At 45.5% G+C, this 71,359-nt stretch overlaps 5 protein-coding genes and 1 long non-coding RNA gene across 11 annotated transcripts; 2 read left to right on the top strand and 4 right to left on the bottom strand.

Moving 5' to 3' along the window:
* Window positions 1–3,729: 3,729 nt before the first annotated feature.
* LOC129596775 (uncharacterized) lies at window positions 3,730–5,448 on the top strand. Of its 2 annotated transcripts, XR_008691482.1 has the most exons (5): window positions 3,730–4,407; window positions 4,479–4,761; window positions 4,825–5,028; window positions 5,088–5,166; window positions 5,227–5,448. XR_008691482.1 is itself a non-coding variant. In XM_055494120.1 (4 exons), the coding sequence occupies exons 1-2, from the start codon at window positions 3,759–3,761 to the stop codon at window positions 4,658–4,660; spliced, it is 831 nt and encodes a 276-aa protein (XP_055350095.1). In that variant the 5' UTR covers window positions 3,730–3,758; the 3' UTR covers window positions 4,661–5,028; window positions 5,088–5,166; window positions 5,227–5,448. The 2 variants fall into 2 exon arrangements, 1 of the variants encoding a protein (XP_055350095.1); XM_055494120.1 differs by having other exon boundaries at window positions 4,479–5,028.
* Window positions 5,449–7,840: 2,392 nt separating this feature from the next.
* On the bottom strand, window positions 7,841–9,142 carry LOC129596782 (uncharacterized protein F54H12.2-like). The gene has a single exon (XM_055494126.1). The coding sequence runs from the start codon at window positions 9,140–9,142 to the stop codon at window positions 7,841–7,843; it is 1,302 nt and encodes a 433-aa protein (XP_055350101.1).
* Window positions 9,143–22,127: 12,985 nt separating this feature from the next.
* LOC129596774 (pre-mRNA-splicing factor 38B-like) lies at window positions 22,128–37,330 on the bottom strand. 5 transcript variants are annotated; one of them, XR_008691478.1, is made up of 3 exons: window positions 36,473–37,330; window positions 23,586–26,403; window positions 22,128–23,507 (listed from the first exon to the last, which is right to left on the bottom strand). XR_008691478.1 is itself a non-coding variant. In XM_055494119.1 (2 exons), the coding sequence occupies exon 2, from the start codon at window positions 26,173–26,175 to the stop codon at window positions 25,036–25,038; it is 1,140 nt and encodes a 379-aa protein (XP_055350094.1). In that variant the 5' UTR covers window positions 26,176–26,403; window positions 36,473–37,330; the 3' UTR covers window positions 22,128–25,035. The 5 variants fall into 5 exon arrangements, 1 of the variants encoding a protein (XP_055350094.1); XR_008691479.1 differs by having other exon boundaries at window positions 23,600–26,403; XR_008691480.1 differs by having other exon boundaries at window positions 23,687–26,403.
* Window positions 37,331–40,146: 2,816 nt separating this feature from the next.
* LOC129596781 (uncharacterized) lies at window positions 40,147–42,317 on the bottom strand (the record flags this gene model as incomplete). Its single annotated transcript, XM_055494125.1, has 1 exon — window positions 40,147–42,317. A coding segment is annotated over one exon (810 nt), but the record flags the coding sequence as incomplete, so codon positions are not given.
* Window positions 42,318–45,015: 2,698 nt separating this feature from the next.
* Window positions 45,016–49,312, top strand: LOC129596769 (uncharacterized). Its single transcript, XR_008691477.1, has 3 exons — window positions 45,016–45,260; window positions 45,732–45,851; window positions 45,916–49,312. It is a non-coding gene; the product is annotated as an uncharacterized LOC129596769 (long non-coding RNA).
* Window positions 49,313–62,538: 13,226 nt separating this feature from the next.
* On the bottom strand, window positions 62,539–63,978 carry LOC129596780 (uncharacterized). Its single transcript, XM_055494124.1, has one exon. It carries the CDS (start codon window positions 63,976–63,978, stop codon window positions 62,539–62,541), a length of 1,440 nt encoding a protein of 479 aa, XP_055350099.1.
* Between the last annotated feature and the right edge of the window lie 7,381 nt (window positions 63,979–71,359).

The raw sequence follows: 71,359 nt of genomic DNA, 5'->3' as shown, positions 1-71,359 counted from the left end.
AACTGCTTAACTTTGCACACGGAACGCTAGGCGATGACATCATACTCGAATTTAACCGTTACAACTTGCGGCTATTCGAACCGCCTTGGAGGCAACCCCTTTCGGGGGCCCCACCCCTTTAGGTGCCCAGCCCCTCTGGTGGCCCTGCCTTTTTTGGGGCCTAAACGTCCAACCCTTTGGGGGCCCAACCCTTTTGGGGGCCCAAACCCTTGGGAGCCCAACCCCTTTGGGGGCGCAACCCATTCGGGAGCCCAACCCCTTTGGGGGTCTAAAAGTCCAACCCTTTGGGGGGGTTGGATTGGGGAGCCCAACGGGTCCTAACCCCTTTAGGGGCCCAATACCTTTAGGGTCCCAACCCCTTTGACGGCCCAACCCCATCGTGGGGCCCAACCCCATCGTGGGCCCCACCCCTTTTGGGGGCGTAAGCTTCAAGGATCCGACCTTTTAGAAAACCACCGCTCACAAGAACACTTTAAAAACCCCCACGGCAACCCCTATCGAAACACCCACCACTGGAATCAAACCTGTGCACACGACCTGTTTTCTACGACGCCAAGCGTTGCAGGTTTGCACACGGAATTTGGATATTACATCACACCGGCCATGGTTGGTCTGATTTTGCAGACGACCTTCATTTGCATTTTTGGAACTAATCCTGTGCAAAACCAGAAATTCTGAAAATGCAAGGAACGGTTTAACTTTGCAATTTACTCAACCGCATAGCGCTGTATCGAAAGACACCCACGGATACACCCACGGACATATTTTTAAAATCATTGCACCTGTTTTTACATTTACTTCCTTGTTTATTACTTCCTTATTTGCACTCTTACTTGCACTCGTACGTTTTTACTTTCTGCGAAATGCATAGGAGAGTGCTATGGAACGCAAGGTTTTTTCGAGTATAAAATCTCGGTGCGACAAATTCGTTCGGACTAAAATTTCGGCAGTCTCGATTTCATTTTTGAGGAAAGTGTTTTTTTCAAAAATTGCTTACGTTTTAAAATTTACCGATTAGTTTTTCTAGTTTTTAAGTTTGCAATCTTCTAAAAATGGATTACGAATTATCTGATGCTGACCTTATTGATGCTGCTGCCTTAGCAGTATTGGACGATTGGGTGGCCGAAGATCAGGACATGTTTGATGATGGCAATCAGTTGATTGGAGAATCTCAAGTTGGGGGTTCAGTCGAAATTGATTTTCAAGTGGCTGAACGTATAGCCGTTGAAGCTAGTGGTTATTGTTATTCTAAAACGCAGAGTATGCACTTTAAACTGTTTCGTGTAAGCGTACATGATCTGGACAATATTCGATTTAGTGATGCAACGGCCATAATTGTGTCTGTGTTGGATTATATTTTGGGAGTTGTTTTATGCCGAATCGCTGACCACCAGTACGTGCGTGTTTCTGTGGAGTCGTCATACCTGTCCTTTCCTATCTGGACACCTGCGACCTTGCGATCGCAGTTGACCGTGGAACGCTGGATGGCTAAAATCTCCAAAGTTCTCAACTCACACCAGGAGTGCATTATTGATGATTCCTTTGAGGTTTCCGTTGAGCATACTGAGATTCCCTCTGGTCGATGTGTTCGCGATGTCCCGCCTTTGCTGTATCGAAAGCTCCGTAAGATGAGCTCCGTGATTTTAGTTGATAATGACGATGATATCTGCATAGCTCGAGCTCTAGTTATTGGAAAAGCCTTTGCCGATGACCGGAAAGAATATGCCCGAAAAATTGCCAAGGGAAAAAGAGAAATCCTTTCCGAATCAAGAAAAATAATCGCCGCTGCCGGTTTACCTCAACGTGAGTACACAATTGCGGATTTTCAGGCCTTTGAAAACGTTCTACCTGGCTATCAGATCATTGTTGTAAGCACAATGCAAGCCAGCAGCATTGTGTACAGTGGAAAGCATGAAGAGAAGCACGTCTGCCTTTTGCTACATAATCACCATTTTGATTTATTAACATCCATGCCAGCATTTTTCAAGCGAAGTTATTGGTGCTTTAGGTGCAACAAAGGCTACAATGACCGAAGAAGCCATCGTTGTTCTGGACAGTGCAATCAGTGTCTTCGTCCAGCTTGTGCGATGGATTCCTCTGTTATGTTGACCTGTCCTGACTGCAAGCGAAAGTTTTACGGACAGTCTTGTTTCGATCATCATAAGTTAGGTCCAAGTACTGAAAAGTTATTTCGCACCCGGCGGAGCATCTGTAGTACAGTAAGATTGTGCATTCATTGCGGATCTGTGTATTCGCTAATGCAACGGAAACCAGAAAACACTCACCGCTGCGGAGAGATATTCTGCAAGACCTGTCGGGATCATGTCCTGAGCGATCACCGGTGTTACATGGAGCCGCAGATATTGGGTCCCATCCAGATGATGCAGTACAACGATGCTCAGTTTCTGTTTTTCGATTTTGAAACCTACGTTGCCGAAGACGGACGGCTCTACCCAAACCTTGCTGTAAGCGCGGTAATCTTCTTGACTTTAACTAATGATATTTTATTTGTCTCATTGCCTTTTAAATGTGAGTTAATAATTTATGACATCCGTTTTACTTTTCCCCCTCCAAAACATTATTGTTTTTTCTAAAATCTAACTATGCTGTATAATGAAGCCTCTTCGAAAAACCTTTTGGGAAATTAATTATTTTTTTTCAAGGGCACTAGTATTGCATTATTATCTTATTAAAACAAAACATTTGGTAACTAAAGTCGAATTCTGGGGCAGATATAACCTTTAAGGAAAACCCATTACCCCCACCGAAACCCCAAATAAACCCCCACGAGCACACCCGCGCGAACACCCACGTGTAAACCCGTCGATATTATTTAGTTTTTTTTGTTTATGTTGCTTTAGGTTGTGCAAAACGATGAGGGCGAGTAATGGATTTTTCCAAATGAGGAGGAACCACTTGGTGACGTTACCGACCAACTTTGCCGATTTCTTTTCAGCGAAGATCATCGTGACCATTTTATTATTGCTCACAATTTTAAACTAATTCGTTCTCTTTCAGTAGCTTAGCTGTAAATGTAAAGATGCTTTTTGTAGGGTTTTGATGGCTACTTTATCACCAACTGGTTACTTACCAACGGCATTGTTTCCCGAGTGATCCTGAATGGCGGGAAGATTATGCAGCTGGACGTACCACAGTTGAACATTCGTTTCCGAGACAGCATTAACTACAATCCGCAGAGCCTGTCCAAATGGCCGGCCACATTCGGAATTAAGGACACTTCCAAAGGACAGTTCCCGCATCGCTTCAATCGACCCGAAAACTAGGATCGAGTGACCGAGTTCCCTTCCATGGAGCAGTACGGGTACCGGTTTATGAGCAAGAAGGACCGCGAATCCTTCGCAACCTGGTACAAGGATGAAGTAGAAGCAAAGAACAACACCTTCGATTTCCGGAAGGAGTTTGTGGAGTACTGTAGCAACGACGTCACCGTTCTTCGCAAGTGCTGTCTGCAGTTTCGCAACTTGTTTCTCGGGATGAGTAATGGAATCTGTCCATTTTCTTCTTCATTGACGATTGCCTGATTATGCGGTCTGTACTGGCGCGCCAACATCCTCAAGGCCAACCTTAGGGCTAACATCGTCAAGGTATCCCTGCGGTGGAATTAATCCAATGGATTAATTCCACCGAAGGGATACCATTCCAACCGCAACCAATCCGTAAAAGCGCTCAAGTGGCTGCAATGGATGGAACTGTAAGAAAACTGCTCAATACAAACGAAAGCATCCGGATCCGAGTTCATGGTCGGGCAGTACTGTGTGGATGGATATGCTGAAGCCACCGGCAAAGTTTTTGAATTTCACGGTTGCTGGTACCATGGATGCCCAGAATGCACTGCGTGTGATACAATCCGTCCATTTAGAAATTTGCCAATGAGCAAGACCTACGAACAAACGCTTCAGCGCAACGACCACATCCGGAGTTTGGGATACGAACTGTGCGTCATTTGGGAGCACGAGTTTGATGATTTAGTAAAGCAAGAGCCAGATTTTTCGGCATTTATGAAAGAAATCACCGTTTGCCAGCCTATCAATCCCCGGGATGCGATTTACGGCGGCCGCACCAATGCCACCAAGCTTTTCCACAGCGTGAAAGACGATGAAAAAATCCGATACTTCGACGTCTGTAGCGAATATCCATATGTCAACAAGCACAAGCACTATCCAATTGGGCATCCAACCATCATCCTCAAAGATCTCGGCCTGGTAACGGATTACTTTGGCATCATTCATTGCAAAATTTTGCCACCTGCGGATCTGTTTTTGCCTGTGTTGCCATATCGATCAAATGGAAAGCTTGTATTTCCTATTTGTCGGACCTGCGTCAGCACACAGCAGAACGCCCCCTGTAAGCATTCTGCCAATGAGAGAGCGTTGACGGGGACATGGTGTAAGTGACAGTAGACACCCACGGGACACCCACGGTAAACCCCCACAGAAACCCCCACTAAACATTTTTAGGTACACCGGAGCTTCATGCAGCAATTGATCGGGGCTATTCGGTTGTGAAGATTTTCGAAGTGTGGCATTTTGAACAGTCTAAAGAACGATTGTTTGCGGACTACGTTGACCGGTTCCTGAAGATCAAAACTGAAGCGAGCGGATGGCCGGCCTATGTCGTCACAGACCAACAGAAGGACTAATACCTGCGGGACTTTCACGGGCACGAAGGTATCGAGCTGGACAGCGACAAGATTGAAAATAACCCGGGCATGAGGGCGTTAGCCAAATTATGTTTAAACAGGTATTCATCTCTTGCTATAATCTGAAGCAACGTATTACTTAGTGTGCACGGAAGTACTTGTAGCTTTTGGGGTCGTCTTGGTATGCAAGGCAACAAGCGGAACACCAAGTACATCACCAGTCCGGAAGAATTTAACCGGATGCTCCTTTCCGGAGAGTACCACATTCACTCCTGGGACATGTTCAGCGATGACGTACTGCAGCTGTCCTACACCAAAGAGTTGCCGTTTGTGGAGCAAAACCCCCACACAAATGTCGTACTGGCAGCGTAAATGTCTTGGTATTTTGTCTGTTGTATTGACGATATGAATATGAAAATTAATTTAGGTTCACTACTGCTGGGCGCGACTGTATTTGTACGGGTGTATGAAGCAGGTGCAAAATAGACTGCTGTACTTCGACACAGGTATAAATTCTTTTAAAGTTGCCACTCTATAAGCAGTCTGTATATGTTTTTCGTTCGTAGACTCCATAATTTTCGTGGATAAACCTGGCTTCCCCACTCCACCCACAGGCAAGTTCCTTGGCGACGTCACCGACGAACTGCAGTCTGGTCAGTTCATCAGTCAGTTCGTTAGCCTTGGCCCGAAGACCTACTCCTACAAGGCCAATGATGGAAAGAGCGTTGTGAAGGTGAAAGGCTTTACACTGAACGGTCACACCAGTGAAGTCATCACCTTTGAAAAAATGGTGGACGTTTTAGAAAAGAAGACGGACTTTCTTGTGGCAGAGTACCCTGACAGCATACAGCGTGTGAAAAAGTTAATGACTCTTAAACAAGTTGATTTGTCTAAACGCTTGAGCTATACGTATGATAAGCTTAGAATTGTTGATGCCAATTGGATCACGCTTCCTTATGGTTATACGTCGCGATAAATGGAAATAAAATATGAAGCAGTTTCCTTCGACTTCATTTTATTGGCAACATTAACACGAGATCAATCATTGCCCATGTCAAATCGACTTCCGTTTTAACGCCCAGAAAATTACAGCGCCCACTAGCAAATAAAATGGCAGTACATTCCGGCAACTTTATGCGCAAACCCAAAAACCGATCAGCAAAATACGAAACATTTAACGTTTTACTAACGCGGTCGAGGTCAAACCGCTGACCAAAGTCATGCGTCCTCACAATATTTACCACTTTGAAATCGGTAACACGAAAATTATAACCAATTTTACATAGCAACCGTACAAAATATTCTAACCAAGAACGCGATTCGTCCAAATTCTTTCCGCCATTCACAGTCATTTTACCGTTGACATACAGCTGACAGTGAGCTTTTGGTGGCACAATCCGACTCAGAAGAAGCCCCGAAAATGATCGAGGCGTGTACTGGGCCAATGGCAAGCGTTTTTCAATGACATTCAGGTTCAGTTGGCAGTTCAGCTTTGCGGTGGCCACAACATTGGTGATCCGCACCATTCTTGTACAGCCACAAACCAAAGATGATTGCCTTCCGCTGGGTGGTTTGGGTCGCTGACGTTAGCTGCCGAAACGTTGGACAGTGATAATCCTCCAAATTGAAGACTTCCGGAAGATATTTTTCCAATAGGCGGCACTTTTCCAATCCTTTGGCGTAAAAGGTGACATCAGCTGGTCGGCCGATTCTTTCAAAAATATTCTCAGAAACCACCGCTGTCTAATTGTGGCGGTAGTCACCGTAAATGTGCCAGATCAATCCATGAGAGTGGCGCGCTTGTTTTTCTAAATCCCGAGTGCACTGAGAAGCACTGCGCGGCAAGGTAAATGTATAAAGTCCCACTTCTCCTTTTTCCAGGCAGAAGAACGATAATTGCTTTATGTGCTTTTGGTGGTTTATAACGAACCAATCAGCATCGATAACACACCTTAGAGCCATTTTTGAAATGAATCGAATGAGTTGCTTCGCTGTCCTTTTATACTAAACTTGCAGAGGAGGAACGTACGTACGAGTTGAGACTTTCCCTAAATTGCATAGCAAAGTGCTGTGCAAAACCGTGTTTCTGCACCTGCACGTACGTACAAAAAAACATTGTCCCTAAAACGCAAGGCAAAACCAGTAGCACACTTTTCACTTGCAAAATTTTGCATAAGACAGCTACTGCTTGCCGACCTATAAAAGTCAGGCAACAGAGTCAGCTGCGACATCATTTGTCTAACGTTTTCGTTTTTCGAAACCTATTTCTCCGAAGCAGACCATGGAGTTTATTCCGGACTTTATTTTATCAGAACGCGCCATGTCTCCCAAGCCATCAACTGGTGGAGCAGCTCGTGAGATCCCTGCTACGCCTTTGAAGCCGCGCATCAAACGCGCGGACGGAACGGCAAGGTGTCAGGTGGAAGTGCCAATGATAACGAGTGGGCAGCGGCTCAAAAAGCTATTGTCGAATCGCGCTTTGTGGAGGCTGTGCTTTTGGAAGCTGATCAGGTGGATATTGGACAGGTTATTGGGTTGGATGTTAAAGGGTATTTGGAACAGAATGCTCTCGAGTTGCTTGCCATGTTTGCTAACTTATTTGAGCCGTGTTGCGTCATCTTTGTATTCTGTTTAATTACTAAACCCACAAGTGTATTTTTCTTTTATTTTAATTCGATTATTCGTTTACATATTTGACGGATAAATGCACCGTCAACTAATTATGTATTAATGTCGAAAAAGGAATTAACATACTGGCAGACCATTTTGTCGTTGCAGACTCGATTATCGGTAAACAAATGCACTATATTGGTGTAGGATTCACCATTAACGCGACGCAAAATAAAAAAAACAAACAACACTGCCCACACACAGTGCTAAATTCAGATTGAAATGGTTCAGATTGCTCTATGATCCGGGTAGCAGAACACAAACTTGCAAAATTCTTTGTATACGAGTCCAGTTTCCTCCTAAAGGAATCAAACACTTCCAAAACTCCATCTCCTTCTTGGTAGAGTGCAATCCAGTGTGATCCGTCTTGGTCCGCTGGATCAGTGTTGACCACTGCTGCTCCAGGATAAGGTGCCAGTGCGGATGGCACTTCATCGCTGGCAAACACCCCGCGTAGTAGAGCATTTGTAGTTGGGTTTGATTGGAGTGCACTAAGAATCTGGTCCGTGTTCATGTTGAAAAATCCGCATTCAGTTGGCGGTGCTGGTTGATCTCAATAATGCTGTCGTACACCAACATGGCGACCATCATAACTGTCTTATCCAATGGTTTTTCAAAACTGACGGATACGCTTAAAATTCCCTGTTTCACCAAAGTCAGCGGTCCTCTCCCGGTATGGCCGGGTGTCAGGTCAAAACCAAAAAGCGTGTAGCCACCATTGTAAGCCGTTCGATTGAAATGCACACTGCTTTGTGGGTGGGTCCGGTGACCCAGTGCATCCAGCAAGCCATCGTAGCATTCAACGGACAACGAACGTCCGAAGTCCGCAGTATACGGCTTTGTAGGATAGCTTTGACCATCCACTTGCACGCTGATCTGGTTGATGTTGAAATGTTGAAAGTTGAAGGGATTCGTTTTGAGACTGCCGTGGAAATCCTCGCTCTCCACGAATCCGATAAAAACCACCTTGGGAATCTGTCCAATTTGCAGGTTGCTGACAACCGTGCTTTGAGTTTTTTGTGGAATATCCGAGACACGCATAACCACACGCTCAATATGGTATTTTACGGTCTTTTTCAGCATTTCGGAAGCCACAGCGGTGATAAAATTAGGTGCCGGAATGTATCGACGGATGGACAGTCGTGCATTTCGAATAAAAGGTTTAAACTGTTTGGTGGCATCAGTGTCCCATACTCGTAAACAGAATTCGGGGCGACTCATCACCATGCGGATGTTGATCGGCACACCGGTGCACAGCGGTTTACTTTGGTCGAATAAGTCAGCAAATATTTTTCCGGACAGTTGGGCGTAGTTACCGCCAGCAAATAGGGTTCTGCGGCCTACTTCTCCTTTGTTGTCTTTATCGTCGCTCATCTTGTGTGCAGTGTCAGTGTAAAACGCAGCAGATGTCAACTGGGACCTTTGGGCATCCACCGAATAGGACAGGAGAGAGTCCAAATAAGCCCGGTATGGATAAAATGACGCGGCACCCGAAATAAGCCGATTTGCCACAGTTACGTGACACGAAGAGAATAGCGAATGTAGAAAGTTGTTGACGGGGGCCACATTGTCAGCGTTCGTTACCAGTGTCCAATCAGCAGCACCTTTCTTCACTTTGATGCCGACCTCCAATTCTAAGATCTTATCTGCCAAGCTGAGCAAGCCAGATGCACTGGGAGGAATGTAAAAACTGATATCCTCAGCTGAGCCGTTGTCCGTCAAAATCGTCGTCGGGCTCAACTTTTCGTGCTCCATGCGCCACCGGTCAGTTAAAGTAGCCGGAAGGGCGAAGAGCTGATTTTCCAGTTGCATTGTGGGTTCAGAATTTTTCATCATCAGAAGAGCCATGATTAAAAATAATTAGGGATATTGGCCGGAGGAATGCGCTTGATGCGAATGCGATTACGTTCAATGCGACGTTTCTTACGAATACCGCTTCCTTCTTGAGGTGCTAAACGTTTCTTAATGGCTTCTTTTGCTTGGTCCGAGCGTCTTTAATGACCCCAGTTGCAGCTTTTTGCAAATGGGGTGTGGCCGCATCCAGGGCTGCCTTAGCATGTGGGGCGGCCCGACGGATTATGGGCTTGGCAAACGCCGATATTTAAGCGAATAGGCTCTTCAGGATTTGAGGAAGGCCAGAGCCGTTTTGTAGTGTCCCACGGTAACGAATAAGCGCGTTTCCACCCGTTTGGCTGACGAATATGTCATCGTAGCGCCGGGGGGTCAGGAACATACGGAACAAACGGCTTTTTCAATACAAGCGTTGTGGTCGAAAGTGCAGTATGACCAGAGACTTTCCCGTTTGGAACTTGGCTTCGTCTCCGAGATCGTTGGCAATTATCAGTTTAATGGTTTCAAAATGTTGTCGAAGAACAGGTACATAATGAGGAATGTCAAAACGCGCTTCCACAGTCTGATTCACTTCGCCTCTAATAGGTACGGCACGCAGAAATTGCGCCGCCGTGTCTCTAATCAAACTATAGTCAGACACATCGCTGTAAACGAATAGGCTTTGGTTCCCCAGCAAAGTGTTCACAGGTCGGTCGGAGATGAACGTCGTTACTTGTGGTGACGGAGCTTTGTCCCAGAATCCCAAGTATTTTGCTCTTGCTTGACCTTAGGCGGTGTCAATGGTTTCAGCAGCAGGCTTGGGTTCGAATGTGCTTTGATCGAAACCCAGAATTTTCTGCAACATTACCGATTCAGGTGGAAAGTATATGGATACCCGGTTATTTCCGATGCTCAGCTTGACTTTATAATTGGTTGGCGTAAAAAACTGCACTTCGAACATTTTGTTGTTGGGCAGTGCACTTTTGTCCAGTGTCACTCTTCCATCCAGCAAGTAAGATTTAACGACAGGAGCCAAAGAATTGATGGTTTGCAGAAGCAACTCCGGCCAGTTGAAGTCAAGCAGGAAAATCCGTTGCGTGTGTACAGCAAGCTGTACCCAAAGCCCAAGGCAAAGAAACCACGCTACAAGGTTGGTGATGCGGTGCGTATTTCTATTCGGAAAGGAAAAGTGGAAAAGGGATACACTTACCGATTTAAGGAAGCAATATTTTTCATCAAGCAAGTTATTCCTCATCCGGTACCGCTTTACGTTTTGAAAGACTATCAAGACAACTCCATTGACGGAAAGTTCTACGAACCCGAGTTATCTCTCGTCCGCAACGTTCCTGACCAAGATGGTGAATTCATTGTCAAACGCCGTGGAAAGAAGGTGTTGGTGCGTTGGCTAGGTTTCGGACCGGAACACGATCAGTGGATAGATGAAAAATGTATGAAGGTGCGCCATTTTACCTGACTCTGCCTAGTGATGTCGCTATCGATCCTGCCAACACCCCTTCCAGTTGGACTACCAAGCTAAAACATCCAATCACATTGAAAGGGAAATGGGAAATGGCACTGGTGGAGCTGCAGTATCTCAATTCTTTTTATACTTTGCCTGTTGAACAAAAAATCTGACTGGATGTTGTGCGAGAATTTTATGTAAAAAAAGATGGTGAATTCATTGGTGCTCCAAGATATGTCAGTGTCCAAAAAAGCATTGTGGTCCCGCCGGGTAATTTGGGCGCTGTGCAAGGAGTGATTGTACGAGTACACAAAGTCCGGCAGTTTGTCGATATAACGTGTGCTACCACGATGGCGGAACAGTCTGAATATGCGCGATTTTATAGTTCGGATAACGCGTTCGGCCATAGCGCATTTTATGTCTTCATTTTGGGACGTGAAAAATTGCACGTTTTGGTCTTTCAAAAAAGCACGAACGGTTGAATTTAGCATTTCCGTTCCTTTACCATATTGCAACTTTTCCGGAGTACCGAGTTCTTCGAAACATTTCTGGAGGGCATCGCGGGTTTCTTTTCCGGTCTTGGTCTTTAAAGCTTGGATACTCAACATTTTGGAAAAGCAGTCAATCACAAACAGCAAATACTTGAATCCGTCATTTTCCTTGGAGTATTTTGATAAATCGGCCAAATCAGCTGGGTACTGCTGCCGCAGATTGGTAACTATCACTGGATTGCGTGGAAACCGTTTCCGCCTTTCTTTGGTGACAGTGTACGCATCGATCTCTTGCAGCATCTCCGGGGCTCTCCGTTTGTTGGCTCTGGTTTTTAGTGTTCTTCGAAATCGTTCGACTCCGCCAAAACTTTCGGGATGACGAGGATCGAGGTACCTCTTCATTAGGCGATCCATCGTTACAGCAGTTGGAGACGCAGTTAATCTTGAAAATCGGCACAACCGGATGACTGTTGGTAAAAATCCAGACATTACGGCAGCGTGATCCAATTAATTTTGTGCTTCATGCCGTGTCCCGTTTGGTGTTTGTGTGATCATAAGCGGGGCACAGGTATGGGTGCTTCATCAGCTTTCTCTTTGGGGAGACTGGGGCGGGGCTTTTTAGTTGGAGGTGGTGTAGGAGGGACGTATTGGGGAGGCTCCACGGCATTTTCATCTGGCATGACTTTTTGCTTGAGAGTCAGAAAACGTTCTAAGATACTGGAAAGTTGGCTGGCTTTTTCATATTCGCTTATATCTTTCCGTTGCAAGGTTTCGGCCACTAAATTGTCTAACGAAACGACGGCTTTGGCTTCCGGTGGCTCCCGGTTATTCTGAATTTTTTCATGTAGACGCTCCTCCATGATGCGGCGAGGTACAATAAAATACTCATCCATTACCAATCAACGATGTGAGTACACCAGCAATAACAGGCAAAATGGCACCCAAAAGTCCACCTTGCTGCAGAATCCGCTTCTTGGCTTTCATGGGATAACGGCGCAAAGCTAACAGCTTTAATGCTTTGCGGTGACGTTTGCATTTGTTCAAATCGGCGGATGATAAACTGACAGTATTCTTGATAATGTTGACAGCAATCTCTTCCAGAGCCTTCAGCTGCGGTATGTTCATAAACCCCATCAAGACGCGGCGCTGTTTCGGCTTAAGGTTTTTCAATGTGATAACGAACGGGGCAAGGGCTTTGACGCGTTCTGACATGGTTTCGGTATATCATTAGAATTGGCTTTCACAAAAATTCGCATCGACCGATTTGGGAAGGCATGTGATCTCACCTTTAAATAGTCCGGACACGTCGATCGTATATCAATAATCAGCGGTTCATATGGCTCAGCAGTAACTTTGTGGTACGCATCGCTTAGCTGACAAAGTCCTGTCTGCCGAGCAAGAAGTTTGATTTGATTGATACCACGGACATTCTTAAATAACACAAGATACTGCGAGTTCAGGGTAATGTCTCGCATGGACTTTCCTTGTTTATAAAGGTTTTGTAACAGCAAAACAACCGAAACGTTTTTGTGATGGATGCCACGCGTGAAGAGGTTGGAACAACGCACGTCTTTGCAGATATCGCTTGCGAGGTCATCAGTAACCAGCAAAGTGTGCGGGTTAGAATCAAAGAAGTCCGCTTTCTCAAAAACGGCATCAACGCCTTTAATAAATTCTACAGAGTCTTGCAGGTTGTCGAAAACTTTCTGCCATTCGCCGTAACAGAAAACAACTCGTTCAGGGACCGGACAAATCATCTGCGCGCGGTGGTTAATTAAATTTAATACGAATTGTGTTTTACCAGACATTGTCGGCCCACAAACACACATGCCGAATGGCGCCTCAAAGCGTGGCTGCTGCTTTAATACGCTATACATCTTTACGGCGATGATGGCTACAAATCAAAAATCGAAATAAAAACTTTAATAAAAACTAAATTAGTTTTTTCAACGAGATAGCCTTAAATGTCTCAACAAGCTTGAAAAATTTCCGGTGTTGCAGTGCACTCGTATCTTTTACACATCGCTTTTTATTCAATCTGGAATCTAGTTTTTCTGCAAGTATTTAAAGCCACTTCCAAAAATGGTTCACGTTCAAAAATGTTTTATAAAATCCGACGTTCTAACCTTCAAGCCATGATGCCCGTCATGACTCGCCAAGATCGGTGGTAGGACAGGATTGTCGTGGCTGTCTTTTACTTTTTGCTGTTTGCTCTGTTTACGGTGTTTGTTATATTGGATGCAGTGGGAAAAACACTGCAAACCGATTACTGGAACCAGACTGTTCGCAACACAACGTCGTGACGCAGGTAAGATTTCAATTTTATTGCAGCTCCTGAGAAATTGCATATAGAAAAAAAAATGCATTGGTAGGTATTTAAGCAACACAGCAGAATGTTTTACATCCAGTTTTCATGACAGGGTCAGTGGGACATCTTCTTAACAAGCGTACAACGCTTTGCAAATGCCTCCACACTTTAATTCGCTGTCGGACCCCATTAAATCATAATCTGAATCGGGAAGGATCGGGAACGCTTTGGTGACCATTTCATGCCGTCCATGTCTAGATGGAACGCAATCTGTCTGGTATGTGGTGTAACACTTTATTCAAGATCGTGGGTCCCCCTTTTAGCCTGAGAAAATAAGTTCATGCATCGTTTGTTTTCAAACAGAAAAGAAAAACTCGGAACTTACACTTAATGGTCTGCAGGATGGCGAATCGGTAGAACTCGGAGTGATGATGGAACAATTCAACCATTGGTGAGGAGATGTGGAACACAAAATTTTGCACCTGCACCCTGGTGGGCGCATCCGCAAACTGGCATAAGCGTTTTACAACACCTTTAAGAACCGCTTAAATAAAACCGTTTGCTTTTTTGTTTGCAGCCTTACAGCCTGTGGGTGAAGCAACACAGCAGTTCAGTTTTTGTAGTTTTTTTTTGTGGAATCGGTTTTTGTTTGTTATTGAATGTTATGCGCAAGATCGTTGTTCTTTCTAAGCTTATTCGAGAAATACTGGGCTCTTTGTACAATTTGATACATGAATTCAAACATGTAGTAAAATGCCGCTCCATACGAATTTTATGTGCAGTGAAACACAGTCAAAATGTAAGCTTGTTCGCTAAGAGCACTAACAATACCAACATTTGGCACAATTTAAGAACAAACAAGTCCGCTTGTTTCGCTTTAATGAAACATTGTTTCGCTTTAATGAAACACTGCACAGCAATTATTTCGAAGCATTGACGCAGTTATCTTCGCATTCATCCCCAATAAAATCCGGTGACAGTAGCCAAGTGTCATCTACCACCAAAACCAAAGGATATTAAGAATAAAGCCATAAATGAATGCTCTTCAGGTACCTGAATCGGGTACAGGTTTATTCCACTCCTCCTCCAGCTTTGATTCTACCGAGAAAATTATTGCGTGATAGCAAAAGAACAGTCCCACCTTCCAATTCTCGACTCCAAAAAACACCGATTCTACCGCCACAAACATTCCAGTGGGTAACTTGAGGGATTGCTAGAGTCAGGCGTTCTTGCGGAATGCGAATTATCCGGTTGCGGTGCAAATCCACCGACTTGAGGAAAGGCAAATCCTTGAGTGGTTGTAGGGGTTCAACAGGGGTGAATCCGTTACTGGTTAACGCAAGTCGTTTAAGGTTGGGTGTAGTAATGGCAAGAACGTCCAAATGTGGGTTCGCTTCTGCAATCCCCGGGCGATTATCATTCAGCTGAAGTAATGCCAGTTTCGGCAATAAAAGCAGACCAAGAAGAGAGGTCAAACCGCACCCAGCAACCGAGAGGAACCGCAGATTTGTGAATCGTTGGAGAGGAACATTTCGGAAATCGCTTAGCGGAAACAAATCCAAAATAAGGACTTCCTCATTTTCGTCTTTGTCACAAAGATACTCCAACATATTAAAGGTTTGAATGCCAAAATTTTGCAAAATAAAAATCTGCGCAGCTCAGTTTTTGAATTAGTCGAATTTTAGTTGTTTAAAACCAGAATAAAGCAGTTTCAATCACTGAAAACAATATGGCGTACTGAAATTTTATAATCAAAAAACGTTGCATTGCAAGTCACTCTCCATTGCATTCTGCAGCTTATGAAAACGTACAAGTGCAAGTACGAGTGCAAACAAGGAAGTAATGAACAAGGAAGTAAATGTAAAAACAGGTGCAACGATTTTAAAAATATATCCGTGGGTGTATCCGTGGGTGTCTTTCGATACAGCGCTATGCGGTTGAGTAAATTGCAAGGTTAAACCGTTCCTTGCATTTTCAGAGTTTCTGGTTTTGCAAAGGATTAGTTCCAAATGCAAATGAAGGTCGTCTGCAAAATCAGACCAACCATGGCCGGTGTGATGTAATATCCAAGTTCCATGTGCAAACCTGCAACGGTTGACGTCGTAGAAAACGGGTCGTGTGCACAGGTTTGATTCCAGTTGTGGGTGTTTCGATGAGGGTTGCCGTGGGGGTTTTTAAAGTGTTCTTGTGAGCGGTGGTTTTCTAAAAGGTCGGATCCTTCAAAGCTTACGCCCCCAAAATAGGTGGGGCCCACGATGGGGTTGGGCCGTCAAAGGGGTTGGGACCCTAAAGGTAGTGGGCCCACCCGTTGGGCTCCCCAATGGGGTTGGGCCCCCGAAGGGTTGGACTTTTAGACCCCCCAAGGGGTTGGGCCCCCGAAGGGGTTGCGCCCCCAAAGAGGTTGGGCTCCCAAGGGGTTGGGCCTCCGAAGGGGGTTGGGCTCCCAAGGGGTTGGGACCCCAAAAGGGTTGGGCCCCCAAAGGGGACGTTTAGGCCCCAAAAAAGGCTGGGCCCCTAGAGGGGCTGGCACCTGAAGGGGTGGGGAACCGAAAGGGGTTGCGTCCAAAGCGGTTCGAATAGCCGCAAGCTGTAACGGTTAAATTCGAGTAAGATGTCATCGCCTAGCGTTCCGTGTGCAAAGTTAAGCAGTTCGATAAACGTGTGACGTCATAGTGGTGCGCCACGTGTGCAAAGTTGCAACGGTTCGCTACACTGTTAACCATAGATCTGTATGGGCTACAGTCCCTCCTATGGTAAAGCTGTTGTTAAGCATAGACCTCTATGACAAAAGACCCATTCAAGTAACCGCCGCGTGGTTAAACTTGCTCATGGGGGGTTCAGGTAACGACACCCTTTCCTATGTTAATTTCCCATAGACGCCAGCTCTTTGTGCTGCTATGGACATTCCCAAAGTGATATCCATCAACGACGGGCCACCAGGAGCTGAGTCAACGACGGGCCACCACCACATCAACGACGGGCCACCAGGAACGCACGGGTTCAACGTGTGCGTCTGACCGACGGGTTGTTCCACACCGTGCCCGCTTGCCATTCACCAGCAGGCCGCCCGGGTTCGTCACGCCGCATCAACTGTTCGCCGTATTGCTCCTGGATAGACGCCAAATAAAAGGCGCAAGCGTGTGAAAACACCGGCTGCGATGTCACATCAGGATGAAGTGGGGACGGGACAAGAGAATGTTCCTTGCAAGTTGCAGGACCGTACATGGCAGCTACTCGGAGATCTTGGAGAAATAAACGGCCACGCCGCATGAAGAAGATATGAGTTGGATGCTTTCGCGTTTATTTCGGCAATTCTACCGCTTTAGCATTTTTGCCGCAGTTAATTTTTTCACATAAGCGCATATTAACCGCCAAATTTGTTTTCATATTACGTACCGCATAACGGTATTTGTTTGTTTTCCTTGAATTCATTCGAACGGGGTTCCTGCAGTCAGAGCCGACTGCTTCCCGCATCTCCACCATGTTATAGTAGATGACGCATAGCGCGCGTTTCCCTGTTTGATATCTCCTCGACGGCATATCCGATCGAGTCGAAATTGCTTTTTCAGAATTAGCATTATCGCGTTTTGATTTTTTCCTTGATTAACGATTCTTCGGAGCGCATTACTACCGCGGTGATTTTTGTCTTCCAATGTTGATTTTCACGTATGAATAAAACTGCGTTTTATTTCCATTTGTTTTTTCCGTCCGATCTTCTCTTTGCGGGACCGTTATTCACGCCACCACGTGTAAACATGGACAGAGCATCCAGACTTCTACAACCAAAAATGTTGCAGTGTCAGCAAACTGACGACTGATCAGCAAGAGAACAAAAACCTTGAAATCGTTTTGTTTAACTTGGACGAATATTATTGCGCCAGTCCTTTGGCAGCCCACGGTAGCGGCAGCTAGCGACTGTTCTGCTTCCGTTGTGCTGAGTTGCTCTCAGCACCCACTCGCCCAGCGCACGCAATATCAGCATTCACTCTGGCAGCGCCTGCGTCTTCGGCCGATCAGGTTTGCATCGCTCGTGTTGGATTCCGGCCGCAGATAGAGGCTTTTCTTAGTATGGCTCAAGTTGCCGCTGTTTCGAGGTTCAGTGTAGATTTTGCAATCGCACTGGCAACTGCTCGACATAGGTATGTGTGCGTTTGGTCTGTTGCAGTATTATTGTCTCACTGTCGTGAGCACTTTGTACGGCAGTTGCAGTATGATAGCCAATCCTTGTTTTTTTTTCTTCGACGGATCTTTTTGAGAAGACGTTGAACTACATCCGTAACGACCAACGTAGGCAAGGAAAGAACCAAGACACCCGAAAGCTAGAGGCTGGTTACACCCGCGAACGACTTTTACCGACCTCCCTAACGAGACGACTCCAGAGACATCGGCAAACCCGGCCATACCCAGCACAGCAGCTCCTATCGGACACACCAGTGCAAGCTTGGCGACTGAAAAGCTAAGTTTACCCAGCCAGCAACGTATGCCAGCACCGGATCAGGCAATTCCATTGTCCGGACCAGGCGCACCAACGGCGCCGGCTGGACCCCCTGAGCTAGCTGTGTTACAATGGGGGAAAAACACAACTCAAGGCAGGTTCGACTTTTAATCAAAACTCTTTGCAACTGATTTTCGACACTGATCTTCAGGCGCTCCGCAAGCGCGCCTTTTATTAGCGGCACATCAAAGCGAATTCAAAAATGCAAAATAAACAAACACGAAACCACAACAAGATTAGGCAATCAAAACACAATTATGCAATCATCAATACCAAATTACATAAGCATCTGACATCATCGGAATGATGTCATAGCAGCTCTACCGGCCTTAAAAGCCGCAGAACGCGCACTTAAGGCCCGGCCCATAACTGCCCCGGCCAACTACGTTGGACCGGCACCAGAAGGACCTCCAGTCACACTAAATTTCCACTTGGTAATAAACCGGGTTTACCAAGTGCCGAAGTTGCTGGTTATGTTGATCGGAGGAACTGGACCATTAACCGCCCTCTTCCACCCAGAATGATAACAGCCTCCTCCGCCCCTTGGCAAGAACAAGTCAGAAGAAGGGAACACATGAAAACCAGTACAAACCTGTACGTGCCAGAAATGCCACTCAAGCCTGAACCCTTGCTTCCAACATCACCTCCAACTGCATCGTCGGTGGCTCCAACGGAGGCCCGACAGAACTTTCAAGAGGTCCAGATGCGCTGGTTCTCCCAACGGAGCAATACACCGATTCTGACCAAGAGTCAAGTCCTGACCAGACAACCGCCGGATCTGAACCCGAAGAATTCGGGCCAAAGAAGAATCGTGACCGACTGGAGAAGCCAGTAAAACGGCACTAACCGAAACGTAGAATTCGTGGGGGTCTAGGGGGTGATCCCGAAATAATTCACCGGGCAAGAAACGCCTAGTTAAAAAATAACATGTAGAATCATAGGGCGTAAATTTATAGGATGTAAAACCATAGGGACCAGTTCGAGAAGCTAATTTCACTATGACCCCGTGTTTAACAATAGAACATGGAACAAGACACCGGACCAGGCGTTTGATCCGGTATGTGAATCATGCGTCATCAACAGCCAGTCCCAACAAAGGCATTTTCCGTGCTATTCTTGTTTCTTTGTTGAAGCACTGCCAATGATGGCGACAACGCCATCGCCATGGCTTGGCCGAAGTCAAACGAGGCAATCCCGCAGCGTACAGACACGTCTGCAGAACCATCCTGCAAAGCGAAGACATAAGTGTGGATAAGAAAAGACCATCCTTACCCTTCTTCAGGAGGCTCTTCTGGGGAAATCTGCGCCTACTGCGGCAGTTCAGTTATACGTCACAACCGTAGCTGTCCCTACCGGGGTAGCCCAGCCGAACGTACAGCCAAACCTGGCCCAGCACGGATTTTGGGGACCTGCACCTACAGTGCTGTCCCAACATTACGGCACACTAACAGCACGTGGCAGCTCCGCCGTCAGCCTTACTACTGCATTTCTCGCAAACTGAGGACGCAAACCGCGCCATTCACCGCCCAAATAATAGCCAACGCCGGAATCGTCACGGGTTGCCCATTACATGAGCGCCCACGGTCGTTCCACGATAGAACCGATTACGCTGTCCAGAACAGGACACAAGTCACACAAGCCCTGCGACACGACTCCCGTGGACCGCGTAATTTAGCGGATGAGTTGGAAACAACCGGGCGTGAATTGCAGGAATGCCTTGGAGGATTGTTGGCCCTAATGTCAGAAGAAGCTACGCCGCTGCGCCGCCTGGATTGAGCCAAGGGCTGATCCAGCTTAACTCCGGCGATATGTCTCACCAAGAAGTGGTTGAGACAAGCGCACTGGACAGAATGTTTCGGAGAAAACCGCGGTTACCAAGAAGTGGTACCATAATGCTGAAGCGGAAAACTTGCCCACCATTATGGGTACAATCCATCGGTTGATACCCTCGCCCATCAAACGCGGCTTACCGCCATGAAACGTCTAACTCAACGGATCTCTGAGTCTCAAACGAATTCCCCGGATTGGCTATGGCTTAGCGGCGGGAACCATGAATTTGGCCTGGCCATCCCATACCATCCGACGGTGTCCACCGGACCGAACTTGGCGCAAGGCTCAGTTCCCCGGCACGAAAGAGGTTTAGCGCCTGTAGCCGGCAGATATATTGGCCTGTTTCCAGTTGGCGAGCCCGGCAGAAAAGTGGTTTTCCTCCCATAAACTGCCGAAGTGCACCCACAATTCTGCCGACCTGAACCTATGCTTTGCCTTTGGGAACTCCAATATATCAGCCGAACCGGCGCAACTGTGAAATTTGATACTGTTGTTGCAGTCGAGCCGCCAACAGCACGGCGGGTCTGCATCATGTACACCATAGGCATACAGCCGCCTTAGCAACTATTGTACCAGCACAAAACAGAGAGAAGCGCACGCTATCCCCTGCGCCGTGTCTAAACCTTGCTGCGCCTGTGCGTGTATGCTGAGTGTGCATCATGCACAGATATCTTCGCAAAACACAGTAATTATTGAACAAATTTATTTTTCCCAAATAACCCCTCCGCTTGCAGTTACAAATTACAATTGTGGATGGTGTATATTATCCTTACACAGTCTTCATTATCCTTACACAGTCTTACTTACATAAAAATTATCACGTACGTTATTCGGCAATTGTTACTACATAAATTAATATTCTTTACGCCTGTGTTTGAAGAAACTGTAAGCGTAATAGAGAAGCTTTCAAAAAAGCATTATTTATAAAAATTAGAAACACATATATGCAACAGTCATATCGTCAGTTTAATTAGGGCACCCGAATTTAAAAAGTAGTTTAAATACAGCGACCAATACTCCCATAAATCTGCCGAACTGCACCCACATTCCTGACGACCCGACTCTATGCATTGTCTATAGGACCTCCAATATATCCGCCGAACCGTCACAACAATGAAATTTGATACCTTTGTTGAGCGCGAGCCGGCGAAAGAACGGCCGGGCTGCAGCATGAGATGGAGCGCTGTGCCCGTGCTTTTTTTATGCCATGGAAATTGCTCTTTCGAAAAATCAAAATCATGCTAATCAAGCACTGGATAAGCCCAGTACACCTTCGTAAACCAGAGAGACATTTTGTTCGGCCACCCGGTAAATTATTAAATTAAACCGAAATTGCTAAATACAGTAGATTTGTACACGTGATAAGGTGATAACGTGATACGTGATAAGTACTTCTGCGGCTTACGCCATGCACCCGGTCCAGTTTCTGTTGTTACTTTTGTTTCTTGTTATAATTTGTTGATGTTTATTCATCGTTTATTCAACTTTTTATAAAAAGTAGTCAATCGGTAAAGTTCATTTTGTGAGAAAAGTTTAGCACCTGGTGGACAAAATATTAAAACTTAAACTGAGCAAAATATGAGCCGAATCGAAAAATTTTAGTTGTACATTGTATATACTATTGTACTGATCCTATACTATTGTCTATACTTTTGATTTGACCTATTGTTTTGTATATGCTATTGTACTGATCCTGGTACACCAGCCCATCATTAAAAGTTAGCCTAATAGCTCGCTCAAGAGAATTTTTTTTCAGTGTTGGCAAGCGCTTTTGTTAGATTTCGTTTGCACATTCATAAAATTTAGTAATTTACTAATACTCGTATAACGTTAGAAGATGAATGGAGCGGTTCAGACGCACTGTTGTGTTTAGCGTGCAATTTACAGGGATACCATGGTTTACTGTTGCTATTTTTCGGCAGATCAATTGGAGCTCCCGTAAATACAGGATAATATCGCGTCGCCACAACCATTGGTACAGTTGGTGAGATCTGTTTCTGGTAATGTTGAATCCGGAAATAATAACCAGTTTTTAAACCTTTATTTCAGCACCTCTGTTGTAACTGTTGTAAATAACTGTTTTAGCACCAACTCTGTTGCAATACTGAAAATTTATTAGTACAGAGATTCTCCAAGGATAGCACATAAATCATAATAAACGCAGTCTCTAAGATTAAATATAATAAAAATTTTACAGATGAACAATAACAACTAGAAAAATCTTTTATTCGGCAACAGCCTGTACTCAATGCCAATCTGATGATAGATCAAAGTGATCTACATACGGCAACCAGAACAGAACTGATTCCGCGAAGCGAGCAATGCTACATGTATTGCGAGCAGCGAAATAACACGCGATGCCGCGTAGCTAATTGCTAACTTTTAATGAGCGAATTCTGGCTCGCCAAAACAACACTAAACAGTACAGCGCGATCGTCAAACGGAGAGCCAAATCCGTGCCACTCCGCACGTGCGCAAGCCTCGCCCACAAGGCGCAATACAATGGACGGCTATAGCAACCGTCAGCCAATCAGACCAGACCGAAACACAACACAGACACGTCATCAGCGGCGTAGCGTCGCGAGTGTGAACGCAAGTGATCCCTCGCTCGCATGCCTCTGGGGGAGGCCGAGTTCCGTTGAGGCTCAACATCCTCCAAATCCACGAAAAGACGAAGGTCGCCACTGTCTGTGTGTGTTCGACTGCTAATAAAAACATTGAATCTCTTAGTCCATTTTATCACATCAATTCCTTTATGTACAATTCCATAAACACGATGTGAATAAAGAGATCCTCTTATAAAAATACTATCAACACCGCAGAAACAAATCAACAGAAGTTTAAGCAATGTAGACTAGGATCCTCCATTGACTCTTAAAGGTCACTGGTCCTGTCCACCGTTTATGGCAGTTTGGCCCATTCCCCCCTGTTGAGCAATTCCGTGCATATATAATGCGACTTTCCATCACAAATCCGCTTTGAGAATCGGGTGCGTATCAAGTACGACTTAAGGAATACTGCTTCATCTTTAGAATATGGTGCGTATCGGCGTAAGACTTAATACTGATCCGTAAAGGTCATGGAGGGATGTCGTCGAAGACAAGCGTGATTCGCTTCCTCCCTGGTAAAGGTCATCCATTGTAGAGATGATCCGGGATGTGCGACTCAATTGGGCAATGGTTCCAAAAGGTCCTGTGACTTTAATTCCACATTTATGACTCTGTTGGGCAGTAATGGTCCCAAAGGTCATCCAGCCTTTACTTCCATCAAAGGTCATGGAGGAACTTAGTCGATTTTGACGACTTTCAAGCATTTCTTCGCTTGCCCCCCTGGTTAAACTTTCAAGTTAACCTTTACGTCGCACATCCATTCCAACTTCGCCTCGAGCGGCCAGAGTGTCGGCAAGGTTCACCGTTGCATCTCCGATTTGGCCGGCTAATTACCGTATTAAATGTACCCCAAAGTACTCCACCTGCTGTCTTTCTCTTTTTCGCCGCTTGTGGCCCACCTTCGTAACAAGAGATCCGGCTTGATTACCGTAGTTTCTCTCGTTAAAGTTTTGACACTGAATCGTTGGAGAGGAGAGCCGGCTGTATGCCGTAACAACTCCCTTGGGGCCGGCTGTGTAGACCGAATAAATTTCAACCCCAAAATACTCCACATGATTTCTTTCTCTTTTTCAGTCATTTGTGACCTTCACCATTTATAATGAGACTGAACCGACTGTTCGCCGTAGAGCTACTCCCGCAATTTGACTTTTCCTGCAATGTGAAACGCTGAAAACAACAATACACGAATACAATTTATGTTAATACGTTACGTCGTTCTTCATACAATACCATTATGTGCGTACCGACAATTGCCGTAGACGCATCTTTTTGTTAGTGAGATCATATCGACAACCTGCACTATTCTTGCATCTCATTTGAGTCGCCCTCACCATCTTTATCTCGTGGCGGGCGTTTTCTCGTAGCCGCTACCTGATTTTGGTCAGAGGTTCGGTCAACTGGTTCTGCCGATTCAACTCCCATGACCTTTTCCGCATTAACTTGTCGCTGGCCGCGACCTTTCCCCTTGTCGATTCCGCTTAATCGCTTCAAGTTGGTGCCTCGCATCGTATTCTTCCAGTTGCAATCTTCGGTTATTAGGGTCATCCGCTAAACGACGTTGTATGTCCGCGTAATTATCTCGAATATGCTGGTTCCGGATGCCACGTTTTCCAATTTGATTTGGAGCGTGTTCAGGGCGTCGGTCACTTTTGTTCACGAGGAATTCCGTTATAAAGTCGTTAACACCATCCGCCGGTTCAACGTAGTCACCACCGGTGGTGTCTTTGATTCGGTCGGTCCGCTCCTGAACTTGTGATGCAAGTCGCTGTGTGAGGTTACCCTTTTCCATTCGAATCTTCAATTTCCTCAGCATTGATTTAGCCGTGTGGGCTATCCCGACGTGTTTCATGGGCATTCCTAATTTGAAAACCTGGGCTCGTAGAGTCTGTGGTAATTCGTCTGTCATAGTGTTAGACACTAGGTCATTCTGCGACTGGTAATGTGCCAATCGCGCAGCAAAAATCTTCTGACCCGTCCTCTTCTCATTATGCGATCCAGGATCCACCTGTTATCCTATCGCTGCCCTTGCGGCAATCCCCTTAAAGGCCGGGTTCACGTGTCGTAAAACGAACTGCGCCACGTATTCCCGTCGTTCTGGGTGATCGATGTAGTAAAACTGTGTCATTCCGATAGTGTCGATTGTGTCCGGTGGCACATTCAGCAGATTCAAGTCCAGTAAACTGTTCAATCCATTCTGTCGGATGGGAGGGTAATAAGTCAGCGCCGATTTACGGAGGATACGCACTCGACTGGTTATCCCTCGTCGCAACTCCTCCGCATAACCTGAGTCCTGTAGAAACTGTCGTAAGTGATTTAAGCTGTTCAGAATCTGCGTGGCCTGAACACTCAATATCGATTCCAAGATGTCGACAAATCTCTGCCCTTTTTTCATCGATGTCATCCATATTGTAATCCATGTTGATCAACTCAGGTCTTCGGTTCCGGTCGTCGAATCTGGAAGTCTTGTTCTCCCGTCGATCATTTCCGCGTCGATTGTCCGGTTCGCGTTGACCTTCTTGTGCTCGTTGCTTTTCTTGGTCGTGTTGCGGCGGCTCTTTGCTCGCCGATGATGACGGTTGGCGGACGCTATCCAAAATAACATTCCGCCGATGAACGACATTTTCTTGTGTTGCCATTTCCATCGGTTCATCTTCTTGTGCGGCGCTCACGAATGGGTCCACTATGTGAACTGTCGAATACACCCGCTGATGTTTCGATGGTGTATCTTCCCGCTCTCTGCTTGATGACCTTTTCTTCGATTCGAATCCAGCGAAATATGCGGCTTCCTCTTGCCAACCTTTATCATATGGAGTTGGACTTCCCCTCCGCGTGTCCTTGCGTCTGCTGTCACGTGACCTTTTGGGTGTGTCCATTCTGACGTTACGGTTGCAGAACGCGACTCCCATCGGCACCTGATGACCTTGTTTTTCAGGCTCTGTCCGGAGCACTTCTTCTCTTCTTTTTTCTTCGCGTTTTCGTGTCGCCGACAGGATCTTCGCCGTGTTGATCTTCTTTGAATACCAGTTTCGGTGATTTCGTTGCCATGACGTACCCAGCCTCGTCCGCCACGGTAATGCCGATCATTAGAACGTTCGCGTGACCGTTCCTTACGGTAATCCCGTGTCCTTTCACGATAATGTTCATGTGACCTTTCATTTCTTCGGTCGTAGGTCCGTTCATGTTCACGTGAATGTCCGCGTGACCTTTCTCTCATCGGGGGCGATTGAGGGCGCGCAAATCCATGTTCCCGTTTGAAGCTTTGAAACGCCTTCATCACTTCCTGTTGTGTTTGGCGAGTCTTTCGGGCCTCTTCCGTCATTTTCTGTGTTAACATCTTTGTTGACGGTGTCGGTGCTTCATCTCGTTGAAGTCTCATCTTTTCCCGTAGGAACACATTGAGAACATCTGCCCGAATAGCCATCGGGTCCTTCGTCAACGCATCGATTTGTAAGATGAGGGAATCTACTCTGACTTTCGCCTCATCATCATTCAGCTTCGACAACGGGATTGGCTCTTTTCCTTGTTTAGCCAAGAATGCTTGATTTTCACGCGCCGCATGTTCGCTCGACCGTTTATTTTCTTCGTTGATTCGCGCGCGAATTTCATCCTCCATTTGTTTCAGCCGCATTTTCTCTTTATCTTCATTAAACTTTTTGCGGCACGCATCCGTCTCTGGACATTTCAGTGGTTCCATAGTCTCATCCCAACCACTTTCCTTGTTCTGTCTGGATCGCTTCTCGGTAAAGATCCTCGAGTAACATCCTCTCTTCAACTGGGATGCTGCCGTAATTCCTCGCGCTGATGAGGTTCCGAAATACATCCATATTGCCACGTCTAGCTTCCGTGAGTCCAACGAGGTGAACGGTGTGTTGATCCCCCAACTTGTAAACACACTTGTAGCACGGGAATTTCTTATCAACTTTCTTGTTATTCCGTCGACAGTCCGGACACTTAGGATTGTAGCCCGTAGACTGATCGACGTCCATTGGAAGTGCTGCCTGACTTCGTCGGTTGGCTTGACCTTTCTGTGCCATTGTCCCGCTTGAATCTGCAATTCAAAAACAGTTCCATCATAGTGACTTTTCCACAATGACCTTTCGTCCTTATCCTTTATTTAGGCATTCCTATCATTTTTATGCCTATTTAGATTACTCCCGTACTGAGCTGAGACTTTTCTATCTGCTCCTGTTGACCTTTCTATTACTGTAACGTGGTGACCTTACTCACGTTATCAGTACTTAGCTCGCTCGCCCGTCCTAACTGCTGTGACCTTTCTTATACAGCTCTTTTTCTGCAAATCTTTGAGTGACCTTTTCGGCTCTCGTATTTTCACGTGACCCCTTTTTTTGTCTAATTACGTTATGCTTTTTCCTGTAATATACAGCGGTGCTTTACTCGCTGCAGATTACACCGTTCCATTTCACTATTTAGGCTTCTCCGACGACTCCAATGGATCATGTTCCTTGAAGTCAATCCGACCATACCAGGTGAGTTCAAGTGCGTCGTCGTCTTCTATTAAACTTTTGACCGCTTTCTGGATCCATTCTCGGTCTTTTTCTATATTGAGCTCGCCCAATTCATATTGGACCGCCGTATAATTCGAAAGGTCATCCCATGAAGCCCCTTTCGTTCCGCCGATACCGTGTATCGCCGCGTCTGTAATGGCTATCTTCCATGACATGAGGTCCATTTTCAATCTCGGTGTTCGATCCGATGGCGCTAGATAATATGAAAACCCATTGAAGTCGGTGTATCGGATCCCAAGTTTTCCTTTCTTATAAGCCCTTTTGATAATGCGATCTAACTGGTTTTTCGACGTCTTCCCTTTCATATTTGTGAAGACCATGTCCTTCAGCTCGCCGAAGAGCATACAACGTTACGGTTGCGTTTCCAAGACTTGTATAATTTCTTTCCACGATGGGTTCGTATCATTCAACGGTAGCCCAAGCATATAATCAGGTAAGTCGACTGGTTTCTCTGTAGTTATCGGTTTCTGGGGGGATGCCGAGTCCGTGGGCTCCGTCTTATCGTCAATCGTCAGTTTCGCCAAAGATCCCGATGATGACTGAGCTGATTTCGGTTCCTCAGATTTCTCTTTCAGTTGCGAAGTCTCCTGACCTTTCGTTTTCCCCGATGCGAGTGCATCTTTCAACGGTGTAAACAATGATTTCTGAAACACCTGTCGTGCTGAGGCAGTTCTTGCGTCTACTGCTGCTTTATCCATAGGGGACATGACCTTTTCTTTCGCTCCTTCATCTGAAGACTCGTGACCTTTCGGTTGTTCCGTCAGCGCAGAACTCTTTTGACTTTTAGGTTGTGCTTCCTTCTCAGTCGTTTCAGCCGTCTCTTGACCCTAGGATTGTTCGTCCTTCTCTGCCACCGGTGTAGAAGGCTTAAGTGTAGCGGCTTGATTTGCATCATCTGATTCCGAGCCAGAATCCATTGGTAATTTACGTTGTTTCGCCGGTTTCGGGGCTTGTGCCTTGGCTTTGGCGCGTTCTTTCTTAGGGTCACCAGTTGGAGGAACTTCCGCCTTTTCTGTGTTCTCGCTGTCCGACATATGGAAACGATCCTGTTTTTTCTGGTGGTATCAGGTCCAGTCTCGTATATCTGATCGGCTCTCCCCTATGTGCGTTCGTTGTTCGCAGGATGCCCTTTTTGATCATCTTGGGTAGTAACCGTTCAGTGGCCGTGTCAATTTCTTTGATCATTCCTTTTCCTTCGAGCCAAATGGCGTTAATGTACTGACTGATCCGGTGACTTGTCGATCCCAACGGGCTTGTCATCCATTGATTGCCCTTTCTATGCGCATTATGCCGTCTTCGTTCGGGCTCGTCAACGCTTTATCCGCGCTTGCCGGTCTCAACAACTCTGCCTTGTACTCGAAGTTAGGGTGCTTCTGAATCGGTTTCCCGCATTCCGAGCGTATTCCAACATGGCTTCAAACTTTTGCTTGGTGAAGCTACGGTGTTTTTCCTTTAAGTATTTCTTCAGGCCTGTCCTGAATTTCGTCGTGACCGGTGCCGTTCTAATTCGCACGAAATACTTCTTCTCCACTTCCTCGAACATATCAACGAGTTCGGAGACTGTTAGGTTATCATCGTCAGGGTTGAATTTCCTCGTTCATCTCTTCAGTTTCGATTTCGAGTCTCCGTCGTGACAATATCACTTCGTGAGGATCTTGGATACCATTATCCGCGCACCGTTGCCAATAATGCAGCCATTTTCCTCTTCCAAATATGAAATTTCTAACGCATGATAGCCACGCTAGGTATCTATTAAAGTGATATCGTTTGATGTGTGGGTTACACATGCTCACAGTCCGTAAGATACTTTTCACTTCTTTTGGGACATGAACTTTTAGGTCTGCTATCGCTGCGTTACATTTCGGCCATTCTGAAAGGTCATCCTGGGATGCGGCTCGACTGCATTTAGTGCATTCCTCTTGCGGTTGTATCCTGCGCGGGTCTTCTTAATAACCATGGTGACAACTCCCGGCTCTTTCTTCTGGAGTTAATGTCCTTTGCGGACTGACCTTTTCGTTCTCCCGTTCTGTGGCTCCTTGCTCACAGGAAGTTACAATCACACTTTCGTCCGAGGATATTTAAATTACCTCCGGTCCCGTTTTCTTCTGGTGACCTTTCAACTGTTCAGTTGCTTTGTCGCGGATTTCGCTTGCGAACATCTGTTCCTCTTCATTTACCCGTTTTAATATCTCCCATGGGACTTCTATCTTTTTCTTTGTCCGGATTTTAACACTTTTTACTCCCAGTGCCTCTGGTACTGGGATAGGCTTTGACCACCCCAGGCCTGGCACCAGCGATTGCTTCACTGCAATTGTCGCTTCTTTCTGTATGGCCCCTATCTTTTCGAGCGTTGGTGACCTTTCATTTTCCGTTCCCATTGCCTCTGGTACTGGGATAACTTTTTCAACACTTTCCTTTTCATTTTTCATCTCCGGTGCCTCTGGTACCGGGATAATTTCTTCCTTCATCTCTTTCTGCTGCACGTTTGTCATTCCCGGTGTCTCTGGTACTGGGATGACCTTTTCTCTTCCCCTTTGTGTCAGTAGAGTCCGTTTTAACGTATTTTCAATTTTCTGCTGGATCACCTTCATTTGCTCAAATACTGACGACTCCTTCGATGTCACCTTTTTCTGTTCCGTTCCCAGTGCCTCTGGTACTGGGATTAGCCCTTTATCGTTTTTGGCATTTTTTCAAAGTTTGGTGACCTTTCCGACTTGAATCTTAACGACTGTTTTCGGGTCATCTTCTTTTTCTTCTTCACCTTCGTTATCATGAACTCAGCATGGACTTCTCTAAGAAGTCGAATCCCAATAACACTTGTACATCGTCGCATTTTGGTCGCACATAAAAGGAATGTTCACTGATCCTTTTCCTTAAGGTCACTGGTGCTGTGCAGTAATGTGTTACCACAAATCCTGACGTTCCGCTGATTCCATTAATCTTCACCAGTCTGTCAGGCGGCAATGGAAGCATATGCAGTCCATTCTTCTCGCAAAACGGTTTACTGATCAGCGACGTCTCAGCTCCAGTGTCCAGCATTGCGATGACCTTTATGTCTCCCACTTTCACTTCGTGAGTGTACGCTTCAATTCTTTTAGGCAGTTTTCCATTTTGAATTTTCAAGCTCCGAATAGTACATTTCACTGGAATCGGCGATACTGGTCCCGGATCCATATCGGGAAGTAGTTGCCCTTTCGCTAAGGTGCCATGACCTTTCAATATCTCACTCAGTTTGTCGATCCTATGTGGCACGTTAGTTCGAACGTCGTAGAACTCTCGAGTCCTGTTCATTACTTTTGACTCGCCACTGGTGACCTTTCCAGTGTTGCATTTTTCCTCACTCGGTGAACTGTACTCTTTGTGACCTTTAGTCACTTCAGTAATCGTCAGACACAACGTCATCTTTTTTCGCTTATCCTTCGACTTGTCATCGTGTTATTCGTTTAGCGAGAGTCAATTCCTCTTTTTCATGTCTCTCAGCTCTTCTGGTGAACTTTCATATACGACCATCTTTTTCTCATTATCTTTCATCCAGTTACTGACCTTTTGAGTTATTTCATTATTTATTCGTATCCAGTCAGTTTGCGAAGACATCCCATCACTTCTGGCTGGTGATCTTTTCGCTACATTATTCTATTGCGCTTGCGCCGCATCATATGACCTTCCTTTTGTTCATGTTGCGCTAAGTCAGGTGACCTTTCGTTGCGCACCATGGTAAATCCGCCACTTGGCAACTTTTGTATGGGATCTTTTTCTCATTAATTCAGCGGCTTATCTTCTGGCGGTGCGTTTCGTGGGTCCTTCATGTCAGCCAGTGTCTTTTTATATTCAGCTGCGTTGAACGCTGGGGCTGGGTTCTGTGACCTTTGTGCTGGTTTCCCGGAAACCAACTCTTCTGATCGTTTCCTCTCATGTTGTGTTCGCAAATCTTGCATGTCCCAGTAATCGTCTTGTGACATGCTCGCTTTCTGTTTCGCCTTTGGCGTCACAGGTATCCACATCCCGTGATTCCCATTAGGTCGATAGGCCACTCTTTGCCATATTTCCCTCCGCTGCAGCGTAACTGCATCCACAAGTGAGTCGTCGGAGTTCTGTTGTGCTCGTTCGCTATCTTTTTGCTGCGCTGTTCGCAGTGTCAAGTCCGTTTCTTGACCTTTCAACACGACGCTGTCGCCGTGACCTTTAGCGTTTGCACTTGCTCCTTGACCTTTCACTTGGACTTTTCCCACGGAAGGTGACTTTTCGTCTTTACTGCCTACTATGGCGTTCTGTTCCAACCACCTTTGCTTTAATAGCGTCATCTCCGTCTTCCGAGCAGTTCAAGAACCTTGGTTGAATTTCCGTATTTTCTGTTCCAACTATACCACAGTAGCAGCGTGACTCTAAGTCCGGTTGCTGTACCTTCGCAGTGTCATTCTGCGGTGGGGACCTCTGGGGGTTCAGTTTGTCATTTCCTTCTCTGTCTTTCCGCAACCACGCATGGTGCATTTCTACTTCCTCTGCGGTGTCAGTCTGCGGTTTCTTTTGATTCAGCAGCGCCTGTTGAATCTTCGCATTCCGTAATGCGCGTCGTTCCGCTAACACCTTCTCGCTGCAGTACGGTGACCTTTCACTTTGCTGCATTTTTTGCAGTGTCGCGCTACCGTCACGACAGTTTCCACTCGCAGTACCATTCTGCGGTGACCTTTAATTCGCTTGCACGTTCCCACTCGCAGTGACGTTCTGCGGTGACCTTTTATCCACTTGCGCTGGTTTCCCGATAACCAGTTCCTTTTGCTGCTGAGACGGCATCCTTATAGCCGTTCCACTTTCTTTTTGCGATGGCGGCATCCATATAGCCGTTCCCTTTGACTGCGGCATCCATATAACCGATCCACTTTCTTTTTGCTGTGACGGCATCCGTATAGCCGTCTCCTTTGGTTGCGGCATCCATATAGCCGGTCCCCTTTCCTTTTTCGCGGACGGCATTCTTATAGCTGTTGCAGTGGTCACGTTCACTGCAGTACCATTCTGCAGTGGTGACCTTTCCGTTCCCCCGTTTATCCGGTGGTTTAGGGTCGGGGCGATCAGCAGGCTCACCGGCGCCTACTGATCTTGCCCGTTTCCCTGAACCGGCGCACCACCTTGTTGCGCGCCTTGTGCATTTCCGTGTTGTTGTCCACCGTCGTTTGCCAGGTTCTGTCCGCAGCTATCATTCTGGGCGCCACCACCCTGTTGATAGTAGTTGCCTTGGCCGCCTCCATTGCCGCCACCTCGGTTATCGTAGTTTCCGCGGCCGAAGCCTCTGCCCCTTCCTCTGAAGCCACCACGGCCGTAACCACCTCGACCGCCGCCACCATTTCCGTTTCCATAACCTCCGTTTCCTTGTTGATTCTGGAAGTTCGCTTTCACTTGGTACCACTGGGCGATGAGGTCATATCCATTTGCCAGCGCTAGGCGCCAGCCACCCAGGCCGCGCAGTCGTTGCCATTCTCTGAAGGCAAACAAATTCGGGTTCTGGTCCGGGGGTGTGTTGGTGAATTTACATCCTTGCGTCTGGTGATTCCCATACATGCAGTTCTGGCACATCTGCACACCATTTGCAACCCATCCATCAATCAACTGGAACATAAATTCCGTTCGTAATCCTTGCTGATTCTGGAAGTTCTGGGTTCCTCTGTTCGCTGAAAGTTGCCTTGACCTTGACCTAGGTTCGGTAGGAAGTACCCTTGTCCTCCGTTCCAATTACCATTTCCATATCCATTCCCACTAAAGTTTCCTTGTTGCAGCGCCCCTACGTTCGGGGGAGGCATATTCTAAAGTGTAGAACGCCGACCGACGTTAAAGACTTTTTCCGACATTGGGCAACAGGAGTGGACAAATATAAGGCACCGAAAGGTCAACGTAACCAGAAATACGTGACCATCCGTCAAAGTCAGGTCGAACCGATGCCACAGCAACGAGATGAAGCCGCACCAGTTCAGCAGCAAATGGAATATCGCGCGGAAACCACAGTTAGAGAGGTCACCGAAAGAATGACCTTTATTGACGGTCAGACGGGACAGCCGATAACGTATGCGATGGTGGCTGCAGTACAGACAGCGCCTCAAGTGAGCCTAGTAGCCCAGAATGTGGCTCCCTAGAATGTGGCCCCACTGAATGCCTTGTAAAGGTCATTGTCTACTCTGCATCCTTCAATTAGGAAACCGACTGCTTGTTTTCAATGATGATTCTTTTTGATTTAAATCGCATCATCGCCTGATAGTATTGGTCAAGCGATTCCTTTCCGAGTTCGAATTTCCTTGCATAAGCTTCGCGAAAGCCTAAGACTTCTTCATCTCGGTCACCATATTCCTCCTTGAATTTATCCATCCATTCTGTTACCGAGTATTCGATTCCGCCCTCTGATGCGATGTCCATTTGTATTTCAAACCAGGTTTTAGCGGGACCCTTCACCGCGCTGGCTATCTCGATCATGATTTGATCGTCAGTGAGCTGGTAGGTTTTCTGCGTTTCCTTTACTAATCTGGTCCAACCATTCACGGTGTCACGACTTCCATCCAAAGGTCATAAGGGTCGTTTTCCGAGCCATGGAATTGAATGCCTTTGTCAGTTCCCTTGCTGGCTTCTGCTTGTCCTCTTCCTCGCTACTATTATCGTCACTATCCTTATTACGCCGCGCCTTTGCGTTGCGGGGTCGCCTCTCACGTTGTCGGCTCGATTGTTCATCGCGTCGCTCCTTTTTTATGAAGACGTTTGTTTCGATATGCGGAGGAATCTGAGAGGGGTCACCCCGACTCAAATGCGGATAACTATCTGATAACTGGTCTTTATCATCCTTGACCTTTTCGCCTTCTCGTTCCTTCTTAACACTTCCCACGCCAGTGCCGGTTCGTAACGGCATCTCGAAGTGGAAGCCTTTGCCCGTTTCATGCGCCTTGCTGTAACTGGGCGGAGGAGACTCCACTGTTGCCGTTTTAACTCCGTATTGTAGTTGTTCCTCTTTGTGCTTATTAGACGTCTGGAGCGCCTTGTTCTCATCCTCAAGTCGTCTAATTCTCAACTGGAGTTCTTCTCTTTCCCTCTTCAAGCCGGAATTTTTAAGGTTGACCTTTCGTAGGTGCTCATGCAGTTTAAACGTCTCCTGCTGCGTGACCTTTTCGTTTCCCTGTTCCATTTTCTTGATGTGCTCGGTCAATTGGGTCACATCTCCTTCGAGTTTCTGATACTCTCCCGCGGCTGATCTCAACTGGTTTGTGATTGCAATCAGTTCGTCATCTTTCGCCATTGCTGTGGTGGTCATATCGACGAGTTCGGTATTAAGCCTCGCGTTTTCTTGGTTCTTCTGGGCAACTTGTTGTTGCCATTCCTTATCCTTTAGCTCTAATGAAGTAACCATTGTGTCCAACCGGAGTGCTTGAGTTAGCCACTTAAGACTTTCCTTGGTGACCTTTTGAATATCTGCCGTGACCTTTTCATTTTCGTCGTTGACCTTTTTAATCTCTTCCTTCAATCTTTCTCCCTCTGTTGCTGTGAGGTCTCCCGCAGCGCGCATCCCTTTGATTGCCTCGTTGCGTAGCTTCTCAGCTTCGTCGGCGCGTTCCTGATGATCTTTTGACTCACTTAGCAGAGTGCTGATAGCTTCATCTCGTAGCTTCAGGTCGTTCCGGATTTTGAATGTCTGTTGCTAATGTCGTCAGTCGCTTCGTGAGCTCTGCGAAGTTGGCGGCGTATTCGTCCCGTTTAGTTTCTGCTTCGGTGACCATTTGGCGCCATTGGTCACATTCGTTCCTTCAATTCGGCCAAGTGCCGTGACCTTTCCACTGACTCTTCAGACATACTCTCGTTAAGATCGCTGACTGCAAGATGACCTTCCATAGTTCTATCATCTGCCATTTTCAGATATTCTTCTGCAAGTTCCTTTTGTCTTTCATATTTCACTTTCCATTCGTCTGCTGCGCTCTGGTGGTCACCTTGTTGCTGCTCCAGTTCATACAAGCTAATCTCGAGTGTTGTCAGTCTGTCTCGATATTCTTGTTTCCGCTTGATTGCCTGTCGTCCTTTGTCTTCGAGTTCGTTTTCCAATTCCGTGACGCGTCTCCTTAGAGTTGACGTGGGACTGTTCGGTGAAGGTGATCGCACGTTGATGGCCTTTCCCGTTTGAGTTCGTTCGATCAATGACTCGGGGATATCCTTAAACGGGGTCACCTCTTCTGCTCGGTCTGCTTCTTTCATTGCGGTCTGGAAAGACGTATTCATCGTCGTTTCGTCGTCCGTGTAATATGATTCATTTGATTCATCCGACACCATTGGAGTTGCCCAAAGGTCATCGCCTATTGTTTTATCATTGAGTGAAAGGTCATACTGTCCAAGTTCCTTCAGTTCGTCCTCGGTGACCTTTGTGTTTCCACCTTCCGTTTGAGCCAGGGTCACCTTCTTATCCTGCTCATCCGTTTCAGCAGCGGCCATATCCAGCTGTGATGTGCCGACTGCTTCCGTTCTTTTTCGGTGACCTTTGATTGGTGCACCGCATTACCTCCCGCCGCAGACGCGGGGGTTTGTTTCTGGTCGTCACTAGAGCTTTCCTGGTTTGCGACCGCCTCGAGCGCCTTCTGATAGGTGCTATCAGAGCCCCGCGAGTCATTCCTTGTGGATGCCTTGGGCGCTCGGGTGATTCTGTCGTGTTCCACTGCCCGTGTGTACGGGTGTCGGTCAATCTTGTAAGGGTTCGGTGCGCCTTGCTGTGAACCAAGGGAGAAACGGCTTCCCTGACTGCCATTCGATGTTGTTTCCATGCTTCCCTTTTCTTTGTCCATATTTGATCGGATAACTTGGACGCTCCTGTCAATGTTTCTCGAACACGTGTTATAGTACGGTACGTTCAAATGCCCTAAAGGTCACTTTCACTTTGCGAAATTTTTCTAAGTTATTTGCAAAGGTCACTTTTCGGTTGAAAAAATTCAGCCGAGTCCCGTTTTAAAGGTCACTTTTTTGATAAAAGAGATTTGCCCTAAAGGTTACTATTCAGACAGAACTTTGAAACCCGTTTTACGATTTAGAACACGTTTGAAAACGAAATTCTACAGTAGCTGATATCGCTGTACCACTATTCAAGGCAATTTCAACTTCGTTAAAGGTCACCGTTCGTCACTTTCAGATCGTAAAGCTCACCTAAAAGGTCAAATAGGTCATTTGGAATTTTTTAGTAAAGGTCACTTTCGAATGTCAAAGGTCACTTTCTGATGTCAAAGGTCACTATCCTACTCAGCTCAACTCAAAAGGTCACTTTCCAGTTCAAATAACTCGTTCAATTCAAATAGTTCAATTCCCGTTAAAATCGATGGAAAATCCCCAGTTAAGTTGTTTACTACAATCCTATTGGTCCGCTAGCTCAAATTATTCAGTTCAAGTTTCAACCAATCACAGCTCAGATAACCGCCTAATCACGTTTCTCCGTTTAAAATTCTAATCTGCCTGACGTCACGGTCAACGACCAGACATGCGCACCGTGTGCAAAATTCCGCCTACTTTTATGCTCAGCTCTTGACGGACCAACGAAAATTGCCAATTTTATCATATAACCAATCCGATAATTAATAGTGGTTTTTCTACCTGTTAACCGTCCGTTCCACGAGAAAACGCTCCAAATGATCAAGATTCTTCTCCACACTCAGCTCCCGCGTTGCCGCTTTTCCGTAGCGGTTGTGGCGCCTTCCTAATAGGTGCTGTGCCGGCTGACTGCCGTAGCAACAGCGAGGTGCTTTACAACCAGTTTGGTGGAGTCTGATTTAACCGATGATCCGTGCGCCTCTTTTAGCGTTTCGCCGCCTTTGTGGGATTCTCGCCGAGTAGCAGGAGCTACAGCGCAAGTTCTCCGTCTGGAGATACTTGCACCGACACTGCCCGCCGTCTGAGACTCTTGCACTCTTTCACAGCACTGGTTACACCACAGGTCCCCTCGGGAGACGCTGCACCGATGCCAAAGCTGGTAATCCGTCGATGAGGAAGGTGCACCGCTTGTGGTGTTGCGCGTTGCTATTCCGCACACACCAGTGCCTTACTGGTAAACAGGCCAGATTTGCCTGACAGTCAAATCAAATATAAAACAATTCAAATCAAATCAATTGAGAACCGTTACGATCTGCTACCGTCTGATGATAGATCAAAGTTATCTACGTACGGCAACCAGAACAGAACTGATTCCGCGTAGCGAGCAATGCTACATGTATTGCGAGCAGCGAAATAACACGCGATGCCGCGTAGCTAATTGCTAACTTTTAATGAGCGAATTCTGGCTCGCCAAAACAACACTAAACAGTACAGCGCGATCGTCAAACGGAGAGCCAAATCCGTGCCACTCCGCACGTGCGCTAGCCTCGCCCACAAGGCGCAATACAATGGACGGCCATAGCAGCCGTCAGCCAATCAGACCAGACCGAAACACAACACAGACACGTCATCAGCGGCGTAGCGTCGCGAGCGTGAACGCAAGTGATCCCTCGCTCACACCAAGAAGCCTGCGCAAATTTAAACTAATTAAAATGATTGAATTTTAAACATTGAAAAAACAGCCAAAATCGTTAGTATCATTACGAGCGCGCAGTGTGCTAAAAACGGCCGCTGCATTTCCTCTGACTACTGCCAGGCTTCAATCATTTTAATTAGTTTAAATTTGCGCAGGCTTCTTGGCACAATAACAACTTGTAAGTGCTTTGAAAACAAATAATTACGGTGTGCAACGATCACTATTGCCGAATGACGTACGAGATAATTGTTAAGTCAAAGATAATTTACACCATCCATAGATCGTAGGCATAAGCAGAATGGATATTTACTGTAGACAAAATAAATTAATATCTTCAATAATTTGCTATGTTTTGCGATGATGTCTGTGCATAAATCCACATCTGGCAGAAACGCTCAAGGAAGGTGTAAGAGGAGGTGCGCTTTCTCTCTGTTTAGTGCTGGTACAATAGGCTTAGGCGGCTCTATGGTGTACACGATGCAGACCCCCCGTGATGTTGCCGGCTCGCGCTCAATAACAGTATCAAATTTCACATTTGCGCCGGTTCGGCTGATATAGTATTATTGGAGTTCCCATAGGCAAAGCATAGGGTCTGGTCGGCAGGATTGTATGTGCACTTCAAAAGTTTTATGGGAGGAAAACCACTTTCCTGCCGAGCTCGCCAGCAGTCAACAGGCCAATATATCTGCCGGCTACACTCGCTAATTTCGTCTTCCATGTCCGGCCAGTAGTACTTTTTCACATTATAAAGGTACGGGAACGTTCACATGTACACGTCATTTTGCGTAGCAGGCGCTCGTGAACTGACTTGATCAACCTTTCACGCCACTGATAAGGAATGAAGATGCGTCCTTCTCCTTCATCAGGCGGTTTATGATAAACGTAAAGTTCATCGGTAGTCATGCAGTTAATTTCCGCACGCACAAAATCTGTACTCGCACTGGCATGTTTCGGATTTCGTACTACACAATCTGAACCACTTCTGCGCGTCAGAACACTCACACTGCTCATTTTTCCAGAAATATGGATTGTCAATTTGTTCATCGGTTAAAGAAACATTAAGATCTTCTTCAGTCATACGTGGCCTTGTCCAACCGGGCTTACCAACATTTTTCGCCGCTTCTTTTTTACGCGCAATTTCAGCTAAAATCTTCTGGTACTCTCCTTCACTGATACCCGAGCTACTTTCGCTTTCACCGTCATCTAAGATACTTATGGGACACAAATATAAGTATGCAAACCCAAAAAAGCACTTTTTTTTACGTCACACCGACCTCCCCTTTACGGCAGTTGGTCCATACTGCGTGACGCAGATATGCAGAACTTGCATATCCCGCCCAGAATAAGCAAAATTAACAAAACTACTCCGGAGTAGTTTTTTTTGAAATGGCAGTCTAAATAAGTGGCCAATTTATAACGTAACAAACTTTGTTGCGAACGTTTTTATCGTTTTTCAGCAGGTTCTCTCTCTTGTTTCCGTCACCTTAGTACTGTTTTACTTTCCACTTGTAATTATAAACACGCAGTAGGCTAGTAGCCTGTAGTGTTTTTGGACCGATCATGTCTTGCTCTTCATCTCCGAATCCACCTTCGCCAGCAGCATTTGGAGCCTCTACCTAAGAAACAGAAAACTGTGAACAGGGCTGGCGGACCCGTTTCCTCTGCCCTCGTATCTCGTTCATCAACGGCGCCTGTTTCATCGGTGATTACAGTTCCGAGTTCCGACATCAAGAAAATACAGGCAATGGTCGAAGAATGAGGAGCAAGTTTTGGTCGAATGGCTGGCAGAAGCATCTAACTTCGGCAGATGGAAATCATCTGGTAAACAACAACATGAAGCAGGGATTGGTTTTAAAAGCAACGGAGAGAAGCGCACAGCCGTGGCCCGTATAATTGCTCAGCACATCGCCGTTCAGTGCAAGACCCAGGCACTGGATCCCAAGGCCATCACGCAGAACGTAGCCAAATGGGAAGACCAGTATAAAAAGGTGAACGCCTGGCTGAAGGGAGCAGGTGAAGGAATCCTCGATCCAACTCTAGACAGCGGGAAATCTCAAGTTGCCCACAGTGCACGGTACAGGAAACTAAACACGTATTTTAATTTTTATAAAAGAATATGATATCATAATTACTCATGTATCTTTTCATATGTCAGCCGTGATCGTTTTTACGATTTCATTTTTGCGAGTTCTTATATTCGATAAGACTTATATTATTTTCACGTAAATCGATTATTGCAGAGGAGGTGGTCAAGCCGTTTAAATATTTTTTTGAACTGGATGCGACGTTCAGGGACAGACCAGGATCGAACCACCGAGTGTCAGTGAAACTGGCCAGGATGATGATGATCCGGAAGTGATCTTGTGCTTGACTAATGCACCATGTGAAGCTCAGATTCGGATACTGATACAGCAGCGAAATACGTGGCAGTGTTAAATCGAAAGCCAACTAAACCGACGAAGGAGAAAATTCAAGCACCGGCAAAACCTGACTGACGTTTTCACAGACGCTTATTACACTGGAGAAAAGCCGCGCAGAATGTCATGCAAAAGACCTGGAACTGCAACGCGAGCGTACGGCCAGCAAAAATGAATTAGAAAAAGAGCGCTTTAATCTCCAAAGAGCACAGTTAGCTGCGGATGCTAAAGACAAAGAAATTCGCAAGGCGGAAGCCGAAACTCACCGGCTCAAAGCAGAAAATAGGCGCACGGAATTACGTATAAAAATGAGAGAACTTGGTTTAGATATAAACTGATGAATAATTAATTAGCCATTTCTAGAATCTGTTCCAGTTCATTATTTTTCTCCAGCATTTTTAATAAAATATGTAAAATGCGCGAACTATTACTTGCAGTGTGTAATACAAAAAGAGTATCATATGACAACAAGCTGCCGTCAAATAACAGATATTTTAATTTTAAAAAAATTAGTGAATGAAGCAGTGGACGATGAATTTGTATTAATTTTAATAATGCAACCCGAGACTTATAACAAGTAGAAAAACAGTAGGTCACTCAAGTAAGCTGGTCAAAACAGCGCACTTAATCCCCTCTTTTTTTAGTGGTCCTGTTTCGTCGGCATCGATGGGATCAGCAGCATCTTTTTTGGCATTCGTGGCGTGGTCTGGCAATTCACCCCATTCGTCTTCATACGGGTCTTTAACGCGAGGTTCCCAGTGGAAATTCATTTTAGGGTTTATAGCTCATTGTAAAGAGAAAAGTCTCTTCTATCACAATATGACGCTATCATGTATGTACAAAATTTGTTTACGTTAAAAAACGATATTCCGTTATGAGTGCCGAAGGGGGAAGCGTTGTCCAACAGAGAAGAAGCGGCTAGCGCTGCTTTTAGAGTTTAGACAATCAAGGTTATGAATGCGGTCTTTTATGGTCAAGAGCGATGGATGGGATTCTAATGCAAAGCTATTGTTAGCGCAGGTGAAGTAATCAACCGTTTCAAAGGAATGCTGAGCCGAAGCAATTAGTGACAGCAAAGTCTACTACCAGCTATATATGTAATTACACTATGGTGACAGGATGGTGTGATAACTTAGTTGACCGACCGGCTATTGTCTTTGCTTGCGACGTGCGCGTCTGCAGTCTCCGGCCCTTCTGTCCTTTCATTTGCTTTACTCAGCGTTCCAGCTGTAGATTTTCTGTACTGAACATAGCGCAACAAAACACGGTAGACTTTAAACGCGTTTCGTGAGAAATCAAAAGTAATTTCATAACAAATCAACGCGTTATCAAAAAATTACTCAAAAATGGTCCTTAAATCGAGCATTACATGTTGAACTTGTTACACATACCGTTTTTTGATATAATGTAAGCTTTGATAGTTATAGCAGAAAATGTTCAGGGGCGGCACCGCCCCACCCCCCCTGGATCGTTTTTTTGCACTTTAAATTTTTAATAGCAATGATATTGAAATTTCCAATGTGTGATAAGCTTTCACACTGTTTCCGCACCGAATAGCGATTCCAAAACTTTTTTTGGACGAACAGTACTCAGTAAATTTCACCCTGAAATTTTTGACTTTAAAACGTCATAATTAGTTTACTGTGAGCAAAATAAACTTTTTGCTAACGCTATAATGTAGTAATATCATTTTCCTGGTATATCGTCAAGTGCGTTTGATGTAAAGTCGTGCTATGACCGTGTTATATGAGTTACCGCAAAGGGACCAAACCACTGGGAACCTCGCGTTAAATTCGATACAAATATTATATAAAATAGCGCAAATTCGAAACCAGTACACTGTACGTGTATGGTCTTTCTTAGATTTAATCAATACACGCAGTCCTTTTAACGCTTGAAAGCGATTTTTTGTAATACCAATAGTATTCTCGATGCCGACTGTTGCGCCCGAATGTAATTTACTGAAGTGACGATTATCTCGGTTGCTAGTTTTTTCGCTTTTCCGGTACGGCGTGATCACGGTGGTTGTGCAGGTATACGCGCTGTCTCCAAGAAGGTATTCATCGTTTTCAAAATATTTCTCTGGATTACGATACAGATCCGTACTTTTATAAACGCGGCTATCATGAGCGGAGCCCGTAAATCCACAGCAGGTATAAAGAATTCGCCAGTCGTAATCGCAAACAACCATGACAGGCAGCGAACAAACTTTCTTCCGGCTAAAATAATCTTCCCCGTGAACAGCTGGTTTGTATGCTAGCACGATATCCGTCCCATCCACATAGCCCAAGCAACTTGGGAAATGATGTTTCGCTTTAATACGCTGCTTCGTTACCCGCTTCTCGTCATTTGTTGGCCACCGTACGATATCCTTCTCCAGCGAGAGCAGCGCTACAATCACTCGACCAGTGAACAGTTCAACGGTGCCTTCTGATACCCCAAACTTTCGGGCCACACAACCAAGAGAAACAGCGTTACCAGTTGATCCCAGACGGCACAATGCTGTCGCTAGCGTTTTTTAACTGAAGTCTGGCTATAGCGTGAATTGTTAGCGAAAATCCGATGGGTGCTTATCCGGTCGAACAGCGTCAAACGTGGCACGTGTTACTCGCATCTCCTGCTTAAATCGGGAGTCGTCCAGATAAAATAGCAGGTTATCAAAAAAGCTGTGGAATTTTGGCACACGCAGCCGGTAGGTGTACTTTATGTAATCAAGATAAAATTGTAACATAACAGAAGTCAGATCGTCCAGGTAGCTCATAAAATTGCACCCCGCTTCTTGGTCGTCGTCTTCCCCAGAACTATTCTCGGTATCGTCGGTGGCACGAAGCCGATGATCAAGAATTAGACGTAAGCAGTCATGCATCACCGTCCGCTCCGTCAACCTTATGGCCAATTCACGGTGGTTAACTCGAGGCATAATGATACAGTTCGATTTAATGTAGTTTAATGTTTTGAAAATAAAAACAGCCCATCGTTAGCGTTTATTTGCATGGTTTTTTTATTAGTACTGTGACCGTTCTTGAAGGCAGCTACGTTCAGTGCCTTCAAGATTTCAGATATGCAGTTTTCAAAACGGTACACAAAGCTGGAAAGCGCGCGTAAATTACGCAGCGGAAATAGGCAACGGTTTACTGGTTGGTTCCGCTTCGCCTGTGACGTGAACAAAAGTGCTTTTTTGGGTTTGCATTTTTATATTTGTGTCCCATAACTGTCGCTCTCACAAATACTGCTATCTTCACTGGCTCCCTCGATACACTGTACTTCAGCACTTACGGTACCTTCCAAATTATCGTAGTGGACTGGCTCACCCCTGCAAACTTGAAACCTTTCAAGGCGTTCACGCATATCGACAGACTCTGGATCCACTGCACTACGATCTATGGACGTGGAATTCGTAACTGCTCTCTGCTGGGCGGCTGTTTGAGATACACCCCCGCAAACTTGACATTCTACCGTATCCGAAATATCATCTTCCACCGAAAACTCGTTTCGCTGCCGTAAACTTGCAACATACCGTATGTCATTTAAAAATTGTTCTTCAATACTTTCCAATCTTTTCAATTTTTCACAAATTTCAATTAATAACTGATCTAGCGAATTAGGATTAACGGATATGTTATTTGTAACATACTGCGACTGTACTGGTGATACATCATTATTTAAACCCCCGCAAACTTGAGAACTACCCAAATCCACATTCTTACTTACGGTTTCTATTTGCACTGCATTGCGCATCATCGTCGCCGGTTGGGAATTCCCCCGCAAACTTGACTGTGAACCGGGTTCCATTTCTGAATGACTTACCGTATGAGTAAATACTTCTACCGGCCTGACATTCTTTGGCTGTACTTTGCTCTGCTTAGCTGGCCATTGTTTTACCGCAGAACGAAGCTGCAATAGCGAAAAATTCAGGCGCGTCCTGTGCCAAAGCACTGTGTACCATTTTGTACGGCACCAGTTCCGCTTCTTTACAAATTCCAATACGTTCAGTTCGCATCAGCGCTGGCAAGGAAGGACTAATTCTCGCACGTGGATAAAGGAAAGGATCAAACTTGTGAGCGCGAATAATATCAGACATTTATGAGCTGTACGATGAATATGTTTGTTCTTACCGTAGGATCTCTGCGCGAAGGACGCAACGACATCTTGTTAAAATCGAAAATTAAAGATTTAGCTGTCAAAAAGTCCATACCGAGAACAATATGGTCTCGATCAAGAGCGGGACTGAACAAACACGCGTGTTCATAACCATTACCGAATATTGAAATACTAAGTAGTGCACAAGTGGCTCTACCCTCTGTGAACCGTACGCGCCTTCCACTAACAAATCTTTCATATGATCTGGGCATTGGAGAATATACAGATCCATTTCTTTCGCCAGTTTGAAAGGAATAATAGAAAAGGTGGAACCCGTGTCTATCATTACTATAACTTTTTTGCCGAAAAATGTTAACGTCAAATACAGTGCTTGGGCATCCAGAGTAGGCCACAGACAAACCTCATTCGCTACCGGATATCGACTGACGTCAACTACAGTACTCGTACTCAGAGCATAATGTTCAATGTACGGCTTAAACTCAAGCAAATTAATCTGTAGCTGGCTACTAAAACGAGCTATCATGTCTTGCGTAGGTTCGAGCAAACTTGGATACGCCAAAGGTTGATTACACAATAAAGACGGATGCAAATTATGACACTTACAGCAGATTTCTCTGCCGTTAGATAATTTCTCTCTGAATCTGACTTTCGTTAAACTGCGAAACATTTTGCTGACCATTCTGATTATTACCGTTAAATCGCTGCTGATTATTACGTGTTCAAACGGGTACAGCAACAAATGGAAGAAAAGCTTATGACAAAGCAACTGTGTTTCTGTGCTCGCGGCGGTTGTGAGGTAGTTGTACATGCAGCCAGACGGTTTCTCAACTGCTTTTTGAAGAAGTGCAAGTTGTCATTAAGTTTGGTTTTCGCAACGCGTTCAATATTTTATCAGACAGTGTTACCGTAATCCCAGCAGTCTACCAGTGGGACACTCTGTTCCAAGCTGGGGTGCAGCAAGGAGATCTCCTGCGCCTGATACTGCTTTCACTCCTTGGCAGTGGATGCATGATATCTCACATGGCACTGGCTAAGCGCACATTTGCCCTGGACGACGGAACAAAAGCGAACCCGGATGAAGGCTTTCATGCAGAAATCTGAACACACCACGCCTTGCGCGCTAGCCGAAAACCAGCTGTCAAAAAAAGGATTCTAGCCAGCGCAGCTGTGCTGCAGACCGTGAAAAAAGGCAGGCGATAAAAGGTGGCACTGGCACCTGCCACTGGCAACTACCACCGGCAGTGGCAGCTGCCACTACGCGTTCTGGCAAGCGATAAAACGTGGCAAGTACCGGAACCTTGAAATGAAATAGTTATGCCATCCAGCGACAATCTCTATATAAATTATTCAGAAGGAAGTAAGTTGCAGAGAAACCTAAGAATACCATTTAATTACGAAACTTACTTAAGAAACCTAATTAAGAAACCTAACTAAGAACTTAAGAAACCCTACATATATCAACGCTGGTGAGCCACTGATCGATTGGACCTGATTTTTTCGTGCCTTCGTACGGCTGCAAGCGCATAAAAGTATCGCTTCTACTTGTACTGTAGAGTAACCCTGCACTTGACAGCTTTTTTTACAGCTCAGAGAGACGTACGCTGTACGAGCACATTCACCATTCACATGTGCATGCCTGAGACTAGGCAGGCAGCACATGTGAGTGCAGTGCAGTCGGCTCTGAGCTAGCTGAACGTTTGTCAGTACTACAGTGCCGTACAGCTCATATCGTAGGAAAAAGCTGTCAAGTGCAGGGTTACTCTACAGTACTCTTATTATTTGTTTTGAATTACCTGCGCCATTAACTTAATGACTCCCATTAACTCAGGATCTATTGCTGGTGCGTTACCATACTGCGGTGGTACGTTACTATGCTCCGGGACTTCTTCTTCCTCGTAGTACTCGTACTGGTTAGCACCATCGTGCTGGGCGAAGTTATTGTTAACTGGTACAAAAGGTTGATTAACGTAAAAGTCATTTACACGATTGCTCACGTTCGGTTCATTGCTTAGTACACGTGGCGCTGGCCCAACTGACTGCGACTCGTTGTTCTGGTTCGGCGGAGCAACAGGAACAAACTGCCTAGCTGGAGGTGCAATACCCCCGCAAACTTGAGAAGGACCAGAGGGAGCAACACTACCCCCGCAAACTTGAGTACCTCCACTACTTACGTTAAGCGGAATCTGCCCTGAACGCATACCTACTGCGGTACCATTATCTGTGCGCATACTACTGTTCGGCTGATTATCGTAGTACGATGGCATCGCACTCATTACATTTGGTGCCGTCAATGGAACTTCTGATTCGAAAACCTTCTCTGCGCTAGTACTGTGCTCCTGATTTAAAACTGAAGATAACTGCTGCCGAGAAAATACAGCACTACCACTGGACTGACTTAATTTTAACTGCTTTTTCAAATCTTCAATTTCATTATGCAAATCGCGCATTTTTACTTTATAATCGTTAACGCACTTACCCCGCTCCATACATTCACTACGCCATTTCTTACTTTCCTCCAAAGCATTGCTCAAGTCGATTTCTGCCTGGTCACATTGTCTTTTGGCATTCTTCAGTTCCGCATCAAGTTCTTCGTTGGCCAATATTATTTTGACATGATCTGCTATATCGATCTGAAACTCTGCATTCCGTTCCTCCAGCATTGTGAATTTATCCGTTAATGACTTCAACTTTTCACTTACCGTATTATTGTCATTCTGCACAAGCGCTAAGTTCCGCTTTGCAGTTTCCAAATCTGCCTGCATCTTATCCCTGTTATCATTTTCCCTGTCTAACACTTCATTTAACCGCTAAGTTTCATCCCGTGAATTGTCTTGTTGAACACAAAAGGCGATATAGCCTTTTGTACAACGAATCTGTACCACACGACTCTCTCATAACGACTCTCACTTCGTGATCTGACTGAGAGGCTTGAAGCCTTTCGCTAACTTCCTTCACTTCTTCGACAAACTTAAACCGCAATGGTTCGAAATCTTTTTCGTGAACAAACTGCCTTAAATCTGACTGCATTGGGTGCCACGATTCCCTAACCCTACTTGCTTCAGGTAAATCTTCAGGTAAATCTTCAGCTCCAATAAGGAACGATTACCGAAATTAAACGCTGGTTCGTTAACTTCCGTAGTTAAATCTGACGAGGGTGAATCATTACGCCTAGTCACATTATTAAAATCAAGAATATTACCAAAATCAGAGGGTTCATTGCCACAGTTGATTATATTCGTATCATGTGCCCTGCACTACGATCGAACGACTTTTGTGAAAATACCACCGTATCATTACCATCCACGGCGTTATGGCCTGGACCCGCATTTTGCCCTACAAACTGCCTGATTTCCGAATTACCATATCCTTGGAGCAAATTTACTCTCTCACTGTGATTCCCTAACAGTGACTCATCAGATACTGACAACACATCCTGAGGGGCCAAGACTGTTTTTTCCACATCACTAGTCAAATTAACTAAAGGGGAGTTATTATTACTCACAGAATTTTCACCAATTACTGGGACATTATTAGAATGCCCATCTGACGTAACGGCTACATTCCGAGAACGCGTTGATTTATTCGAACTGACTTCTTTTCTAGCCATGACTTCCTCCTGATATGCGTCAATATTCTTGATCGCCCATTCCCTCGCTTTCTTAAAATCTTAATCTGACATGTCAACATATTCTGCTGGTATCGACCTCTCTTTCTCAAACCAAGTTCCATAATAACTGGGAGCTCTGAGCAAAGTCGTATTCTTGTCCTGCCAGTCAACCCATTGTTGACTGCAGTACGTGCTTTTTACATCCTAAGGTTCTAAACCTACTGCCGTGTACATAAGACCCAACGGGATACGAGTCGAAAATTTGTATCGCTCATCCTAATCCCCTTCGTTTGCTTTATACTTCAATCTGCCTGACTCAACTTTTCTGACTGGCCAAAAGCCATCACGTTTTACCACGAAATCAGCTCACTTCGAAATCTTGTTTAATTCAGTGCAACCGCGGCTATACCGTACCACTCAGGTGGATTAAGTAAGCAAAAGTTGTACTGTCCCCACTGGTTGTGTAAACAACCACCTCGTATTACCCTACAGTTACTGGCTGACCTTTAAGGTTTCAGTCAGCTGCCTACACAGCTGACACTACGCAATGAGTGCTGCTAATACACGTATGCGAGACGCAATGCTTGCCGTTTCTGCCTAAATTTGAATCCGAAATCCCAGGAAATATACACTGGCTAATCCGGAATGCGGACGTCACCAACTGTATACTCGTACTAACCTGAACCGCTGAATTCAAAAAGAATAAATCCTTTTGCTGAAATTTAAATTCCAAACGTTCTCAGTATTAGAGAGCACTGCAACTTTTGAGTGGATTTATGCCGATTGCATATCCGGGTATTTACACACACGCAAAATTTTATGAGTTTTTGACTCTCAGCATTAGAGAGTGAAACTTTTGATTAAATGAATGCCAATACACTACGACTATCCAAGCATTATGGATACCCACTTCTGACTCATACAACATGCAGCTGACCTTTAAGGTTTCAACCGCTTCACCTCATTTACCGTAAAGCTATCCCGTTTATATGAGGATACTGTAAATTACACCCTACAATCGAATGTTTCCGGTTCGAGCTGATGACCATTTAGCACGATTGCTGGTCGTATCTTCTCACTGCTGCGCGAAGAAAAAATGTACATAAATTTTGACTTTTTCTCATTAATGCCAAGGTGGTTAGCGTTCAACCACTCGGTGATTCCGGGGAGTGCACTTTCTAGCTTAGCTGCTGCTTCCACTTTAGTATCTGCCGTGACATATCCGATAGTGTCATCAACAAAGCTTTCTAGTTGCACATCACCGAATCGAGTTTTCAAAAAGTCTATTCGAGCCATTGCAAACTACCCGACAACGCCAGTGAATCTCCTGATGGACCGTTTTGGAATAATCCCACTGTTCACGCGATGGCGGCACCAGGAGGCCATATGGTTGTACAAGATCAAACATCCGGTGCCGCACAACGTACCAGCGTACCTTACCGATATGTTTAACCTTGGAGAGAAAAGCAAGATGTACAGTTTGCGTAACGCCAATCAACTGACTATCAGGACACGTGTGGCAACGAAATGCGGGGAAACAATGCAATCCTGGAGACTGGGCAAGCTTTTGGATAAAGTTAACCAAAGCGGCAGTAATATTCTTGAGCTACGTACACTTGGCTGTTTTAAAAGCGCTTTGTTCACGACTAAATTCTTTAACTAACTCGGAGTATGTCGGCTGTTTAGGTGTCTTTTAGGTGTCTCACTTTTCATTCATGTTAAATTGTGTTCTCCGTTTTCTCCAGCCAGGTTTAAAATCCCATGCTAGATGTCATTCTAGCCAGATATGGGCTACCTGCACTGACTCGAATTAAATTAAATTAAGTAGCTCACCTTTGAGGTTTCAACTACCTACCGATTACCACTGTACACTGTAGCCGAATAATAGCTAACAATGACACAGCGTTTTCACGATAAAGCCGCTAAATCCGGTCTGTTGTTTACAAAAGTTCAAAATTTTCACAGACAAAGAAACGTAGAACATTGGCCGCTACGTTGACTCTGGCGCGCCTTTGTCTCGAATGTTAAAAATTTTCTTACACAAAAGAATTTAGACAAAGAACGGCTATAAATTCTGCGAATTTTCCCGCGCATTCTCACTCACCGATTCCACTCCGCTATTCCTTGCTGCCGCTGCCGTTCACTTTTTGTCGTCTTTCTGGCTTGCCCGTAAGAAAAAAAATCTGACCGCTTATGGTCTTACGGTGCTTTCACTTTTTGACATTCAAGATGTCGCATAAACGTGCAGTTTTCAAGTGCCAATACTGTACAGCCCGTATTGTCACCCAAAATGTATCGCTGAAAATGCGATTCAAACTAACATCAATTAAGTCGGGGGACTCGGCACCCTAGGTCCGAACTGGAACGCGGACCTCCTGCACCACACTAGTGCCTCCTAACGGACTTAATAAATGTGGGCTCTCTCGAGTTGACCACCAACCATCCTGCACCATCAAATTAAAATAATTACCATCCCTTAATTTTCCGCAACATCGGGGAAAGTCGAACCGTAGGTGGGTGCAATGTCGTGTAATTCAAAGTTAAATTGTTGTCAAACTTGTTGAACCACTTCCCAGACCACGACACATTCGGGAATAAAGCGACTCTTATCTCAAAATTTTGGGAAGAATTAGTATCATATTATTATTATTACGTGCTGTGTCTAGTAATGCATTACCCGATACAGCATTACATTGCAAACCTAGCTGGTGCAAGCAACTGACTTGTCGTCGTCGCTATTAGAATTGTCATCTGCACTGAACTGGTATGGTTCTTTACCTTTACCGTGGTGATTTACCACCTGGTTCCGTATGCCTGGTTGTTAAAAAACCATTTAGTTCCACTCAGGACAAAACGACAGGATACGAAATTACATTTCGGTTGAAACGACCGGCTTCGAGTTAAAGGTCGCAAAACGATCTGGCACTCATGCATTAACTGTCAGGCAGAAACGTAAACGTCTGGCTACTGATTTGCAGTCATTTAGAAACGTCCGACTACGAATATACAGCCAGGCTGAAACGTCCGGCTGCGAATTTACAGTCAGGCAAAATTTTCCGGATACGAATTAACGCTTATTGGTCTTGTCCCTGACCAAAAAAGCAAAAAAAGTAGGTCGGTGGCGGCGGACGTTCTGGCGGCCGCCAAACGTTTAGATGGTTAAGGCGCCAAAACATCCGCCGGACATCTGAGACGTCCGGACATTTTGGATGGATACAGCAGTCGCACCGTCACCGTGCAGTAGCCCAACACTGGTTACCACACCCCGACCATCACCTGGACTGACGCAGCAAAAGGCGAAGTCACCGATGACATAACCTGTAGAGAAGCTTACCCAGCACCTCAGATGTTGCAACTATAACCGACCATTACAATCTCCGACAAAGACTAAGAGCTGCCGAACCAGATCACACGTAGCAGGAGAATGGACGTTGCCGCCAATCATCATCACTATATAATAATCGCGTAAGCATTAACGAAATCCCCACTCTGTCGAGTTCGTCAGCTCTATCTATCAAATGAAACTTCTATGTCTACGTATCATTCGATAGCCCTTCGTGGGTAGATTTGCCATCGCAAATCAATTTTTAGAGAAAAACAAACGTTTAAAAGAAAACTTCAAAAAACTTTAACATAGAAAGCCAATGGGAACAGTTGAGAATCCACCCCTTCAAAGCTGACCACCCCACCACTGTCTCGACAGCTAAACGCATTTTGAGCTTTGCTGGGAGCCTGAGACTGAAGACGGAATACTACGTGTGATGATAGATGATCATTCTGGCGCCCGGCGCACCACCCCTTGGGTGCGCACAGGGCGCTGTTGTCCATCTGCTTAATATAGGGGGGCGATACTGCCCTAGCCACTAGGCCTCAGCTCGCCAGTCGGCCCTTGCCCAAAGTCCGTATCACTTTGCATACAAAATTTATGCATGCTGTATACCATAGCAACATACTGCGCACGTGCACTGCTGATACATTTTGTCAGTTGTAAGGTTCTCGAAACAGTCAGGGCTCGCTATTTGCCTTGCAAATTCCCAATTATATGTTGTCAATTTTAAGTTATTCTACTAGTCTGATACTCTGAAGTTTTTTTAATTATGTACGTATTGCGGGACGTCTTTTGAAAAGAATCTTATGTGGGATAGTCCGATGACTGATACTGTTGACTGGGTAATACACAGGTAAATACGTTTTGAAGAAGAACGAAAATCTTTTGCAGATGTTCTTAAGACCAGACAACAGTGCTGGTCTGCGAGCTCTTCCCTATCTGCTTAAGCTTCACATTCTTCGCCGCATTTAAATCTTACCGTGCCCATTATTCTCTACGTTGTTCCGTATCACAAAGCCTATGTTAGTGCAGTAGAACAATGCATTTTGATCAAAATCGCACACGTTGTTTATAAACATATAATATTTAAAGTAGTTTACAGTGAGTATACCTACTATTTTCCACTTCCTACGGACGACGGCGTACTGCTCCAACTTCTTACTGCGTACATACAAACTTTTGAGTTGCTCTCTTGAATCGCCACTACCGAAACATCTAACAATGCACTATTAATATTTCCGACGGTTTTCGTTTTTAGGTTAGCCTCAACGGAAATGTTTCTCTGAGACTTGTTTGTCGGTAACTGCCCCGTAATCCAGAAAACCCGGACACTGATGTCCCGCTGTTTATTTTAAAATATTTTAAAGTTATAAAAACTAGACGATGACAGCAGGCCCTCGGGCGCGCGGCAGTTGCGCCAGCTGCGCTGCACTTGTGGCATATCATCAAAATCTATTCACGTTGGTAGAGTAGATCCGACAAATTTCCGATAATATTACAACTAAAATAAACTTTTTCGAATGAATAAAGTTAATAATAATAAAACAGAACAGACCATTTGTCTGCAGCATCTGTACACGCACACAAATTACCGACGGGCATGCGGCGAGTGCGCTCCCTGCATTGCACATTGGGAAACATTTAAAACGCGCATGTTTAAGCAGTGGTAAAAAGTGAGAACATAATAAAAATTATTTAGTTGCTGGATATTGTCTGTTGTGTGATATCGCATGATAAATAATAATTTTGTTTTTACAGATTTTGCAGTGCTACCTATTTTAATAGGCACCTGTCTTGAGTATTGGTCTGCGCTAAAATACCCGGTATATATTAGTAAATTCTACTAAGTAGAACTGGCCAGTTATTTAGTATGCGAAACCCATTTATTTAGTTAAGCAAATAATTTATATGTTTTAAATCTTTGGTTTAAAAAGTTTCTATCAAGTCGCATCATACAACAGATATATTTTTGAGCGGTTTTGCATAAATGAAGGGTGTATAAGAATCATAAATAATGTATTTTCAATGCTAGTTTATTTCCTCTACAAGGACAAGTAGTCACTGTTGAATTACACACTCTAACTGCATCCAAAAATGTCCCAACCTCGTCATCGCACTGTCACCGAATTTCACAGGCGCTATCGGTTATTGCGCGATGAATTTAATGACCACGAGTGCACCGGCGATCCCAAGATCGCCAGGATTCATGTAGCTGGGGACTCAAATACTTGCAGCACAATGTGCGGAGACCGCCCAAACTATAAAGGTGATCCGCGCACGAAAGGGTGGCAGGCGGAAGAAGTGAATGCGTTGACGCTCCTGAACGTCAGCATGGGGTGGGAGTTTTTTGTTACTTCCATTACCGGCGCCTGGGCGGTATGTCTCCGGGAATTTTTCATACAGGCAGAGCCGCACATGTTTACCACAGCAGAAGAGAAGAAAGATATTCTCGTTGTTTCATGTGGCACAAACGATTTCATGCGGTTGATCAAGTATTTGAAACGTTTTGTCAAACCGAAGAAGATCACGGAGTTCGCTAAGAAGTGAGAGGGTGTTCAGGATCAGTGGCTGAAAGATATGGGGGATCAGGTCGTGCAGGGACGAACCAGATATCGCGAACTCGTCGTCATGGGCATGTTCAGTGTAGTAGATAGCGAACGCAACCAAATTGAAAGCCATTTGATCAACCCACTGGTAATGCGTTCCAACCACGAGCTTGAAGCGTTATGTGCAGACTGGAATGTTAAATTTGTGTCCACCGACTCGCTAAAATCTTTCCACAATGACGGCATCCATCTGACGCAGGAGGGTGGAAGAGAATTTGCCAAATTGATTCGTCGGGCGGTTGAGCGTCTGCAGGACAAATGTGAGTGCATTAGGGTAGTGTGCGAGGGTTGTCTATAGTTACAGGCAGGCTCAGGCAGGTAGAGAGTATACTAAATCATTCACTATCTCTCCCCTACAGTGACCGGAAGCAAGCAGAACGAGCTCCGCAAGAAACGCAAAAACAAGCGGAACGCAAAAAGCATGAAGGGCAGCCAGACTAGTAGCTAGTCCATCAATTGATCCAGGGCGGTAGTGAATGCTGTTATTAATTTTGTGTTGTGATGTCTTAGCGGGTACCTACGTTGCCCCGAGCGCCCAAAACCCGCCGGGTTCCCGTGTGGGGAAGAAGAACAAGTCGCAGAAGGAGCGGAAACGCGCCAAGGCCCGGCTGGCCAAGAGTAAGTATCCTCTTGGCTCGTATTACTCATTAATGGTACCGAACTTATCATGAGAATAATTATCGCATAAAATGAGTATTTTCTTGGGAACTTGCAGGTGCAGCCAGTGGTGGTGGAGGTGCTGCAGTAGGAGCGGCCACGGCGGCGTCGGGACCAAACGCTGAACCCTTGGGAGTGTATTCCGCCCCTGCGCTGTAATGGCTGTATCGAAGTAACAGAGCCTCGAAATATGAAGCAGGATTGCGCATACGACACCTACACCGCTTTGTCCAAATGTAAGACCTTTGAAGAGTAGTGCGCGAAGGCCCAAGCACACCAGGCGACGATTGATCGGGAAACCAAAGCCGCCCGGCACATGTGGGATGTAAGGGCTTCTGCCGCGGTGGATCTGACCCAAGAAAAGGATAGACCGTTTATCCTTACCGAAGAAGGGCAGAGGCTGTTCCCCCTACCAGTCGCTGTACGAAAGTTTTTTGCGCAGCATTTCCATACCGCAGATTCAGGGAATCGCATCGACGCGCCTTCTACTGTATCAGCACGAAGAACATCATGGAACAATACAAGAAGGTATTACTCGCCACGGGATGTGTTTTATTTTTTTTCATGTGGTAAATGAACTGGTGGATTATGATGACTAAACTCGTTTTTTCTAAAACCTACGGTTACAATATGGCTGATTTCTCGTGCGTCCTGCGGAAGTACTCGGAGAATATGCTTATCGGGCCAATGGATGGGATCAGTACGTACTTTACGTACATTTCAGCGAGAGGATCAGTATCGGCCCTTCATATTGAAGATGCAGACATGGTGTCCATCAACTATTGTGTTTTTTGTGCTGATCTGGATTTGCTTAAGCTTTGGTTTGGCTGGCCGCCGCACGCTCTTCCGCTTTTCCGGCAGCATGGTCTGGAGGAATATCTGAAGCGATATCCCGACAGCAACGCGACGCCGGAGGAATTTGTGAACGCGCGTGACAAACAGCAGTTCATGGATCCTGCTGCTGTGGAGAAGGCAATTGGTGTGCCGGCAACCTACGCTTTTCAAGGAGAAGGATACATGATTGTGACGGCGCCACGGGCGTCCCATGAGGTGATTAATCTGGGGGAGTCCGTGCATATTGCGACGAACATCGGCACGGAGAAATGGGCAAGAGACATTTTGCCAACTGCTGAAGTGTCATCCGAAGAGAAAGGGGGCATTACGCAAGCACTGAAAGATAAAATGATGATGTATGTTAAGGGCAAGCAGACGAAGCCCGTAGCGGACATCAATGGCATTCCGCTTGCAACGGACGCCGACTGCCGGGATCTGACCGCTCATTTTCGTCGTCGAATCGTTAATAACCTCGTCGAGATTGATCTTTCATCAGTAGTGCATGGTTGCCACAATCTGACGCGGACTGTTGACCCTTTTTATTGCGGGAAGAAGCAGGAAGATCTGAAGAATCGCGGCTACGTTTATTTGGATTGGACAGTTTGGTTGCACTGCGATTTAGCCGGCGCTGAAACCTGGGAGGACGTTCAGGATGCCATCATACATGATGGGCTTAAACTGTCGATTATTAGTGGTAAGCAAGAAAGCTAGCAGTAGAAGGGAATTCAGTATGGCTTGTGTTTTAATAATTGGTTTTTAACAGGTTCGCAGCGCGTTGCGATGGCGCGAAATCTGGGAAAGGAAAGACTGCCGGTAAGTTGATAAAAAAGGAAATGAAATAGGCCTACATCCTTTTCAATACCAACGTTTTCTCGTATGGTAAACCATAGGCTCGCGTGTTTCTTAACTGCTCTCGCATGGAGTTGATCGAGCTGATGGGGCAAGTTGTAATGACCGAGCAGCAGGAACCAGTAGCCCGTCGAGTAACGTGGCTCTGGCGGATTATGCGCCCACTAATCAACGAGATCGTCGCCCAGAAAGTCGCTGGGCTTGATATCGTGCCAACACCGGATGGCTATCCCAAGCGTGACGCGGGCTACGATGAAGAATACCCTGCCCTGATGAAAGACGGTACAATTTATACCTTCCGAGCATACAACTGCAACAAATCGTTCCATTTCCACCTGGCGCGAATCCTAACCAAATACTTTAGCAGGGAGCTGGTGGCCAAGGCAAAGATCGCAAAAAATCCGCGCTTGTTGACGGCATCAATGCTATGGCAAAATTCCTCTGCTGCCCGCCGGCAATGGAGCGCGAGTTCTATCAGCTATGCGACATGATTGATTCTGGAGAGGTTGACATTACAACCTTGCCGTACACGGTAAAGCAAGCAGACTCGCTGACCAAGGTGTTCGACATGAACTTTGGCATTAAGACAATGGCGAAGTGGTTGGAAGTTGATTGGCATCTGATGAAGAGGGGCGTAACTAAATGGCATATGTTCTTCATTCGTCTCGCGGTTTCCATGGATGTGTCAAAAGATGGCGGGGGCGGAGTAGTTGCGGCCAGCCATATCACACCAAAGGTTAGTCAGGCAGGCAGTTGCACAGATGCATCACAGTTAGTTGTGAAACCCATAGAGTGCAACTTATTAGTCTGCTTTTTTTATCACCACATCATCAATTATTTGCTTGTGCATCTTGGCATTCCTGTGTGTGTCGTTAAGTTGGGAACCGAAACAACTCTGGAAGACAGGCAGGCGCGCGCGCGAATCGAAGCTTGTTATGCTTCTGCGGAACACCGAGACGCATGCAAGTTGTTCATCGAGCTGTATCCTCAGTTTGCAAATGAGCACTACACACGGTCAAAAGATCCTTTGGCCCGTGTGGAAATCCCCCCGCATCATGCCACCGATCTGGACATCCCGAGGAAGCGCATGCGTGCTGGTGGTGGCGATGGTGGTGGTCGAGGAAAGAAGAAGAACGCTGCAAAGGGCAGCGGCAAAAAGAACGGCGTGGAGAAGAAGAAGTCGAAGAAAGCCACGGATGCATCCGACAGCGACGCCGACGATTACGACGTTGACGGCGATGGGGAAGATGATCAGGTCGCAGGCAGCAGTGAGGGTAGCAGTGAGGGTGAAGATGACGTTGTGACTGTAGACGAGCACGAAGATGAGGAAGACATACATTATTTGGGAGTAAGTAGACTTTAAATTGCGCTGTGTTTCGGCAAATTTGAATAATCGTTTCTTCCGTACCTGCAGCGATTCGAAAAATTTGAACTGTTGGCCTACGAACCTGGCCGCAGCAGGAAGAAACAGCAGGCGCGCAAGCCAACACCTTTGTGCGCGCTACGTGATGCGGCAGTGCAGTTGACGGACGCGTATGTCGATGCGCTGGTAAGTACAGAATACGCGCGGAAGATTTCCAGTCTTTCAGTTTTCTGCCACTGTAGACAAACCTTTGTTTTTTGCTTGTAGTGGAAAGGATTTGGTAGATGCGTTAAGGGGGAGTTTTATGTCGGCGAGTCCGGCCTTGATCATGAGCTGACTGCTGCGCATTATGACCAAGCTCCCCAAGACGAGCGAGCGCCCTTTCGGCGTCAGGGCTGTGAAGTATGGCGCGTTCCAAGTGGATAAAACGGAATACAGTGATACGGAGAGGAGCGCTAAATTGGACTTTAAAACCCTCCATCCTTTGCCCAAACATCTGCACAAATCTGCCGGAAAGCGCAAAGTTGTCCTGAAGATAAATACTGGCAAAGATGTGAGACAGGGACTGGAAGAATTCTTGAAAACGGCATTCACTGCCGCTGCCTGTGCGAAATTCATGGAGTAGAAGAAGATACTTGCGGTTTATTGTGGCTACGCGTGTTGTTGCGGTGGGGAAAACTTACTCTCTTAACACGATGGTTTTTGTTTACACTTCTTTTTTGCTGCTATGTTATGTATGATCTCTGATAAACTGCTGATTTACTGCTGTTAGCATCTCCCCATGACGTGGATCAATGGAACAGCGATCTTTGTAGCTTTATAAGCGCCCAGGTCGTTGTCATGAACATTCCATTTAGTATTGTTAATTATTTTGTCTTTTGGACTACTTTTATGTTGTCTGCTCAAGCTACCGGAACGTGCCATGATTGTCCAGGCTACATGCTTCAATGTTTTCTTAAAGTACTCAAAATATTTAAATGTTTTCACTCAGCATACTGGCTTTTTGTTGATGTTCTGGTAAAATTGTTTTTGTGGATCATGAATCATACTACGCAGAACTGGTAAATCGTTTACGCGGTAGACAGTTTTATCGGTTTACGTTCACTCACCAAAAGCAGTCTAATAGGCAGTGAATTTCGAGAGATCACTTCGAGAGACTTTATCCGGCGCGTTACAGGAAAAACATTAGGAACAATTTTAATGTAAGACGGTATGGATGGGGTCAGAAAACACCCGCCATTTCACAACCTCGGCCATTAGATGTGTAACTGAACAACACTACTGTTCCATAATATTATGCAAGGAAAATTTGCTATACAAATGGAGAGTAAGCGCTTGACTGCGCAACTGATGGCAGGCGGCGAACGATTTCTTTTGGTTCGCGAGTCCAGATTGGCATCCGGCAGTCTGTTAGCTTGAGTAGGACGAACAGGCAGTTGCGCGACCATCGCAGATGCTCCAAAATGGGACTTTTGAAATCTCCCAGTTACCATGCTTAAATCCGCAGTAAAAACACCTGACAACCGTGCCGTGTCCGGAATAAAAAAACCCGGCTTCCGCAAATACACGAGGTTGTTTCTTCGCTACCACCATGGGCCATCGCCGAAAACTTTTCAGCTGGCTGAATAAGTTTTGAAAAGAAGGAAAAGCAGGCGCCCTGGGTGTGATAGGTAAAGATAATTGCCGATCAGGGTACAGTTTGCGCAGCTCGGCGCAGTCGGGGTATTATTCAACTTGGTAATTGCTAGGACTTTCCTGCTCAGTTATCCCACATCTTCTCGTCTGCAATATACACATATATGAGCGTCTAGCAGGTTAACTGGCACGAAACCATGAGTGCCAGGCTGTTTAATGGGACGATCAATGCAAATATCGGGCCAAACAATCTGTAAGTATGGGTCATCCTTTTGCTAAAGCAATGGAAAGAAGTCACTCGACATCGACATTTCAAGTATGTCTACCTAGCAGCTAACTTCTACTTCTCTAAGCCCCTTTATAGCTATTGTGCTAGCGTGCGACGCGCGCCTTATATATATACATTCTACAAAAGAGATGCTATTATTCAGCTATGAAAGATGTTACCGAATGATAATGATGTCAAGCTCAAACAGCAGCCGGACGTACATGAAATGTCGATTTTGTTAACTGTAAATCAAGAATATTCACTCGCTCTAGGGTTTTTTATTACGCTTTTCTCTACTAACAGCAGATTTACACACACGCATGATAAGGAAAGTAAAAAAGTAAAATAAGAGTAAAAAAGGCCATAATTTGCAAGGACTATTAGGTGCGTCAGACGACACCGCACTAATAAGAAACAAACCGAAACATTTTCTTTAAAAACAACAATACTACCACTGACTTATTTTGACACCTGTACACACCGACACATGTTAACCAGTAGACACGGACAATACCACCGACACGAACAACTTGAATACGCTCCTGTTGTTGCTTCTTACTCTTATTGGTCTGAGCTAGCTGTTGAGGGTGGTGGAGGGGGTGGTGTACCTGGACTGGTTACTGCTGTTGTTGTTGTTGTTGTTGTTGGAGGTGTCGCTGCGGGCGTTGTAGGCGATAGGGGAGAATTCTCGGTTAAAGATTTAGCGTATTTTGGCATACGGCGGTCTGTTAAATTCAATAGCACGTAGAGACAACTGGGGGCCCAACGAAGATGCTCTAACAGTGGTACATCGGAGTCAATCCATCCGCTGATCTTAATTCCGAAATAAAAACACTCCACGATATCACCTCGCCCGCAATAGTGGAATCCAGCGTGTGCCAGTTCATAGGGAGACTTTTGAACTTGGACTGGCCAGTGAGAAAAACTACGTAAACGGTCGTCTAAATTCTGAAAAGCGGGAAACTCCGGCAGCCTTAGCTCAACTGGGTGGTGATCCTCATCATCGGCATCGTCGTCCACACATGTCCCGCAGGTACTCGCAATCGGGATATTTATTAATGTGATGAAGGTGAGGATTATCTTCCGCAGTTAATCCGACATCAATGCGCCCGCAATAAGCGCACAAATAAGATTCCAGGAGGTTTATGGGTGTGAAGCCATTTAGTAATAATTTTTTAGCCGCTTCATCATTAACTCCTGGCCAAACAAGCTGCAGGGGAGGCTCAGTTTCCTGCCGAATCAAAGGATTGAAGTCTGACATTTTTAGAAAGCTGCTGCTATTCCTGTTAAACGAAAAGGTGGAACAACAAGTCAACAGCAATCCGTTCCTGCAAAGCGACATCAACATAAGCGAAAGCTCATCATCCCGCACAGTGGAAAGACGAAGAAAAAGATATACCGAAAAATGCTAAAGTCCAAATCCAGTGGTCACAGTAACACCGGCTTTGTAGATGACGATGATGATGATGATGACGGTTGTGGTGATAACGGTACGAATGCCAAGAATGTGGACTACGGAGTGGATACTAGTGATAGCATCGATAATGTTTCAACTAGAGCACATTATGGTACTGATATCGAAGATGATGATGACGATGAGGGCGAAGAAGACGGTGAAGTGTGTGAGATAGTGACGACGAAATGATGCTTGCAGTGTGTGCGTGTATGAGTTTGTTTGTGCATTTTGTGCAGTATGAAATGAATCAGGGGAAACGACCATATGGTCAATAAAATGTCGAACAGAATTTTAACACTGATCTGTTTTATTCACGCGTTTTATGACACAGTACAAGCACAACGTCATTACACCAACAAACAGACACACAGTAGGCAAAAAACATTTTTGTTATGATCTAAACCGAAACAAGGAAGTAACAATAGTTATGCATGACTGATAAGATTTCCCAGGCCGGATCCGTCCTTGCCGATGCCGTTTTTGTTACGTTTTCTCTTTCCTTTTTCAGCAGTCAGTTTTCTTTTGCTCTGGCTTCGACTTTTCTTGGATTTGTTACTGCTCTTGTGACAATTTAAACCACCTCCACCGCCGCTGCCGCTACCACCGCCTCTACCTTTTACTCTTCGCGTCATAACCATCTTTGATCCGGTGGCCGTCAGGTGTTTTACTGGGACAAGCGCAAATTCCTCCATGGACGTTGTGTTTATAGCATAAACGCGCTGGTATTGGTCACCGACCTCTTCGTTTAAAATGCTGCCTCGTACACGTAGTACATCTGGCGTACAGGACTTGAAGTCTAAGAATAAATACCCGTAATCAGTAGCAGTCGCAGCTTTATATGCGTCCATAAAAAAAATGAGCTACGAGGATACATTTGACGCGCAAGGATTTCAATTTGCAGCACATCGCGAGGTTGTTTCCATAACACTAGATAATGTGCATTCAGGGAATTTGTCCTCATAAGTGGAATCTGATAAAAGACATTTTGCACTGTCAAAATTACTGAGCGATTAAGATGGTGGGTACCGCGAGTAAATAATGACACTACGTCTTTATTTATGTTCTGCATCTGATCATCCAAAATAATCAGGAACGGCTCGCATTTATTAGTAAAGCTTTCCTCAGCAATATCACCAGGAATATCTTTAATAAAAACAATATTTTTTGTGTGACGTTTTATAGCTTTGAAAATGGGCGATTCGTAAGAAAAGATGAAATAATTTTTTTTTGGGAAACGGGGTGATCCTGCGCATTTCCAGTAGCCGCGAAATCCAGTAGGTTTTACCGCCCTGACTTTGGCAGCTACATACTAAATTGAATGGATGAACGAGCAGCAGTTCAAAAGTGAACTGCTGAAACATTTTTTTAACAATAGTAATTGCAAAAGCAATAACAACAACAACAACAACAAAAGATGCAAACAATCGATAAAAGGTAAAGATGTGTGGCTTTTATACTGCTGACGCAGGCGGACGGTAGCCAAAGGGCAGGGTACGGAAATCCTCCATTATTCTACGCTTGTCAAAAGTAAAACGAATGGCCTTGCGTTGCTCATTTGATTTTAGCTGCCATTTCTCCTTGATTCGACAAATCTTGTAAGGATTCACTGAATGGCTGACCAGTTTTGGATCTCGCACCATCTTCTCAAGCGTTTCCGTAGTAAACAAACTTTTGTTGCCCTGGTTTATGCTAATTCCCTTCATTTTAAAAACCTGCCAGCCGTTGCGCGTTTGGTAGGCATACATTTTGGGCCCACCGCACACAAAAACAATGATTTGGTCATCGCCTATTCCCGATTTGAATTCCCCCAGACACTCACCGACCGGTAGGCTTTGCAAATTCTGTTCTTCAATAGCAATTACGCAGTCAGTGTCAAAATACAAAAGTCGTTCAATTTCCACAAACGCTATTCCTGTATATAATTCTAGGCGTGCGTAACTCGTCACAAAGCTGGCAATGACCACGTTGGCATGTAGATCTGATCCGTCAACATCGCATGTAAAACTGCTTTGCACCTGCAGCACATCGTTACTTACAATATCCACATAGGAGACATTGTATTGCCGGAATAGAAAAGGTCATTGAAACGCTTGGTATCTTTAACGTACTCAAAGCGCGATTTGTTTTCTTTGATTGCCAGCCTTCCCCAGAATGTGTTAAGCATCAGCTTAGAAAGCAAACGCTTTGTTAGATTGTTTTCAACTCGGCCCGGATCGACCACAACGCCATCGCGATCGTACAGCAGCTGCAAATAATTTCTTTTGTCTTCGTCACTGACGCAGTTGGCGGGATACCCGCTGGCCGCCGCTTTTTCAGTCATGAATGTACTGATGTAATGAGAGTACAGATCGCCTTGGCGGGCATAATGCCATATCTCATGGACTTTAATCAGAGTGTAGCCCATAGACAGCGCCAGCGCTAACTCGGGTATCATATACACTCCATTGAAGCATCTCTGTTCGTCGGTGTGCCAGCATACTGCTTCCTGATTGTTTTGCTCAGCGCAGCGCCAACAAAGCGTAAACACGCATTTATGATTGATCCGTTGTAACAAAACAGGCAGCGGCAAACTTGCGGGTGGCAAAACGCGAACATGCGCGATCCCAAAATATTCATCTATTGGCTTAAAGTGCCAAAGGATCTTTTCAGGAATACCCAGCGGGTAACACTTCTGTTTGCACACAGCGGGATATAGGCAGTTTTTGTCCAAATATGATATATATTCACCCTTCGATGAGTCAGGCATAGCTAACAATCGAAAAGCTTCTGTCCGCCCGCCGAAAAGTGCATCTCTGATGTTCATCGGAGGGACATGGCTAAAATCGCCGAGCGCCTGCTGGAACGCCTGCTGATGCTGTCGCTTATACTGGAGCCATTGATAGCTCCAGATGGAACGGTAAACTAATCCACGAGATTCTAAATATTTCTGCTTATGCATGGTTGAATGAAACAGCTGCGCCATCGATTGGCCGCCATATGTTTTGGCATCCTTAGTGTAGCATGCTGGGCAACCATGAAAATAGCACCCGTGATACTCAAATACTTCATTATTCACTTCATCAAATCCATCCACAAAGAAGCGCCCAATCTGCTTTTCCCCTTCTGGGTGGTTGCGGCCGTGTCGTATCGACTTCTTTTCTGACTTTGCCACATAATGCAACCATTCCAGGCTTTCAAAAGGGTAGGATCGATGAGGGTGAAGGTCACGGTAGGTGAAAAATTGAATACTGTCAGCGGGCATGAAGCGCGCTCGAAACACGGTATTGGCGAAGCTCGGTAAGGAAACGGAATGGCCGAGCGGATTGTAACCGCCAGATAGAGCAGCCATGCTAGTGCAGAAACGCTGACAGGCTTCTCGAAGAATACGGCAATCGTTAACGCAGTACTCTTTCTCAAATATCCAACGTTTCTTTTGCTGCCGCGCCTCCTCGTCGTACCATTTCTTGAAGGCGGTGTAGTCTTTACACTTCATTTGCGAGCAGAGGTAGTAATGTTCCTCAGGAATTCTCCCGCGAATAATTAAAATTCTCAAACCTCGCAAACAAAAAAGGAAAACAGCCTTTTGCCGCTGGAAATCCGAATGCAGCCGGCATTTCACTAAGGCTCATGGGTAGGAAGGCCAAAGAGTCTCGCAAAGTTATTTTAAATTTGGGCACCTGCAATAATAAATAATTAAAGCCAGTGAACAGCACAAGCAACTACGACAACAACAACAACAACAACAACAACACTAATAAATCGGAGGGGGAGGGTCTTACATAAATCTAAAGAAATTTTAATCCCCGCATGATGACCTGTGGCCATGTACGTTTCTCATGCAAAAACTGCATTATAAAGTTTTCGTCATATCCCATTAAATTATGGAAGATAACAATATAGTTGGTATGAGAGCGCGCGAACAGCCAACTACAGAACTGGGCACCGGCTTTCGGCCCAAAAAAGGAAGTTGCGGCCCCGTCACCATCCACAGCAGCAGCTGCAATTGGAACATGCTGATCCCCGCTAATGTCCGCTTCAAAGTCGCAATACAAAAATGGTCTCGCAGGTTTCGGTGCTTCTTTGTGCACTTGTACAAAGCATCGGTGGTGTTTTCCGACAACCATCTTGCAGTTTTTGCAGTAATATTCCCCACAGCAATGTACGGGATTTTCGATATGCCCTTTTTTATTTGCGCTGGTGATCAGACCGCAGTCCAAACACTTCTGCCTGATCTGACAGTCTGTCAATCCGGTTGCACCGTCTATGACTCTTGAAAGATGACGAGCAAAACAATCTTCGTTCTGGAAAGCGCGATTACACAAGCTGCATATTTTTTCCACTTGGAAAGTACAACTCGGGCGCTGACAATTCGGGCACACCTTTGGACAGTGGTGCGCTGCACCAAGGCTATAGCAAAACCTTTTGCAGTGTTGGCACTGCTTAGCCTTGCCGAAGAAGCGAGCTGGTTTTGTTATAGCAGCATAGTGATTATCTGACAGGAACAGATAAACGTCTTTGCTTGAAGAGGTAAGCGGGCGTTGCAACTCTCGGTCTTCACTTCCCGAATAAACCAGCCCGCTTTCATTGTCGGGCGCTTTATAAATTTTTAGGCAGTAGTTAGGGGCGAGATTCTGGAAGACTCTATATTCGGCAAATGTAACTGCCCCAAGCGGCACCATGGCATGCTGGTACAACTTTATAGCTTCAGTTTTTTGAAGTGCTTTTCTTGTATCACACAGCTGCTTCCATTTGCTTTTGTCTTTTACGGGGAGCTTGTTGACAAATGCCAGTGATACCAGGGCACGCCCGAAACATAGCATATCGTTATTGCGGACATTAATTATCCCGCCGCCATAAGGTGTTCGAATTAGATTGTTTAAGTGTTTTGGAGAACCGCCACCCTTCGCCCTGCTGCTACTTGTAGCTGCCTCATTGTTATCGCTGCCTCCAGATGGGCGTTTTGGTACGCGCGTAAGGTTAATATACACAGGCCAATCAAGGGAAAATTCGGATTTCGAGGTAAGCGCGTTGGCAATGAGGTAGAGAAACATTTCTGCATTAACTTGGTCATGCGCGGCCAAACGCATCTGAATGGGGTGTGATAGCTGGCTGGATTCGAGCGACACACTAATAAGATCGTCCTTATTCGGGACATAATTGCGAAGATTACTGAATAAATCCTCCACTATTGACAACAAAATAGGCAAGATTGTATCGATTCCTTGTAGTGGTAGGGTATCAATTTTTAACTGAAAATTTCCCGCCCAGACATTGAACTTTTTGCTATGCCGCGATGTTATGGATTTGAGGGCGTAAAACTGCCTGGGATGCTTTATCATGTCCAAAGTGGCCCCGTCTGTTTGTTGTTCTTCTTCCTCAAAATCATCGTCTTTTTTATCGTTGGCGTTGCTTATAGTAGCTGGTTTTGCTTCTTTTTTAGTGCCACTACTACTACTGCTGCCCCTGCCGCTACCACCATCATTACCACGTCCACCAGTCAGGTTTTTTAATTGTTGGTAAAATAATTTGTACGAGAACGCAATGACGCGTTTGCCGAAATAAAAGTGATGCAAGCTTGAACATTTCTGCATTTGTTGTAGAGCTTTTGTAGCTTTGCTTCTCCCATCGAATCCTTTGTCGTTGTCGTGATTGGTGGTCGATGCGGCGTGTTCCGTTGCGTCGCCGCTGTTGCAGCTACTGGTCTTACTGGCGCGGTCATCCGGAGTTTGCTGGTGCTTTTGCTGCTGCTGCTGCTGCTGGTGGTTCTGTTGCTGCGGATGGTTATCATTTTAATTAACACAGATGGCTGCTGATGACGAGGATGCTGTTTTAGTAGCAGTGGTATTGTTTTGACAACAGGCGTTAATGCTGAAGCTAAAGCTGTTAACAAGTAACTTAAACAGCAGTGTCATGATGATCGCTCGTTAGCGACCGAAGACCAGATTGTGAGCACAGCCTAACTCTGCGGGGTTACATGCATCCGCAAGCTTATTTATATACAAAGCCACAACAAAGCACAGTTCGTACGATCATACGCTACTAATACAACACTGCACCCTGCGGTGCATCGTCAGTGGAGGGAGGAGTGGATTCTCTTCTCAGGAGGGGTTCTCGCTATTGTGTACCAAGTGCTTTATTATTTGTATATAAACAACTGTATTGAACCCAGTGACCAGTCTACTCATTGCGCTGCAGCTGCTCATTTTTACCATTTTAATTATGGCTTCAACAGCTGTAACACAGACCAGGGAAGCGACAGTTGTTGAACGAGCTGATAATGATAATGCCACCAATCTCGATGAATGGCACTTGTCATCAGAAGCGGCTGATACTGCTACAACCGCTGCTGCTGCTTCTGATTCGATAGCTGCTGCTGACCTGGATGTTTATCCTCCCGCCCCTGCCGCTGTTTGTCCTCTGTATCAGCAGCATAAAGAAGCTTTTCTACTCATGTTCCGCACATCCGACTGGAAACGGTTTGTCCTTGCATCATGGGGATACAATTTCAACGGCACTGTGCGCTGCAATCGCTGCAAAAAAAGAAGTATACTGGCGCGATACAGCTGCTATAATTCATCATTTTGAGCGAAAATGCCAGGATCTGAAAGATTACTCGCAAACCGACCCGGATCCCGTAGAGTGGGGCGCCCGACGCCGACGTACCTACAAGAGCCGGCGCAGGACATTTGATAACGCAGAACTGCCTGATCTAAACGATATCGAATTTCTCCTGGCCCACGGCTTCCATCCCACCAACATTATACAATCCGCGCACCCTAAATGCAATTGGACGGGCAAGTGGGAGGAAATACAGTGCTCGGAATATTTAAAAAACTACAGCCATGCTCGCGTACATTGCTACCAAATGCATCATCCATACGATAAGAGACCGCCAAAAAGGTTTTGCGAAAATATGCTTTTATATGATGATTATGAATAAAACGTTTTAGTACGCAAGTTGTGCTTTATTTCATGTTTTCGTAATTAAAAATAGAAACAAAAATAAAAACAATATATCAGAATGTTAAACATATCTAAAACGTTGCGTCTGTTGTAAATTTCCGCATTACTTCGCCGCTCTGTCCAACATGAGCCTTGCGGTATTCGGAGACTCGTCTTTCGAAAAAATTGGTTTTTCCCTCTAGTGAAATAGTTTCCATGTAGGGCAGGGGGCTTTCCACTTTAAAATACGGCTCCATTTCTAACATTTTCAGTAGGACGTTAGCAACGAACATCACATAGGTTTTCATGGATGATTCGTTCAGGCCGCGCAGCGGATGGGTGAACGCATTTTCCCAGAATCTACACTCAATTTCCACAGCTTCCAGCACCAGTCGGTAGATAACTTCAGGTGGAATCTTAAATTTTACTAACTGTAAATATAACCAACAAGCAAATTCAACATGTTGAGATTCATCACGAGCTATTAATTCGTTGCTTAACGTAAGTCCGGGTAGAATTCCACGTCCCTTAAACCAAAAAATAACGTCAAACGCCCCACAAAAAGAATCATCTCGACACAGGCAAAGGCAATTATCCTTTCGCCAAAAGAACGCTCTCGATCGCGGATATACTGCTTTGCTCATTCTGCTTTTTCTACAACATTACGATTAGTAATGATAGCCTGCAGTAAACTCTGTTTTTCTTCAGAATCTTGGTAATAGGTATTGATAAGGAGAGCAAACGTTTTGCTATGTACATTTTCAATGAAAATTTGATAAGCATAAAATGCCCTAACTTCTGGCGATTGAACTTTGCAAAGGAAATTTTCTGCTAAATTCTCCATAACCACACCGTCACTGGCAGCAAAAAAAGCCAGCACGTTTCCCAGAAGATCTTTCTCAAACTGACTCAGCAAAGGCCATTGGCGTGTGTCGTGGGAGAGATTAATTTCCTCTGGTGTCCAGAAGCAAGCGACTGCTTTCTTATACCTCTCCCAAGCTTCATCACACTCAATAGGGAATATAACCAGCCTCTTCCAAGACGCTACTAACACAGGCTCTCTACTTTCTCCATCGTCGTCGCCGCCGTCGTCGTAATAGTCGTTGGCGGTGGTGGTGGTGGTGGTGATGGTGCTAATCTCAGTTTTATTGTTGTTGACGCTAATGTTGTTAGCTTTACTATTACCACATGCCATACCGTCATTAATAACATTATTTTTAGTGGTGTTCGCGTCGTCGCTAGCCATGGCGTGCCCATAATCGCATTAATAATGATATGCTATTTAGCAGGAGCTTATATACGCATCTGTTCTAGATACCGCACCGGGGGGTTCCCGGCTATCCCTTTCACTACTACATCTGCTTGCTTGCTACAGCTCCTCCCTATTTTCTGGATGAGCCTTACCTCTTCCTTTTTTGGTCTATTTAAACGCGAGAGGATTTTTGGAAAATTGGCATTGTTGATCATCGCTTACAAGTCCGATCGAAGCTGATTTGTATTATGCCTGATACATGTGATAAAGTTTGTATTATTGACGAAGGATTATTCCTGCCGACACAGTCCACTTGTAACACCAGCAGCAGCAGCATAAACAGTATTAGTAGCGGAATACCGACGACAGCGTGTACTCCAGTTATCACGTCATCAGCATCAGCGCCACAGCATCACGTAATGGCAATCTGCTATATTCAGAATCCATTCGGCTATGAAACTAAAGCGGATGGAATTTTTGCGGTGCAGCAACTACCGCAGCAGCAACAAGCAGATTCCAAAATTCCCCCTCATCAAGCCCTGCCATTGCTACATCCGCACCAGTTTCAACACAGCATGTGCGCACCACCCCCGCAATTGCGCAATATCTATCAGCAAGTGCAGCCAGACATGTCAGCTGCTGCGGCCACTGCATCCACCCTCAGCCAGTTCTATCCGCTTTTCCACACCAGCAGCAGGCGGAACAGCTTTTGCTTCAACAGCCGCAGCAAAATCCACCAAACTACGTGCTTTACAAAGTTTCACCACCGGCACCAGCGCCTCTAGCACCACCACCACCACCACAACTATTGCTTCCACACTGGTATCCGGCGGGTGCCGACCATCAAATGCAAAATCTTGCATTTGCGCCGTTTGCTTCCGTGAATGGGATGACCTTTCACGCCGATCAGGTCCAGCAGCAACAGCAGCAGCAGCACCAACAACAACAGCAACCAATGCCGTCCTTGTTGCATTCGCCAAAAGAGCAGAATCACCTATCTGCAGCGCCGCAACCGATGTCGTCAGTGCTGTACATTCCCGCCGATCATAGCGGGCCCGCGCACCGTGATTTTATGGACTCACTCGTCACCGTACCGATTACGCCACCGTCGTCACCAATGGACATTACCCCCGCCGCTGGCAATAATAAATTACGACCCAGCGAGGAATCACCTATGCCGTCTAAAAATTTGTCACCAGCTGCCTTGCTGAAAAAAAGCTTCCTACTTTCCTTGACCCCGCGAATGTACTGAATCCAGCCCGAATCAATGCAGCGCAAAATTCAATATGTGCGCTACGGAAGAGCGTATTACAGAATTCGCCCCACCATACCACGGTCATGAGTTTTGAGACCTGGACCTAACGCGACACAGCGTTCATGTGGATTTCTCATGTGGCCTTCATTGACTTCTTGAAGAAAAATCCCTCCTACTACCATAATTTCAAAAGTATCGTGAGCGAGTTGGCCGATCGGCTGGCCGAAGCTAATGCACCGGCCGTTCAACACAAAGGCGCAGCAGTTGGAGGGAGTTGCTATGCCAGCGGGGGAAGACCATCGCCATCCAAGCGGAAGAAGCTAAATGACTGAGCAGTAAGTTACACTTCTCCATACATATAACCAATTCTCATCTCGTCAAACATTTTAACTCGATTATTTGTCTATAGTAAGTAGAAGCATTGGTTTAGAAAGTGCCTATTTCTTCTTTGTAGGCTGCTGCCGTCATGTATCCACTGCGTCAGCAACAGCAGCAGCAAAAGCCGTTTTTTATCGTTTTTGAAGGAATTAACATCGCCGAGAAAACCACACAATCTGCACTGCTTGCTGACACCCTTGCCTGCATGGGATACAAGGTTTCCTTACATAATAACCACTCCAAGTCGGACTGCATTAGGCAGCCGGCGCTTTCCAATTTGTTCCGTGCCTCTGTTATTGCCTTATCTGACCGTGACCTTATTCAGACCCGCGCTACTTATCTTATCCTGTCTGCGCGACGCAAGGTTCTCCTTAATAATATCCGCAGCAATTTAGCCGACGGACATATTGTCATTGCCGACCGATATATCCTTTCTGACCTAGCCTACGGCAGTGCCCGTGGACACGATATGCAATGGATGAAAAATATCGAAACCAGCAGCAGCGAATCCGTGACAACACCTTTTATTATCCCAGACTTGACGTATTTTATGGATATAAAACCAATGGAGGCCCTACGACGCATGATTAAGCGAGCGGATGGATTACTACATCCTGAACAGGTTATTGTTGACTATCTCGGCCGTGTCTATTCTGCTTATAAGCAGCTCTTGAACGACTCCGCCTTTGTGAAAAAGTTTACGTGTATAGAGCCACTGTTGGTGTCAAGTAGCTGTCTGTCAGTAAAAATTTTGCATCAGTTTTTTGAAAATTATAATAACTAAAAAATCGGTTTGTGAGTATGCAGCTTGTTTTCTATTTAAAACCCGTATTTACAGTTTGTGCAGTTTTTAACATTTACTGGACGAATGCAGTTTTTTGGCTGTTGTAAAGATCGCTCATGTTAATATTGTTCGTGTTATGTTGTAAATGTCGCTCATGTTATTGTTTCTTGTACTTGCGCTGGCTGGTTGACTAATAAAAACAAAAAACAACGGGTCTTTTTGCAGCTTTTTTAATTGTTTCCTAGCAGGACATATAACTCGAC

Source organism: Paramacrobiotus metropolitanus, unplaced genomic scaffold (assembly GCF_019649055.1).
Source record: "Paramacrobiotus metropolitanus isolate TYO unplaced genomic scaffold, Prichtersi_v1.0 Parri_scaffold0000095, whole genome shotgun sequence".
Taxonomy (NCBI): domain Eukaryota; kingdom Metazoa; phylum Tardigrada; class Eutardigrada; order Parachela; family Macrobiotidae; genus Paramacrobiotus; species Paramacrobiotus metropolitanus.
This window is presented reverse-complemented; position numbering and strand designations above follow the sequence as displayed.

Bases quoted from the DNA above. Each gene is read 5' to 3' on its own strand.
- LOC129596775 (XM_055494120.1), top strand. From the start codon at position 3,759: ATGGTCGGGCAGTACTGTGTGGATGGATATGCTGAAGCCACCGGCAAA. The intron at 4,408-4,478 runs GTAAGTGACAGT...AAACATTTTTAG, and splicing joins AGCGTTGACGGGGACATGGT to GTACACCGGAGCTTCATGCA.
- LOC129596782 (XM_055494126.1), bottom strand. From the start codon at position 9,142: ATGCAACTGGAAAATCAGCTCTTCGCCCTTCCGGCTACTTTAACTGAC.
- LOC129596774 (XM_055494119.1), bottom strand. From the start codon at position 26,175: ATGTATTTCGGAACCTCATCAGCGCGAGGAATTACGGCAGCATCCCAG.
- LOC129596780 (XM_055494124.1), bottom strand. From the start codon at position 63,978: ATGAAGTGTAAAGACTACACCGCCTTCAAGAAATGGTACGACGAGGAG.